At 37.1% G+C, this 72089-nt stretch overlaps 2 protein-coding genes across 2 annotated transcripts; both read right to left on the bottom strand.

The window, feature by feature from the left end:
- Positions 1 to 19169: 19169 nt before the first annotated feature.
- LOC138097932 (beta-defensin 110-like) lies at positions 19170 to 22221 on the bottom strand. Its single transcript, XM_068994158.1, has 3 exons — positions 22168 to 22221; positions 21807 to 21858; positions 19170 to 19303 (listed from the first exon to the last, which is right to left on the bottom strand). The coding sequence occupies exons 1-3, from the start codon at positions 22219 to 22221 to the stop codon at positions 19170 to 19172; spliced, it is 240 nt and encodes a 79-aa protein (XP_068850259.1).
- A 3949-nt stretch (positions 22222 to 26170) lies between these two features.
- LOC138097844 (beta-defensin 110-like) lies at positions 26171 to 31130 on the bottom strand. Its single transcript, XM_068994036.1, has 2 exons — positions 31076 to 31130; positions 26171 to 26319 (listed from the first exon to the last, which is right to left on the bottom strand). The coding sequence occupies exons 1-2, from the start codon at positions 31128 to 31130 to the stop codon at positions 26171 to 26173; spliced, it is 204 nt and encodes a 67-aa protein (XP_068850137.1).
- Positions 31131 to 72089: the final 40959 nt, after the last annotated feature.

A 72089-nucleotide genomic window follows, 5' to 3' on the forward strand; every position in this document is an offset into this window, starting at 1 on the left:
CTGTACATTAAATATATCCAGCCATTCCCTTCTGGCCTGCAGAGCTTCTGCTGAAAGATTAGCTGTTAAGCGTATGGAGTTTCTCTTGTATGTTACTTGCTGCTTTTGATATTCTTTCTTTGTGTTTAGTCTTTGTTAGTTTGGTTAGTATGTGTCTTGGTGTGTTTCTCCTTGGGTTTATCTTGTATGGGACTCTTTGTGCCTCTTGAACTTGATTGACTATTTCCTTTTCTATGTTGGGGAAATTTTCAGCTATAATCTCTTCAAAAATTTTCTCATACCCTTTCTCTTTCTCTTCTTCTGGGTCACCTATTATTTGAATGTTGGTGCATTTGAAATTGTCCCAGAAGTCTCAGAGACTATCCTCAGTTTCATTCTTTTTACTTTATTCTGCTCTTCAGAAGTTATTTCCACCATTTTATCTTCCAGCTCGCTAATTTGTTCTTCTGATTCAGATATTCTGCTGTTGATTCCTTCTAGAATATTTTTAATTTCAGTAATTGTGTTAACTCTGCATGTTTATTCTTTCATTTTTCTAAGTCTTTTTTAATTGATTCTTGCATTTCTCCCATTATGCTTTCAAAATTTTTTTTATCATCTTTACTATCATTATTCTGAATTCTTTTTCAGTAGTTTGCCTATTTCCTATTTCCTTCATTTATTTGGACTTCTGTCTTTCTCGTTTGTTCCTTCATGTTGTATTTCTCTGCCTTTTCATTTTTTTTTTTTAACTTACTGTGTTTGAGGTCTCTTTCCCCCAGGCTTCAAGGTTGAATTCTTTCTTCCTTTTGGTTTTCTGCCCTCTAAGCTTTGTCCAGTGGTTTATGTAAGCTTTTTATAAGGTGAGATTTGTGCTGAGTTTTTGTTTGTTGTTTATTTTTCCTCTGATGGGCAAGGCTGAGTGAGGTGGTAATCCTGTCTGCTGATGATTGGGTTTGTATTTTTGGTGTTTGTTGTTTAGAGCTGTGCACAGGGTGCTATTGGTAGTTGGGTGGTGCCTGGTCTGGTATTACAGTGGTTTCCTTTGTGTGAGTTCTCACTATTTGATACCTCCTAGGGTTGGTTGCTGAAGCTGAAACTCCAATACTTTGGCTACCTCATGCGAATAGTTGACTCATTGGAAAAGACCCTGATGCTGGGAGGGATTAGGGACAGGAGGAGAAGGGGACAACAGAGGATGAGATGGCTAGATGGCATCACCAACTCGATGGACGTGAGTTTGAGTGAACTCCGGGAGTTGGTGATGGACAGGGAAGCCTGGCGTGCTGTGATTCATGGGGTTGTGAAGAGTTGGACATGACTGAGAGACTGAACTGAACTGAACTGAACTGAACTGAACTGAGGGTTGGTTCTCTGGTAGTCTAGGGTCTTGGAGTCAGTGCTCCTACTCTAAAGGCTCAGGGCTTGATCTCTGGTCAGGAGTGAAGATTCCACAAATGGTTTGTTATGGCATTAAGTGAGAGTAAAACAAATATCCAAAAATGTGAAAACAAAGATGAACCCCAGACAATGGCTGTTACAAAATCAGGCAATAGTAACTAAAAAAATGGAATATACGCAAATGAGCAAAGTGAAAACATTGCAACAAAAATAAAGTACAATAGATTGACCCAGTGAACAAAGGAAATCAATAATTATATTTAACAGTTAAGAACAAAACTAACTAAAAGCACAAACTGGAAAACAAAACTAAAGCAAGGTGCCAACTGGGGAATAAACAATGAAAAAAAAAAGTAACAAATATGTGAGAGGAAAGGAAAGACAGAAAAGAAAGAAAGAATAGATATGCAAAGTTAAATAGGAGTAGATGAAGAAGATTTCTATATATTAAAGATTAACTGCTAGGGGGAAAGAACTGTAGGAAAAGCAAACAAAGGAATGAATGTACTAAAAATGATAGGTTTAAAAAATTAAAATTAAACAGAGAGAGAGAGAAAAACATACTCCTCAGAACCTCAAAAGCCCAATATAGAGGCAGAGGTTTATAACAACAATAAAAAACGTGATTGAGAAAAAAGAAAAAGAAAAAAGCTCAAAAGCTTAGTTAGAATTCATAGTGCCAATAAAATCGACAACTACAACAGAGGGGGGAAGAAAAAGAAAAAAAAAATGGAAAAAAAATCCAAAAGAATATATAGAGCAAATCAAAACATAATAATAAATGTTTTTCTTTTTTATGAGTAATTTTTTTAAAAAAAGCTTTTTAATAAATGTTTTTCTTGAGTCACTGCTGTCAGAGTCCTTTCCCTCACTGGGAGTCATAGTTCACTTCACCTCCATAGAATGCCCTCTAACACTATGCTGATCTCTGGACCTGCTGTGAGTGCAGCTCAAATTCTGAGCTGCTCCTACTTTTCTGTGTTCTTGCCTCCAATGTCAATAGCTATCAGACCTAGTGTGTTTTCTTTTGTGGTAGCTCTCAACAACCTTTTATATATAACTCAGACACAGAGTCTACCTAGTTGATCATGTGGATTTAATCTGAAGCTTGTACAGCTGGTGGGAGGGTTTTGGGTTTTCTTCCTTAGTCACACACCCCTGGGTTTCAATTGTGATTTTATTTCCACCTCTGGATATGGGTTGTCCACTGGGGTTTGCTCCTTAGGCTTCCCTGGAGGACTTAGGTTTGCCCCTGCGAGGGCCAGGTGTGGAGGTGGTGCAGCTGCTTAAGTCACAAGGATTCTGGCAGCACCAGGTATTCAGGGGAGTTGGCAGCTAGGGCAGCAGGAAATATAGTGCTCTAGAAGGGTATGTTGAAGAGCAGAGACATTACTTTGCCAACAAAAGTCCGTCTAGTCAAGGCTATGGTTTTTCCTGTGGTCATGTATGGATGTGAGAGTTGGACTGTGAAGAAGGCTGAGCGCCGAAGAATTGATGATTTTGAACTGTGATGTTGGAGAAGACTCTTGAGAGTCCCTTGGCCTGCAAGGAGATACAACCAGTCCGTTTTAAAGGAGATCAGTCCTGGGTCTTCTTTGGAAGGAATGATACTGAAGCTGAAACTCCAGTATTTTGGCCACCTCATGCGAAGAGTTGACTCATTGGAAAAGACCCTGATGCTGGGAGGGATTGGGGGCAGGAGGAGAAGGGGACGACAGAGGATGAGATGGCTGGATGGCATCACTGACTCGATGGACATGAGTCTGAGTGAACTCCGGGAGATGGTGACGGACAGGGAGGCCTGGCGTGCTGTGATTCATGGGGTCGCAGAGTTGGACACGACTGAGAGACAAAACTGAACTGAGAAGGGTATGGCAACTGTTATTGGCCAATACACTCCAGGACTCTTGCCTGGAGACCCCCCTCCCTGACAGAGAAGCCTGGAAGCCCGCAGTCCACAGGGTCGCAAAGAGTCAGACACTACGGAAGCGACCCTCTGTACATAGAAGCAAGACTTTTTTTGCCTGTTGCATCTCTGTCCCAGTGAGAGTTGACCGTGAAGGTAGTGCAGCTGCTTGGCTTGCAGGGACCCTGGAAGCGCCAAGTGTGCAGGGACACGGACTGCCTCTGCAGAAGGAGTTATGGCCCTATCAGAGTCTTTTTTCAAGCCTCTTGTAGCTGGTGACCAGAAGGCCTCTTTGACCATTCTTTCTCCATAACTCCACCCATTCAGGCACTTAGAGGGCTCCCTTGCCTGGGGTCTTACTCTGTTGATCAGCATGTCAGGCACTAAAGGAGCACCCTGGGTGGGGTCCTACTTTGTACTTCAGTGCATCAGGCGTTTGATGGGCCAGCCTCTCTATTGTTCAGCGGCCAATGCTGGCGTGTGGAGGGAGAGAGGCTATGGTGATGGCTTCACCACCTAGTGTGACTCAGCAGTATTGCCTTGCTTCCATGGCTGCCTGACTTTCCTCCACAAGCATTTCCCACCACAATCTCCTTCCTCACATCCACTTGATCCATCTCTCCACAGTCAACAGCAGCCCTCGCCCTTGGATTGCTCCACAATCCCTAAACTCCAGCTCCCAGCCATTGCACCATCTAGGGGTATGTATGGCTGCGGCAAGGACTGTCTGATTCTCATTCCATTTAGGCTGCCACAGACCAGCTGTTTCACGCTCAGCCTTAAATGTTTCTCTTTTGACTCAGACAATTGCCCCGATGTGAGGATCGGACCCTTGCTTCAGTTCCCCCACCCACTGAGGGCAGGTCCAGTCCTACTAACACTCCCGTTTCCCCCCTAATTCCTTCATCCTACTGAGTTTTGTGTGGGTCTATGTTTTCTTTTCTGCTGGTCAGGTACTCTGATCCCCTCTCAGCTGGTGTTCCCCATGCATTTCTGTGTCTGAAGGTGTATTCCTGATGTATCCGTGGAGAGAGATGTATACCACATCCACCTACTCTTCCACAATCTTGTTTTTCCTTGGAAAGGACTCTTGAGAGTCCCTTGGACTGCAAGGAGATCAATCCAGTCAATCCTAAAGGAAATCAATCCTGAATATTCATTGGAAGGGCTGATACTGTAGCTGAAGCTCCAATACTTTGGCCACCTGATGGGAAGAGCTGACTCACTGGAAAGGATCCTGATGCTGGGAAAGATTGAAGGCGAGGAGAAGGGGATGACAGAGGATGAGATGGTTGGATGGCATCACTGACTTGATGGACATGACTTTGAGCAAGCTCCAGGAGTGGGTGATGGGCAGGGAAGCCTCTTGTGCTGCAGTCCATGGGGTCGCAAAGAGTTAGACATGACTGAGTGACTGAACTGAACTCAGTTTCATCATTTCAGAATTCTTGGATGTGATTCATTATATATTATTATTTTTTCTTTTTTTTTTTTTTACACATTCTTTGTTTGGAAGTTATACACTGGTTAATGTTGGTGTACAACAAATTACTCTCTGAAACTTGATGGCTTAAAATAAAAACATTTTACTATGTTCATCAATTCCATGGATCAAAAATTAACACAGGGCATAATAGGAATCTCCAATAATCTTGCCTGGAGAATAATTCCATGGACAGAGAAGCCTGGTGGGCTCCTAACACACACACACACACACAGAGTAGAAATGGATTGCCTATTTTCTTCTTTGTCTCGGATATTATTATTTGGAAAGGCATGAAGCCTGGGAGTGAGTTCTCACTGGCTAGCTTCTTCTTACTCCCCCTTGTATTTTCTAACTTTTTCTTAACATACCTAAATGTTATTTCTTGAAATTTCAGAATTATTTTCTTCTTAATTTTCCCTTAAGTGATTCCCTTAAGTGATTTTCTCATTGCTTTCAATATATATTTGAAATATCTCAAATCTGTATTTGAAGTACATTTTTTCTTTTCTGAGTTTCATACATGTTTACAGTAGGAAAATCTAAACTCAGAATGTCAAAATTTCCTTTAAATATATAACTCTTACTGTATTTCCTAATGAGTGTGTTTTTCATCGATTTCTTCAAGTAAGAAAGCTGAGATCAGTAACCTCAGTTATGCGGATGAAACCACTCTAATGGCAGAAAGAGCAGAAGAACTAAAAAGCCTCTTGATGAAGGTGAAAAAGGAGAGTGAAAAAGTTGGCTTTAAACTCAACATCCTAAAAAATAAAATCATGGCATCTGGTCCCATCACTTCATGGCAAATAGATGGGGAAAAAATGGAAACAGTGGCAGATTTTATTTTCTTGGGCTCCAAAACCACTGTGGACCATGACTGCAGCCATGAAATTAAAAGACGCTTGCTCTATGAAGAAAAGCTATGACAAACCTAGACAGCGTATTAAAAAGCTAAGACACCACTTTTCTGACAAAGGTCCAAATAGCTAAAGCTATGGTTTTTCCAGTATCCATATAAGGATGTGTGAGTTGGACCACAAAGAAGACTGAGGACCAAAGAATTGATGCTTTCGAACTGTGGTGCTGGAGAAGACTCCTGAGAATCCCTTGGAGAGCAAGGAGATCAAACCAGTCAATCCTACAGGAAATCAACCTGAATATTCCTTGGAAAGACTGATGCTGAAGCTCCAATATTGTGGCCACCTGATGCGAAGAGCTGACTCATTGGAAAGACCCTGATACTGGGAAAGGTAGAAAGCAGGAGGAGAAGGAGACAACAGAGGATGAGACGGTTGGAAGATGCCACTAATTCAATGGACGTGAGTTTGAGCAAACTTAGGGAGATAGTGAAGGACAGGCAAGCCTGGAGTGCTGCAGTCCATGCAATTGCAAAGAGTTGGACACGAATGAGTGATTGAATAGCAAACAGAAAGTTGAGACTTACCGTTTCTTCTTAAATCTCAAATTGACTAAACGTGTTTCATTTGCTCTGACCTTTTTCTTCCAGATGTGTGCTCTAGCTACATGTAAAAAATACACTCAGTGGAGACTTGAGATTCTCAATATCAAGCATTTACTGATGGAAAGATTCATAATTCATAAAAGTTTATGTTAACAGTTTACATTGTGATAAAATTAATGTGGAATGTGGAAAACTGGAAACACAATAGATTTATTGAAAACAAAGATGAGTACAGACATATTAAATACAGAATTATAAGGTAAAGGAATTAAATAAACTCTTATGAACCAGGAGAGAAGACTCAGATATTGGCTCCCCATGTTACTGATTATAAGAAATAGTGGCACAGGATGGCAGAATTAGAAATGATTTTTATCTTTAAGCATTTCTGTAATTTTCCAAATGTTGTTACTATCAGAAGAAAAAGTACACCTTCTAATATTTTTAACTTGCTCTTATTCTGATCACATTTCACTCCTTGAGAGTTTTGTTCATTGCTCTTTCTCACAATTATATTATCATACAATCTTATTACATAACTAAAATATGTAAGACTTTGTGTCCAAGGCCCAAGTGCATTTTTGCTGAAACTGTGGAAACGTAGCATGAACCATGATTGATAGCAGATACTTAGAAGATCTTGTGAAAATAACTAGGCTATTGCACAGGCCAGAGGTAAAGAGAAGTATTAAGTGTGGAGGGTGTTTGCCATGTGGGTGGAGAAGAAATTCTGCAGGTTTAATGGAGAGTGTGCACTCTTTATTTCTCTTGTACTAACCTAACATTGAACTCAGTGGCTGTCATTATATAGTTGTATATTCCAGAAGGCTGGAAAACATGTGAAAATAGATTTATAGAAGGTAGAAAGTTCATTTTTATTAATAATATTGTTATAGTGTTATATAGTGGAATTATAATTTACACTGCAGTATTAGACAGTGTAGTAAAATTATGATTTACATCTGTACTATTATGTACTATGATGCAAGTAATTATAACTTGCATTGGTAGTATGTAGTGTAGTAGAAGTATAATTTACATCTGTAAGATTATGTAGTATAGTAGAAGTATAATTTACATCTGTAGGATTATGTAATGTACTAGAATTATAACTTGCATTGGCAGTGTTATGCAGTATAGTAGAAGTGTAAGTTACAGTTTTATAAGATTTAGTGACAGCGATGGGTTGGACTGGTGGTACGTATTCCCGTGCAACACAGCAGGGCTTCAAATCGCAGTCAGTATATTTGTATTCCCATTGGCCGCATGAAGTCTTGCAAGCACCACGAACAAGATAACACTGTCTTTTTCTTTCTTCAATTTCTTTTGTTTTTTCTCTTGTTTTCCTCTGTAAAACTAGGAAAAAGTGAATCAAGGTTTAACCACTTTGTGTAGGTAGATGGATAAATAGGTAGATAGATACTAATAAAGTTATTATATAGTTAAATCATTTTGTTTCTGAAATCATGTCCAGGAAACTATATTAAACAAATTTGGATTTTATTACCTATAAGATTGAAGACAGGAGGAGAAGAGGGCAACAGAGAATGAGATGGTTGGATGGCATCATCAAATGAATGGACATGAGTTTGAGCAAACTCCAGGAGATAGTGAAGGACAAGGAAGGCTGATGTGCTTCAGTCCATGGGGTCACAAAGAGTTGGATATAACTTAGTGACTGAACAATAAACAACATAAGTACTTATTTACCCAATGATATTTCCTTTGCCATTAGCTTTTTTGTTATTGTAAATAGAATATTCATAAATAATCTGTGCACATTTTCTCAAGAGTAAAGACAAAATGATGTGGATAAAATAGTCTACATATTTTGTGTTCTAAATAGTCATTCACTCTAACACCTCTTTACCTTACCACAGTTACTGGACCAGTAGTGGAAAGCTTGGGTTTCCCAGGTGGCTCAGTGGTAAAGAGTCCACCTGCAATGCAGAAGTAGTGGATTCTGTGACTGGGTTGGGAAGATTCCCTGGAGAGGGAAATGCAACCCACTCCAGTATTCTTGCCTGGGAAATCCCATGGACAGAGGAGCCTAATGAGCTACAGTCCATGGGGTTACAAAAGAGTAAACAACAACAATAGAAGTAGAAAGCTTAATTTTGACAAAAACTATAATATCAGTTCCTTAGACTGAATTAAAAAAGACAGGGTATTATGAAGCATATAAGGAGTCATAGTCTCATCAAAAACAGCCATGAACAGATTTAATTGTATCATGTTGGTAACTGGTTTCCTTTTACATTCTCAACTCTCAGCTCCACTCATTTCTTCTTCCACACAAAATAATTAGTGAATTACATTGTGAATTCATATAGGGTCTCCTAACTTTAATTTGGTTTATTTTCCAGAGTTAAGCACTTATTAAAAAAAAAAAAAGAGTTGTCCTTCCCTCTTTTCCCATGTTAAGGAAAATTACCTGCTGGACCACAGGATACTGTCAAGATAAAGGTCAGGAAAATACAAAGTATCTTCATTGCTGATATTGTTCCTTGAGTGAAGCTGAGGCAGAGCTCAAATGACAGAGGTGTGCTATTCTTTGATAAAAGAAAGATGAGCTCTTGTTTTTATAGCTTTCTCAAAGTGATTACTATGCTGATTAATTCTGCCATTCAAGATTGAGCAGATATTCATTAAGTATTGTGAAACAGCAAAAGGGAAATAGACTTCTCTTATGACCTCAAAGAACCAAATGTGAACTCAGTTTCAGTTATACAAGCCAATAAAGAGGTTAAAGCTTTCCTCACTCTTTAATTGAAAGCACATATTCAGCATCATCAATATTTTCAGCCACATGCTTTTTTGAGTACTTACATGCTAGGCAGTGTTCTAAGCACTTTATAAGGGATTAATGAGTTGAATCCTCATGACAATTTCCATGACATAGAAACTTCTCATTTTGCAGCTGAGGAAACTGTGGCACACAGGGATTGTGTAATTTCCTCAAATCATACATGTGGTGATTGGTAGAGCAGAAATGGACTCGAGTAGTGTGGTGCCAGGGTCCACACCACCAAATCCTCTCCTTCACTCTCATAACTGAGTAATGAGTGTTCACCATGTAAAGTCATATGGCTTGAGATAGATACTACTTCTGAAATTTTTCTACAAACAGAAAATATTTCTAGAACACAGTTCTAGTACTGTTACATTAAAAATTATCAGTTATATTACAAGAATAGTCAGTGTAATTCTTTATATATCATATAATGAATGATTCATTCACAGGAATAGCTCACCCATAGGGGAAAGTAGTGCATTAAAAATGGAAAGAGATACAGAGAACTAATCTTGAGGTCTGGCTCCTCTGTTTACTAACTGTATAATTGGGATAAATATTCACTAGATGAGCCTCAAGATTTTCTCTTTGAAGACTGGATTAGTAGGACAAATCATACTTAGATGTTTATGTTAAGGATTTAATAGGTAACCTATGTGAAAAATATTATCTACATATATTTAAACATAAATCATATGGCTAGATGTGAAAATCCAAAAAACCAAAAAATGTATTCTTATAACTGAATGAATTATGGTCTAACTTCCTGGGTCATTGAGGAAAAACAAGTTATTAGGGTATTGTATCATCTGAGTTTTAAAAATAGTAATCTATTATCATTACTTCTGTGCTCCATTCTTTATCTCAAAGTTGCTTATATACTTATAATCAAGCCATGGAATATCATTTTCTTAATATCTCTCTAAAACATCAAAAATAACCCTTTCAACAGCTGGAAAGTTAATAAGACCTATTGTATGTTAGTAGAACAAATTAACAAGTATGAAAAATACAAAAGATGATTGTAAAGCCATGTGATGTTATAATGGTATGGGTAAGAAGATGACCTAGGACCAAATAAAACATTTTTGTGTAGCTGTATCCATTTCATCCATACAAAATAAGCTGATCCTATTAAGTCAGACCCTATCAGGCTGATGCTGGGAAAGACTGAAGGCATGAGGAGAAGAGGACAATGGAGGATGAGATGGTTGGATGGCATCACTGACTCAATGGACATGAGTTTGAGTAAGCTCTGGGAGTTGGTGACAGACAGGGAAGCCTGGCGTGCTGCAGTCCATGGGGTCGCAAAGAGTTGGACACAACTGATTGACTGAACTGAACTGATCAAATTGGAACATCAGTTAAACTCATAAATTGCATGACTTTTTCTCTCTTTGCTTAAATATGACATTAGAAGCAGTGACATCTGAATTACCCAGAACAAACATAAGGATACAAGTGATTCTCATCTCAATTCTCCTAAGGAATTGACATAAGTAGAACAAAACTGGATGCATAGGAGACCAGTTAATTTATTGATTTATTGCTTAAAATGGATGTCATAGTGTTTCATATGGGAGCAATTCAGATTTTAGATTTCTATTAATAAAATATTTTTTTAGAGGCAAAGGCAAAGAAAATGAAAGGTGGAAAATGGAAAAAAATGAGACCACAAATAGTGATTAAGAGGGAGAGAGAGAGACAGTAGGGAGGAACTTTTTAAAATAGTGGAGAACTGACCTGAAGTATATGAACCAAATGATGCGTAAGGCTTCATACTTCCATTTACTTGAGTCAGGATTTTGGATTTTTAAAAAATGTTTTAACTTTCTTCCTATGAAGTTAGATGGTCACAGCCAATAATTATATCATTCAGAACTACAGGTAAGGACTCTTGGAGTTATAAGTTCTTGTTCAGAGAAGGTGGTAAGACTTTAGTGATGTTGGACTGAGATATGTCTACCTAGGGAGCTTTTCCAGAAAGACACAGATGTTGGGAATGCTGGAAAAGTATAATGCTAAGAAAGAGTAGCAAAAGAAAATACCAAGTGTAATGCTATTCTCTTACAAGTCTCCAGTTAAAATCTTGACACTTTCTACTACTTTCCTGCATAAAGTCTTCGTTGGTCTGGCACTGGGTTTTAGGTTTCACGTTTTAGAAATAAGAAACCTAAAATAACATCATGATCTATTTTTACCACAAAATCATGATGCCATCTTCATTTCTCTTCACTATTAGAAGCAATCACTATTTCAATAGTCCCCGTAAAATGTTGTGCAATTAAATTTACCAATGTAAAGCTTTAAAATTATTAAAGATGAAGACTTCATTATGGGATTAATTTTATATACCAGTACAGGTTCAGTTCAGTTCAGTTCAGTTGTTCAGTTGTGTCTGACTCTGTGACCCCATGAATTGCAGCACGCCAAGCCTCCCTGTCCATCACCAACTCCCAGAGTTCACTCAGACTCACGTCCATCGACTCAGTGGTGCCATCCAGCCATCTCATCCTCTGTCATCCCCTTCTCCTCCTTCCCCCAATCCCTCCCAGCATCAGGGGCTTTTCCAATGAGTCAACTCTTCGCATGAAGTGGCCAAAGTATTGGAGTTTCAGCTTTAGTATCAGTCCTCCCAAAGAACACCCAGGATTGATCTCCTTTAGAATGGACTGGTTGGATCTCCTTACAGTCCAAGGGACTCTCAAGAGTCTTCTCCAACACCACAGTTCAAAAGCATCAATTCTTCGGTGCTCAGCTTTCTTCACAGTTCAATTCTCACATCCATACATGACCACAGGAAAAACCATAGCCTTGACTAGACGGACCTTTGTTGGCAAAGTAATGTCTCTGCTTTTGAATATGCTATCTAGGTTGGTCATAACTTTTCTTCCAAGGAGTAAGCGTCTTTTAGTTTCACTGCAGTCACCATCTGCAGTGATTTTGGAGCCCCCCAAAATAAATTCTGACACTGTTTCCACTGTTTCCCCATCGATTTCCCATGAAGTGGTGGGACCAGATGCCGTGATCTTAGTTTTCTGAATGTTGAGATTTAAGCCAACTTTTTCAACTTTTTAACCAGTACCGGTTAATGGACACTTTTAGGAAGTTTCAAGTTGGAAAGGATAATAACTTTTTATAGATGAGTATTTACATTGAGTATTCAATTGTTAGGAAAACCAAAGAATGCATATGTATCAGTGGCTGGATCTTCTGCTATGATTTCTACTTCTTTCCACTACAAAAATATCTTATGCAATCTTTGATCATTACTGGTGGTACCTATCTTTAGAATCCACAAGTCGAAGAGGCCCAGCTGCTCTGAAATTTGTAATCTTACTGCACTTTAAAAACACCCATTAAATACAGACTACGTGCAAGGCATTCTTCTGTTTCCTAAAGGAAATCAACCCTGAATATTCATTGGAAGGGCTGATGCTGAAGCTGAAGCTCCAATGCTTTGGCCACCTGATGTGAAGAGTCAACTCACTGGAAAAGACCCTGATGCTGAGAAAGATTGAAGGCAGGAGGAGAAGGGGATGACAGAGGATGAGATGCTTGTATGGCATCACCAGCTCAATGGACATGAGCTTGGGCAAGCTCCGGGCTATGGTGAAGGACAAGGAAGCCTGGCATGCTGCAATCCATGGGGCACAAAGAATCGGACATGACTGAGCCAATGAACAACATTCTTCTGTGTAACTTGCACAAAGTAATATTAAGCCTTATGAAAGTCCTCTGAAGTAGGTATAATACTTAGCTCCATTTTTATGTACAAGGATACAAACACAGAGATTGAAGTAACTCCCCCAAAGTCAACCAGCTAGCTGGTTAGTAGTGAAACTGGAATTAAACATCCCTGGAAGAGGAAATTGCAAGCCATTTTTCTTGACTGAAAAATCCTATGGACAGAGGAGCCTGGTGGGACCAAAAGGTCGCAAAGAGTCGGACAAGGCTGAGCGACTGAGCATGCATGCACATTGTGAATCGATAATCTTAACCATTATTATTACTGAATACCCAAATCACCTAAGATGGTTGTTTTAGAAGTCAAAGGAAACTACACAATAATGAAAACCTGTTGTTACCAAGGTAAAAGAAATGTTACAATTCATTTGTTCTCACCCTTTATTTTTACAGCTGAAGACTCCTTCTGGAAGAAGAAACTTTTTAAAAAATAAAAACACTCCCTGGGAATTTTACTTTTAGGAGAATCTAGACACTGGAAAATAGTGTAAACTGTTCTTTCCTTTATCCCAACAAATATCTTTTCTAATCCAACCTGAATCTTCCTTGCTGCTCAAAAGAGTAGAGGAAACTATTATATATTGTCAATGAGATGAGTCAAAAATAGTATGTCACACAGAACTCTGGTGCAACTAGTTGCTTTAATTTTATAGTAAGCCATAATTGGGTGCTAAAGACAATGATATAAACTTTGAAAAGTAAACCAGCCATAAAGATAGCTGTTAGAAGTATAGTCTGGTGAGAAAATGTTATTCAATGTCTACTTGCTTCTGCATTTTGTCTTGATTTTGGTGACAAATTTTATAGTCTAATGAATGTATTCCCAGGTGGCACTAGTGGTGAGGAACTTGCCTGCCAATTCAGCAGACTCGAGTCATGGTTTCGATCCCTGGGTCAGGAAGATCCCCTGGAGCAGGGCATGGCAATCATTTCCAGTATTCTTGCCTGGAGAATCCCATGGACAGAGGAGCCTGGCGGGCTACAGTCCATAGGGTCACACAGAGTCGGACAACTGAAGCAACAAATGTATATTTCGTGCTAGCTTATTACTTGTGAATCATTTTTAAAAATTACACATGAAAGAACTGATATTGAGAATTTGCTCGCAGTTATACAACACTTTTTTGTAGTGTGAAAGTCTGCCTAATCAATACTCCTACTACTACTAGGAGTAGTAGTAAATCTTAGTACAGTGGATATATTTATCTTAATGATTCAGTTAACAATGACCTCTTTCAGTGTGTGGGCAGATGTCTACCCTCACACTTTCAGAAGTATCCTTGAGCTCAGGGCAATAGTTTTGTGTTATAAACAAAAGGTGAGTGGTAGGAAAGAGGATGGAAATGTAAGGGGAGAGGGCATTTACGTTTATTCATTAAGGAATAGTGTGTATTCACTCAGTAGTGTCTGACTCTTGTGACCCCATGACTGTAGCCCACCAGGCTCTTCTGTCCATGGGACATTTTTAGGCAAGAATACTGGAGTTCTGGGTTGCCATCTCCTCCTCCAGGGTCTTCCTGACCCAACAATTGAACTTGCATCTGCTGTGTCTCCTACATTGCCCGTGGATTCTTTATCCACTGAGCCATCAAGGGAAATATAAAAGAAAGCCACAGCTAAGTAGGCAAAGCCCATTACTATTTTACCTTTTTATACAGTGACATAGAAATATCAATCTGTAACTACCTCCAGTGACCATAGTTTAGTAGTTGCTTAGGCAGTACTTAATGAAAATATATGTCCTTACTGATGCTTCCTCCTAATATCTTTGTTCATAATACCATCACTTAAGTTAGTGGTTTGAGGAAAGAAAGAATTCTATAACTATCCAAATGCATTGATTACTTTTGGTATTAATGTATCTGTGAGTTATCTTAAGCTAAGGAAATTAATGTGATAATCAAAACATTACATCTTAATTTTGAAAACAGAGTATTGATTTTGTGTTACATGTTTTTACTTGCTTCCTCTACTTATGTCTAAGTGAATTTTAACTTACGGATTATAAAGTCACAATAGTTATTAATCATTCATACATATTTTGCATGTGATCCATTTCTGTGTGTCATTTCAAATTTTACTCAAATGAAGTTTATTTTCTCACTGAACACGTTTCTTTACCCTTCACCCAACAGCAATCTTCCCTTTTCTTCAGAAAGATTTTGACTGTGTGTGTGAGTATGGGTGTGATACGTAATATTTCAGCCTCATTATCAAGCATTCTTTCAAGTTGTAATCCTCTCACTCTTTTGCCCAGAATCATAATTTATTTTTTTTTTAAATTTGGTCTCTGCTACTCACATGTCATCTTATCAGAGGATATTTTAAAGGCTTTTTTTGTGATTACTCTAATAATTATAGTAAGCCTTGTGAATATAGTGAAGCAACACTGAAATGTGTTTTTGGTGTTCTTTATTTGTCTTTATCTGAAATTAGCTAGATTCATTGTCAGTTTTTGGTTTTTTTTAAGTTATTTATTCTTATGGTTTGGTATAATTATTACCACTGTCATTATTAACTGCCATATCTCATTCAAATATAAATTCCATGAGTGAGGGATTTTGACAGCTTTAAAGTGGTGCATAGGGGAGAATACATATTTAACACAGACCTATTGAATGAAGATTGAAATAAAGTTATAACAGCAAATACAGTATTTATTGTTTATCTACCCAGAAAATTTTAGAAAATGGCACTTCTGAGAAATTGAATGTCAGAATTCTAATCTTAAGGCATTAGAGACCAATTCATAAAGGGTTATTACTCACTTTTCTCCCTTTATTTGGTTATGAAAAATGATTGAGGGGAATGAATGCTTTGTCTTCTTAAGTTTAAATAAGTAATTATGACTTGTTAAGTGTTAGTTGCTCTGACAGACTCTTTGTGATTCGATGGACTATAGCCCATCAGGCCCTTCCGTCCATGGAATTCTCCAGGAAAGAATACTGGAGTGGATAGCCATCCCCTTTTCCAGGGGGTCTTCCCAACTCAGGGATCTAACCCTGGTCTCCTGCATTGTAGGCAGACTCTTTATTTTCGGGGTCACCAGGAAAGCCCACTTATGACTTACCACACTAAATATGGCTTGAATAAGGGGCAGTGAGAAACGCTGGGCTGGAAGAAGCACAGGCTGGAATCAAGATTGCCGGGAGAAATATCAATAACCTCAGATATGCAGATGACACCACGCTTATGGCAGAAAGTATAGAAGAACTAAAGAGCCTCTTGATGAAAGTGAAAAAGGAGAGTGAAAAAGTTGGCTTAAAGCTCAACATTCAGAAAACAAAGATCATGGCATCCGGTCCCATCACTTCATGGCAAATAGATGGGGCAACAGTGGAAACAGTGTCAGACTTTATTTTGGGGGGCTCCAAAATCACTGCAGATGGTGATTGCAGCCATGAAATTAAAAGACGCTTACTCCTTGGAAGAAAAGTTATGACCAACCTAGATAGCATATTCAAAAGCAGAGACATTACTTTGTCAAGAAAGGTCCATCTAGTCAAGGCTATGGTTTTTCCTGTGGTCATCTATGGATGTGAGAGTTGGACTGTGAAGAAGGCTGAGTGCCGAAGAATTGATGGTTTTGAACTGTGGTGTTGGAGAAGACTCTTGAGAGTCCCTTGGACTGCAAGGAAATCCAACCAGTCCATTCTAAAGGAGATCAGTCCTGGGTGTTCTTTAGAAGGAATGATGCTGAAGCTGAAACTCCAGTACTTTGGCCACCTCATGTGAAGAGTTGACTCATTGGAAAAGACTCTGATGCTGGGAAGGATTGGGGGCAGGAGGAGAAGGGGACGATAGAGGATGAGATGGCTGGATGGCATCACTGAGTCGATGGACATGAGTCTGAGTGAACTCCAGGAGTTGGTGATGGACAGGGAGGCCTGGTGTGCTGCGATTCATGGGGTCGCAAAGAGTCAGACACGACTGAGCGACTGAACTGAACTGAACTGAACTGAAGGGGCAATGGTGAAAGAAATCTCCTGAAAAGTATATAGATTGTATACATATTCTTTACAACTCCACTATTTTTATTTCATTAACTAATTAATTTTTTAGAAACTTTAATCTTAATATACTTATTTTCTGTTTTAGGTCAGGCTGTGCATGGCATGTGGAATCTAGTTTCCGGACCAAGGATTGAACCCATGCTCCTTGCATTCGGAATGAATGATCTTAACCACTAGACAGTCAGGGAAGTCCCTCTATTTTTATTTTTTATATTTAGCCAAAGGCTTGATTCTTACTAGATGCCCAGGACCAGTATTTATTGAATATTTGCTACATATTTGTTACCATCTGAGCACTTTATATTATTTCAATTAAACACAACAGCAAGCTTATGAGGTAGATACTGCTGTCATCACTGTGCCATGTTTTACTGTTATCATTCCACATGAAGGTAAGTGAAGATTAGAGGCATTCATTTAATACCTTGTTCAAAGTCACTGTACTAGTAACTGCCATTGTTGACATTAGGCACCAAAGCAGAATGATTCTTGAACCCATGTTCTTATTCACTACACTAGAATCAATGAATTTGTGAATGAACAAATTTCTGAAAGGCAATAATGAGCTCCTCTAATATCTCTCTGTATATAACAGCGCTAAAGCTATGTAAGCTTTAGTAAATGGTAGATGACTGAATCTAAAATTAAAAGGTGAATTCATGCTCAGAAGCAACAGATGGATTATGTGAATCAGTGGTTCTCTGAATTTCATAATGTTTAGAATTAAATGGGATGACTTAAAGAACACACTGTCTTTGGAACCACCAATGAACTGTGTCATTCTGTGATTCATGGGTATGGTTCAGAATATTGCACTTTTAAATACATACCCCTAAATTTTTCTGATGCTTATCCATGTCTGATGCCACTGATTTAGTCACACTCTCCATTTTTGTCAGGCATAAACTTGTCTACACCATTTCTTCCCTTTGGACAATGTCTCATCACTTCTCTTGCTCTGATTTAAGCGATGCTTGAAATGCAGAACAAAGCACATTTTTCTCCCCACCAAGCCCAGGAGAACTGGATGGGTATATCTAAGCTGTCTGGTAGGCCAGTGCATAGGATGTATGGATGGACTGAATGAGTTTGAATGTCCCTTTACTACTTTCTGGCTGAGCCTTGGGCAAAGAGTGTTTCCATTTCCGGTCTCATCTTTCCAGTAGATTTCAACAAAAATTCCAATAAATATGCTCCTTTTATTAAAGAAAGATGTGCTAAAAAGAAGGAAAACATTACAAATTTCAAAGTCTTGTGGCTGGTGAGATTTCTTAAAGCAAGAAACAATGATATTATATACCTGAAGCTCACTAGAATTTGGGATAAGGGACATACATATCTGTATTTATAGTTTACCTGTTTGGTTCATAGTTTAGTTCTAAATCTTAGAAAATCATTGAATCTTTGGTTTATTAACAGGATGATAGCTGAAGAACTTCACTAAGTCATCCAAGGCCTAACAGTCTTTAAGAGTGTTGTTTGTTAATGATTCCTGAGTCGTCTACTGTGTAATGGTTTTGAGTTTTTTTAATCTTTGAATCCCCAGTTTTAATTTAGAAAACTTTGTTTCTCTTGTTTTTGAACAAACTCCCCAGGGACTTTCATGGCAGTCCAGTGGTTAAGATTCCACACTTCTAGTGCAGGGGGACACAGGTCTGAACCCTGGTCCAGGAACTAAGATCCCACATGTTGTGGAGCCTGGCCAACCAACAAACAAACCAAAAAACCTAACTTTTCAGCTTTCATAGCTATCTGTGGAAGCATAATAAAAACTATGTGGGTGAAAGTCCTTGAACAATGTGTCTCTGAGCCACAGACATTCCACTTTCAAACTTGCAGCCTACAGGTCTCTCTTGTACCCTGTAGGCCCTGGTGTGGCTTCTGTTTTCTGCTTGATAGCTAATATGCTCAACTTTGAAGTGGCTAGTCCAGAAATTAGTACTTGTCTTGATTAAATGGAATCACAAGATAAATTGACATCTGTGTAAACAGTACAATTTAAGTATTTCAGACAAAGTAGCCTAAATAATTTTAAGCACACAAGAGTATGTGACATTAATAATCTCTTGTTAAACTAAATGATATCTTTTCTTTCCTAGCTCCTATAGTAGCAAAAGTGGTCAAAATGAGATGATAAGCACAATTAGAGATTTCCCTTGTTGAATAAATATGTTCTTCCATCTGAAATACGAAGAAAGTGTGCAAAGAAAAAACAGGTTAGAGACTGCAGATTATTTTTATTTGTGTAAATAATGGTATTGAAGATTCAAAAGTACATATTTCCATTCAATACGGCAAACATTTTCTTTTTACCCACTCTTGGGTCAATAGGATGCAACTCTGTTCCAGACTTTGATGTTCAATCGTACTCTGATTTCCAGCATTTATATGCAGCACTGATTTCTCCATTTAATGCAATATCCATAATCATATTCAATATCGTCACAAAATGGTTTACATATTCCTTTAACCTCTTGGCATCTCTCAAGTCTATACTTTGGTTCAAGTCCACTTCTGGCTGCAATCAAGAAAGACATCTTAGACATCAATCTAATATTTCATAGGGGGGACTTTTTACTCAAGGGTAAAAGAAAACCTGTTCTAGTCATGAGATCATGTGCATAGGAGATGGAGCATTTGAGATGTAAAATTGTTTTATAACACAATTTACCAGTTGTTTCTGACAATAAACAAGATAAAAACATTTTACTTATATACACTTTTTACCTTATCTTACAGCTCACATCAGTATTAAACTTTAGGTGGCTCCTAGGGGCTCTTGCTCTCCTATCTTTTTTTCTTACTTTATTATTAAGAGCAGATTGACTTTCCCAGACTTTCCTTAAGATGGTGTTTATAGTTCTTAAAAAGCCTATAGTTTTCATTTTCATGTTTTCTCACTTTTAAAAACCTATCCTTATTTCTTTACAGTATCATTTGTTCAATACTTTGTCGATTTCAGGTCTTACTCTTAATTGAAATTGTTTTCATTATACCAGAGCAAATGGATATGTTCCTATTAACAGTCTACATAACACAGTTTTGTATTTCACTATATGTATTTTTCTTGAACATTTGTTGCAACACTTTATTCTTGCAACCAAAATATAAACCCTTATATGAGAGTTATGGTTTCTTCTGATTCTTTGTTATCTCTTACTATATATATATATATTCTGGATGACTGTAACACAGTAGGCATGAAAATACTTACTCATACAGTAATTTATTAAAAACTAAAACATTTATAGATGCACATAGAAAAACAGTTTTGTTGCACATTAAGTATTTAGTAGAAAGTGGAGCCCCCCTATAGCCTCCTAGTTTGTTGTGAGTCATTTGGGACAATGCAAAGAAAGAAGTTTTGAGATTCCAGACTCACAGCTTTGTATTCATACATTAAATTATATTAAACAGAAGCAAATAGTTTTGGTACTTTAATAAAAAGGTTTTATGTTTCTTAAAAATTAAATTTAAAAAGCCAGTTGTAAAGCAATGAATGCTTTAGAAGATGCTTTGATGGTCAAGCTTATTTCTTTCCCTTCAATTTTATCATGGTACTTATTTATGTTGGATAAAGCATCCACTCATCTGCTCTACAGAATGTAATAAACATAGCTATCACACATACAATTTGAACATTAAATATTGCATATATGTGTGTCAGAAAAAGTACAATAGAGTAATTCATTAAAATTTCCCACCCCTCCAGGTCATCACAGAGCTCCAGACTGGGCTCCCTGTTCAGTTCAGTTCAGTTCAGTTCAGTTCAGTCACTCAGTCATGTCTGACTCTTTGCAACCACATGAATTGCAGCACGCCAGGCCTCCCTGTCCATCACTAACTCCTGGAGTTCACTCAGGCTCACGTCCATCGAGTCAGTGATGCCATCCAGCCATCTCATCCTCTGTCGTCCTCTTCTCCTCCTGCCCACAATCCCTCCCAGCATCAGAGTCTTTTCCAATGAGTCAACTCTTCGCACGAGGTGGCCAAACGGCAGCAACTTCTCACCAGCTATCCATCTTACACCTGACAGTGTATGTGTGTTGATGCTCCTACCTTTTTGAAAATCGTTTGCCAGGGTAGTACTTTTTAAACTAATCGAAATTCCTGAGACCTTAATATCTTGTCAATCCATCAAATCCATGTTGATTAAAATATATTAAATTCATTTTCTAGTCCTCATAACAACCTCACAAAGAATATATTGTTGTCATGCTTATTTTGTAGATGAGGAAAATGAAAACAGAGTAGTTAAATAGATGACTCAAGGTCAACCTAGAAATAGTGAATTATTTTGCCAGGGTTTGGATTTAAGGTAATTGAGTTTCTTGTGATATCCTGCTCAGTTTTAGAGGAGATCTTTAAACACAGACCAGACCTTAAAGAACCTGGAAAGTTTGAGCAGTGTTCCTTCTTATGAGCTGGAAATTCACTTGACCAGTCTTGGTCTGTCAGTTATATATTCTAACCATTAAGTATAGTATTTTAAAGGAATTTTTAGAAGAAAGTTAATATCTTTAAGATGGTTTTTTGCTTGGATATATCAAGATTTAAAACTTTGGAAACCAGCAAAATATATAAGTCCCAAACTAGTAATAAATACAGCTCTGTGGTTTGAGAAAGATATTGAGAAAAACACTTAGGGATAGAAGAAGTCATTGTAGTAAACAAGATAATCTTGGGAAAACAAGAAGAAAGGATATTCAGGGATGAAATGCTAGAGGCCACGGCATCTAAGAGACTATTAAAATGGGGAAGTCAGTTAATGATTGTCAATAGAGTGACCAGTTCCAGCCACATGTAAAATTCCAGCAAGATGAAGAATTAAAACAGGCCTTTGAATTTGCTTTTAAGAAGACATTTATAATATTAGCAAGAAGATTTTCAGTTAATTGATACAGGTAAATGTATTGGAGAGAAGGGTATACAAGATGTGACAGAGTAGGAGCTATGAGTCTGGGCTGCTTTTTAAGAATTTTGGTCAAGAATAGAAAGAGACAGATTAGAAAGTAGCTTACAATATTGTAAAGTAATTAACCTCCAATTAAAATAAATAAGTTTAAAAAATAGCTTAAAGGGAAAAAAAATCTCTTAAAATTTGACTAATTCTACTTTTAACATATCCATAATCCTACCTTTCCTGTCCTTTTTTTTTGGTTACCACCCTGGACCAAGCTATCATTATATATTACCATATTATTTCAGTATCTCCTAATCATGAAAGCACTTCAGAGATGTCTTTTTAAAACAAAATTCAAAGAATGTTTTTCCTCTGGCTAAAATCCACTGGCTTTCTCTCAGAATAGAAGGCAAGATCCTTTCTAGTTCCTGCAAGGCTCTGACTAATTTGTATGTACACTTCCTTTCTGACCAGCTCACCCAGGACTCTCCTCCTAAGCCACTCTTGCCCAGCCACCCTTGCGTCACTGGCATTTCTCACAAATCTCAGGTATGTTCCTATGGTCACATCTTTGCCTTTTTCATTTTTTTGCTCTAATTGCAACTTTTTACTAAGGGACCCCTGAAAGATCCTTTTAAATTACTACAGCCCAACAGTATTTTGGGGTCCCTACCTCTGTTTAATTTATTACCTTCTAATATAATTCGCTTATATATTATGAGTACTGTTTGTATTTTTCTCTACCTCTAAAATATGGCTCCACAAATCTAGGGGTTTTTGTGTTGTTTATTGATGTGTCCCAATCTTATCACATTAAGGCTGACACACAGTAGGTTCTCAACTAGTATTTATTGAATTGGTAAACAAATTAGGGGATGAGGAAGGCAGAATCTAGCTCACTTATTGTCAGTATTATGAGTTGATGTTGATCTTGGGGGCAGATCCCCTGTGCTATTTATTTTTTAACTCTATCAAATTGAATAGTACTTAAAACTCAAGTTTGTAAACAATAAGTGAATGCCTTAAGACAGAAGCTGTAATTTTTTTAATCTTCAAATCTAAAACCCATGACATCATACCTGGGAAGAAACAAGTCATTAATCAGATGCTGTCTAAATAAATCACTAATTGGAATTAGATTTTGTTCTTGCCCAAGGACACTGAGGTAAAATAAATTCTAAGATAGATAGGGTTTGAATGCATGATATCAGGACTGGATGGTAATTCTTCTTTTCCTAGTCCTGCCCTTGAATTTGATGTTTTCAACATGATGCTTTTAATTGATTAAGTGTTATTCAGCTACTGAATAACAGCAAAAATATCCAATACCCTGTGGTGTCTGTTTCATCAAGACCAATTGAGACAGGAAACTAAAAATAAAGGGAAATACATGATGTCATGGAAATTTAGATTCTGGGCCAAAGGAGGGGAAAATGTGAACTTTCAGCTCTTGAGAGCTAACTAATTTAAGATTATTTAGCTGTTTGGTCAATAAATGTAATGAAAATTACAGTGCATGAGCAAGAAAGTTACCCGAAATCTTCCCATTTATAAGCATTTTTCCTTTTTTGCTAAGAAATTCTGAAGACAATATGAATAATCTGTGACATCTCTTTCTTCTCTGGCTGCAGAAATTCATTAAATTCTAGAGAATTTTCAGTTTATATCACACGCAATTAAAAGATTTCTGCAGGGAAGAATAATTTCATACTTGATACTCATGAGTTTACCTTTTTCAAGATTATCACATTTGTTCCTTGTTCTGAAGGCAGAGGCTGGCAGCTTGAATATACACTGGATTAAACAAGGAGAGACCAAATAAAGACTTTAGATGGTTTTGGTTTTCTCTATCAAGAACTGAAAGATGGACGTTCTACTAGCACAGACTAGTGCATGTTCAGAAATGCCTCAAATGTCTTCTAAGAAACCTCTCACCATCTACCATTTCTTGCTGGTAACTAAAAAACTCAATTCTTATTTGTTCCATATTAATAGTATATTAGGCTTCTCAATTCTGTTTTACAGGCCTTGAAGTAATGATGGCCCAGTATCTGGTGGTAAATAATACTCAAACTTTCACCTCAAGCATTTAAATTACTAATATCTTTCTTCATGTGGCTGATATATTTACTGTCCAAAAGTTAGGCTAATTTTTTTTCTGGAGTCATCAATGTATCATCATCTCTAGGTCATTTGTAATAGCATTCTTTTTAAAAGAAATCATTAATAGATACTTGTTCTCATAAATACCTAATTCGTTCTCATAAAAGCAAATAGAGATATGTTTTTATATAAAAAATAGATATTTGGTCTCATAAAACATGGGAAGTTTATTGGTTGTCTGAAAACACTGCTGATTTTTTTTGGTTTCCATTTATATCTTTTCATATCTGTGAGAAAGAGTGCTTAATTATAAACGAACGACTCTAAACCATGAGTGATTTTGCCCCCTAAAGGAGATAATTAACAATGTAGGCAGACGTTTTTGGTTGTCACAATTAAGAGGAAAGGGTGCTATTGGCATCTGATATATAGAGACTTGGGTTGGGGAGAAAAGTCTTGATGCTAAAGACAGAGTGCAGGGCAGCTGCCACAACAAAGGATTGTCTGGACTAAAATATCAATAAGTGCTAAGGTTGAGAAAGTCTTTTGAAATGAATGTTGTAAAAATACTTTTGAAGATATTTACACTACAAGGTAACACATTAAACACAGTTTATTTTAAGTTATTAAAATGTGAAAGAGTGCAGGTAAGCCTCTGATGTATGTCTAGCAAATAATTGTTTCCTAATGGGAGCTCATGGGCCTCCCTGATAGCTCAGCTGGTAAAGAATCACCTGCAATGCAGGAGACTGTGGTTCAATTCCTGGACCAGGAAGATCTGCTGGAGAAGGGATAGGCTACCCACTCCAGTATTCCCTTATGGCTGGGCTTCCCTTGAGACTCAGCTGGTAAAGAATCCACTTGCAATGTGGGGGACCTGGGTTTGATCCCTGGGTTGGGAAGATCCCCTGGAGAAGGGAATGGCTAACCACTCCAGTATTCTGGCCTGGAGAGTTCCATGGACTGTATAGTCCATGGGGTCACAAAGAGTCAGACATGACTAAGCAGCTTTCACTTTCAATGGGAGCTTGTGCTTATTAAAATAATTATTTTTAAAAAATAAATTCAACTTTAAAATAAAATTAAAACTAAAAATTAAACAGTCTCTTGTGAAAGAAATATATCTAGAAATTTTATCTAAATAGGGAAAAATGATTTTTCCATGCATTTTACAGTAATAGATAATGTTCAGTATGCACGTAGACCCTTAGATCTTATATTTGCATTTAGAATATGTGAGGAGACACAATGGTAAAAATATCAAGAGAGTAGCTGGGGCCTGGAAATACTTGCATCCTCTGAGTCCAAGTCCGGTACATAAGTCTCCACTCAATAGATTTCTTTTTTCTTTAGTGGAATGACCAAAGGATTATTTATTTTAGGAGGAAGGGAAATTTCTGTTTTATTATTCTGTTGTGGTAGTGATGATTTCTTTTAAAAAGAATTCTGAGTTGATACAATTTACTAAATTGTATTCCTTAAATCATAAGAGAAGAATTTGCATGTTTTGAGTAGAAAATGCATGATATGTATGCATTGTTGAGAGGACTGTTGGGGAAAACTACTGTTGGACCTTCAGAGGAGGTAGTGAGAGGAAGTCTGGCAGAGCGGAGCTCAAGCTGGAAGATTCCTCCTCCTTCCATCTGCTGCCTGTGTCTCCTCAGACAGGCTCACCTCTGAGGATGGAGGAGCTGAGTTCAGCTGTTAGTCATAGTTTCTGACTTCCTAGGTCAGAATTCTCTTTTATGAAATTATTTTCTTCCCTTCACACTCCCTTTTCATTCTCCTGATAGATATTTTTTCTTCACTATATAAACAAATGGGTGGAAACTGGAGTGATTGTGACTTTCCTCTGCTCTTCTGTTCTTACACGCTCGCATTCTCTCACTCCACCTCTCTCTCAGGAGACACTCGAGAGATCTGTATCTCAGTGTCTTACCTCACACATTCAGTGGATTTATACTTCTTTCCATGGGATAGTCTATAAACAGCGATTAATAATAAAATAACAGCACATCTCCATGGAAGCATGCATCTCAGAAATAAGATGGGTCACTACCTCTGACCTAGGGTTTCTTCCAACATTGTTTATGCCACCTAGCACAGGGCGTATAGAAATGTGAATAGTTCTTGAAGAACTTGCATAAAATAAATCATGCTTGTTTCTGGTACCGAGAGATCAAGAGAAAATAAAAGGCACCAGATGTGTGTGTGACATAGAATCGCTTCTGAATGGTTCATTATTAGATTTTATTTAATTCTTTGTGCACGATAGTGATACACAGGCCTGGAAGGATGTACAGAAAGGCTGTGAAGGAAGAAAGTAACACTGGTCCCTTCTTCTTGGAGCATGTGTCTCTTTCTTTTCTTCTGTCATCTTTACTTCTGCAAGCAGCAATGAGATCCGGGTCTTATGCAGTAAGCAATCCTAACTTCAGATACATGGCACTCAGTTTTACATCGACCGTTACCTTTTACGCACTGTCTCCTCATATCCACGCTACCATAGTGTGGAAATCTTTTTCTTGCTGTAAGAAGGAAACAGTGACTGAAATTAGCAATCTAACTATGACACACTCATATTTTAAAAGGAGACTATCTGAGAAGCAAAAGAGCATGTGATGTGGAATTCACTCAGTTGTGTCCGACATGGGATTGTGTCATGACCCCGTAGACTGTTTCTCGCCAGGTTCCTCTGTCCATGGAATTCCCCAGGCAAGAATGCTGGAGTGGGTTGCCATTCCCTTCTCTAGGGTATATTCCCTACCCAGGGATGGAACCTGGCTCTCCTGCATTGCAGGCAGACTCTTTACCATCTGAGCCACCAGGAAAGCCTGCAAAAGAGTACAGAATAGGACAAAAGAAGAAGCCTCCTTCTAATTTATGACTGTGAAAATCTTACTGAGGACGTTTAAGTGAATGCACTGTCCTCTGATGCAAGGTAAATCCTGGATATCAGAAAGTGTCTTGGACTGCAGAGGTGTGCCAACTTGCTTTATTACAAGTGACTGAAGACAAACAGTAGGATAGTACCAAGTAACAATAAAAGTCCACATAATTTATCTCTCAGTCTCACACACATTTAGACTGAACACAATGGAGCAAGGCACAGTAATTGTGCTTTGTGAGTTCTCCTTCTAGAGATTTCTATTATAGCTTGATTTCACTTTTTTTTTTTTAATGGAAGGAGATGCAATGTTAGACAGTTTGTCTGAATTTCTACAACTCTCTTGTATATCTTGAGACTTACTTCCCCCCAAAGAAATGAGCTTATACATATGTTTAATGTCAAGCATTTATTTTTTTTTAAAAGAAGAGTGACTAAAAGATGGGTCCATTTTTGGCCATAATATGATTTTAAAAATTACTAGTGCTCCAAGATCCATGTTTTATCATGTAGTTTGGAGACTGACTCTCACTAGAAGTTGATTATTTAGGATAGTTGGGAGTACTCAGGGAATTGAGAGATGTTGGACTGATAGCCTCTAATATCCATTCTAAGTCAATCTATTTTAATTTCATATTTTACCTTATCTGCTAACCCACATACTTTCAGGAGCCCTTTATTTTGGAAACTTTTAAAACATTAACATCACTTTTGATAGGTATGCACCTTAAAATACAATGAGATTAAGAAGAAATAGCATGGGAGAATCCTAAATTTTAAGGTCAGACTTAAATATTTACTGTATATTCACGGTATGAAAGCAAATAAATCTTGCCACTAGTTTCTGTCATTCATTAAGGTTTGGTGTCCAATAATTCCTTTAAAGCCCAGGTTTTTCTGTCTAGATATTCTGTCTATATTTCCAACAGTTGGTGGTGAGTGGTGATACTTCTTAGTAGGTCTATAGACTTAAAAATTCTTTATTTTTGGTATAAATATCTGGTATAAAACCTACCTCTTCTATTAAAAATTAGCTGTCTTCTCACTATTACTGAGGCAATGCAGACTATGACACAGTTTATAGTCAAAAACGTTACTCTGCACAGTTTAAAGACTAACTTTTAAATATCATTATTTATTCTATAATTTTAGGGGAGTTATTATTACCAAGCCCATAAATGATTTGCCAGTGATAGAAACTTGAATTACGCTCATTTTGACAAGATTTCCGTCACATTTAACCCCATTGTCCAATATGCCATCCTAAACTGACCACATCCTTTTTTCCCCTTGTTTTAACTTTTCTAAAAATACCATTGTTTTCTTTTTCCTGATTCTCACCTCCAAATATGAGTATTCCCCAAGCTTGTGTCCCTGGATCACTAATACTCATCTTTGCAAGCATCTATTCATTCAACTGTTAAGTTCACTTCCAGTCTAACTCTGTGACAGCTCCCAGGGCAGGATTTCTCATCCTAAGAACTATGGACCCTTTGGACACTTCTTTGCTGTGGGATGTGATCCTCTTCAGTGAAGGATATTTAGCAGTATCCTTGGCCTCTATCCATTAGATGCCAGTAGTACCAGTAGTACAAACTAAAAGATCTCCAGACACTGCCTAATGTCTCCTTGGCGGCAAAGCTGCCCCTCGTTCAAAACCACTGTTCTACATAGAGAACAAACCTGTAAACACCAAGCAGGGAAAGGGGAGAGGATGAATTAGGAGACTGGGATTGACACGTATACACTACTTTGTATAAAATAGATAACTAGTGAGAACCTGCTGTGTGTCATAGGGATCAGTGCTCTGCATTGACAAGGCCGGGTGTATGTATATGCATTAGGATTCACTTTGCTGTAGAGCAGAAACTCTACATTGTAAAGCAACTAAATTCCAATAATAAATAAAGACATAAATCTGTAAGTCCTTGGGGGAAAAAAGGAAAGAAAATCACTGTTCTAGCAATGTGGTGATAAGCCAAACGTATAGTGTCTCTGTCCTCAGATACACTGTTCAAATACTATCTTCTCTCTGAAATTTCTGTAGATCACTTTCAAGAAAGTCATCTCTCTATTGCTCTCAAAAATTACTTCATAGCATCACTCATCTGGCATCTAGAGCATTTTAACATGTTAGGGAATTTCCTTAAACAATATATAAAACTCTACTTAATATTTTAAGCTAAAAACATGCATGACATCTCCTAAAGTATCTTCTCAACCCATAATTTGTTTTTGTTTTCACTGACTTGCTATCTCATTTCTTAGACTATAATTAACCTTTTTGAAAACAGGGGGAAAATCATGATTACCACTTTTTGTACAAAGCTATACCATCTTATGTCCAAAGTACATGGCAGACTTAAAGAAAAGTGATTGTTAGCAATAACAGAGTTTTGAACTAGAGCCTTTATAACCTCTAGAAAATGAAGAGGAAAGCTAAGTGCCTTCAGTGGAAATTTCTCTGCATGGAAAATGTAAGGATTTTTTTTCTAAATGTTTTTTCATCTGTAACTGTTGGAGTGGAAATTAATGAGTTTTTGTATCTGAATTTTGAGTGAGAACTTTCACCATCTGAAGGTGATATACAAAAAAAACGACTGAGGAACTCTAGAGTCATATATAAGACATTTAACTTTATCCAGTTTAGTTCAGCCACCATATGTTGGTTAACTACAAGGTGAAAGATAACATTCTTATTGTTTTATTATTGTCTAAAAGTATCTAATTTTCACATATACACTTTCTAATTTTATGAAGAAAATATGTATCTTGATGTATTTCTTTTACTGTTATATTTTTATCACTAATGATAGAATTTCTCTAAAAGTTTGGTACATGTGTGATTAACAATAATAATGGCCTCACTTTGAAACTACAAGAAAAAAATATACAAAAAGTTAATAGCACTGATGTTGTAAACTATGCCACTGTATCTCAAGTGATATATCATTTCTAAGTCTACAGAACACATAATTTAAAATTTGTTAATAAATTAATGAATAATATTAGCCATTATTAGGAGCACCTGATATAGTTGTTATAAGGAAAAATTAATCCAGTAAAACATAAAAACACTTGCCATAGTGATCTACTAATTTTAGCTAATGTTGAAATTAAAAGAAGAAACTTAAAAAGATTTATCCCATGTTAAAAGCTATATGCATCTGTATAGAATTTCCTTTTGGTTCTTTCTAGATATGGAAAAAATTCAGAGATCCTTTTTCCAACAAGTTTTGAATGGAGGTGGAGGAAGTTATTTCCTAGTTAAATTAACAATTGATTGTATTATTTTGTCACTTTTCTGATGTTTTGCCCCTATATAGAATTTTCTCACTTACAACCTTTAAGACAATTTATCAGTTTATTATGTGAAAATTTTTAATGAAATGACAAAAATGAAAATTGTCACGATGGACTTTATAATATTCATTAAGAAATAAGTTAATTCATTCTCGTACATGTCTATTACAATTTCCACTTGTCCAAAAAATGTCAGCTTCTTACTACAAAAGAATATTTTCCTGAGAGAGTGAATTGAGCCTAATTTCAGTGCCAGTAGTATAAACTGGACAGATTTGAGCTTGCTCTTTCACGTTAAACTCTTTAAGGAGAAGGGAAAACTCAATGATCTCTCCATCTCCAAAACTTACTATTTTATTTCTGTACAATTCATACTTACACATTAATTCAGGAGAAGAGAATCTTGTTAGATACCTGATGTGATGAGATAATCCTTGAGGGGAAAAACCTCATGAAAAATATAGCTCATGTACAAGTTATTACACTCAGCATTCATGTGATCTTAAGGAAGGCCAACAAGGGACATGATTTGCCTGTAGTACCAAGGACAGAATATTAAGAAAGTCTTCCTAGGCTGGAAGTAGATTGAAATAGCTTAAAAGGAAGAAAGACATAAATAGTTCTCTCCCTTATACTGCAGCAACTACCACTTACCACTTTGATTATGTCAAACAATATGTTTTTCAGCAAGAATTGACTCTTGTTTCAGGATGAAGGTGATGAGACTAATGAATTGATCTTGTAGGTATTTTACACTTTTTATTTTGAAGTCATTTTAGATTTATGGAAGAGTTGCAAAGATAAGAGAGACCAACTTCCCTTAGGGTAATATCTCACTTATCCATGGTACGTTTATCAAAACTAAAAAATTAATATTGCTGTAATACTATTAATTAAACTACATATTTTATTCATATTTCACCAGTTTTCCCACTATTGCCTTTTTTTATGTTCCAGTGTTCAATCCGGAGTACCACATTTCATTATCATAAAATCTTTCAATCCTTATATTATTACTATACGTTTAACAAGGAAAAACTGATGCTTCCTCAAATTCATTAGCACAAGTATGCCCATAACCATTCCTATGTTACCTGGTAGAATTGTGACCCCAAAGAGTAGAATAAAGAAAAAGAGATGAATCTTCATGGTGGAGAGTTTCTTAGGGAAAAGAGGGCCAACAGGTCTTCTTTTTCAAGTCAGAAGTTTTCAAATAAGGAAACAGAGAAATCTTTTATTTATAGATTCTCCTGGGAAGTGGTTTAAACTACTGAGGCTTACCAATAGCAAGAACATTTGTATGCTTGATTGAATAGTGCTATGTTCAAAGAACAGGGTCACAAAAATCATTATTAAATTTTTTCATAAAAGTAAAACCTACTTGTGTTATCCTAAATAGACTCTTATGAAAATATAATCTTTAAGGAACTTCAAAGGATATGTGTTTGGATTGCTAAAACAATCCAAAGTAAAAACATGATAGTAATACAAATCCTCTATTACATCTTACACATAACGCTAAATATTCCAGTGCTCTTAGTATTAAATTATGTCTCAATGTCTGAATTACAGGATTTTAGCTAAAAGTCTAAAGGAATTACAGTTAAAAGTTTCTATTGATATCTCTTCTGTTAACAGATGAAATCAATGAGAACTAGGGATAGAGGTTGAATGACATTTCGATTCACATAACGTGTAATTATTTAAATTAACATGATCATTCTGGAGTCGCTAATGAGTATGGAAAATTACACAATAGGTTTTTAAGTATGAAATGAATTTCATATAGTAAATCATCCAATTTCACAATTTTAGGTTCAATGGTTTTAATTCTGTTTATGGAACCAGAGGTGATTTCTGATCCAATTTGCACACTGCCCAGGTCTGTTACTTCATATATGTGAGAAAGATCTGGAGATATTACACAGCATCCAGAGCAATTAACTGATTCTATCCTATCACAGTCAAGAGAGTTTCTAGGATACTTGTTCTTAAACTTTAGCTACATCTCAATCCCCTAGAGGGCTTATTAAAAACAGATTGCAAGACCCCACCTCAGCATCTCTGATTTAGTAGGGCTAAAATGGAGACTGACAAATGCATTTCTAACAAGATCCTGGTATGTTAATACTGCTAAAAGCCTCCACGTATTACTCTAGGAAATTGGATCCATACAGTCTATAAAACATTAGAAAAACAAACCAGAGAGTCAGAATCTGTGTCATAGTTTGGTAAAGAATGTGAAGCTGCTTAGAGAGTCTAATCAAATCCTCTCATGTTGCAGTTAAAAAAAAATCACAAATTTAAAGAATGTGTCCCCTCCCACTAACCTCACCACCACATTAACAGGCCCTTGAATCATAATAGATGATTATAGATAAAAGAATGGCAAGGTTTAGAATATTTAAAAATGAATCTCTAGGAAATTAAAAAACAACAAGAGAGACCAAATGTGAAAGTTTCAATCAGAAACACTTTCAAAAGCCTGACCTATTTTCTACAATAACTCTTAAGTTATTTAAACTTTTCTAACCACTGTCCTGTCAATCTGCTGATAGTAGGGATGAGATGAATAAATTATTATGAGATGTGAAAGACATACAAGATTCCATAGATGAATGATAGGCAATGGGGAAGGATACTGTATATCAAGTGTCCTCCTTATCCTATTCACTCCTCAGACAGGTCAAAGAAATCCTAAACACTCTTGCTCTGAAAACAACTATCCATTAAATTAAGTGATAAAATGTACCACTTCACATTTGCCTTTCTGTAGCACTCAGTTATATGGCTCCTGATTGTCAGTTTATAGAAGGTGAAGAGCAGAGTATGCATAACTGGGACAGCTACGGGTAGCACATGGGACAATCTTCTTCTTAAAGAATAGTAATCAGATTTTTTCCATGCAATTTCACTGAGCAAGGACACAACTTACAAAGCAGACTTTTAACCTATATTTTCTTCTGGCAATTTTAGTGTTTTAGCTTTTTATATTTAGATTTTTGGCATATTATGAGGTAATTTTTATTTGTGGAGTGAGATATGGAATAACATGGATAAACTGAGCCCAGCAAAAAGACCAACTCAGGGTAAGTGCAGAATACAACTTTAATGAAAATCAATTTTCTATCACCTAGTAGAATGGCCAACATTCACATCACTGACAACTTCTGGGAGGATGTGGAGTCATGAGAACTCTTGTTCATTTCTGGTGGGAGTGCAAAATGGAAATAGCCACTTTGCAAGACAAATTGATGATTTCTTACAAAAATAAACATATTCTTACTGTACCATCCAGTGGACATGCTCCTTGATATTTAGTAAAAGAAGCAGAACATTTATGTCCACGTGAAAAACTTCACATAAATGTCTGCAGTAGCTTATTCATCATTGCCAACATTTAGAAACAACCAAGATGGCCTTCATTAGGTAAATGGATAAACTCTGATATATTCAGATAATGGAATTATGTTCAGTGCTTAAAACTAAATTAACAATCAAGCCATGAAAAGATATAGGGGAATTAAACATGTATTACTAAGTGAAAGAGAGCTTTGCCTTATTATATAGGTATGGATATATATATATTCTATTATTTTTTCCCAGAATTATGTACATATAAGGAAAATATTAAGATTAGAGATGCTGATAACAAGCTGATAGAATTATGTGATATGAGAAAATATCTTAAAAACACAACACAAAACAAAAAGTTGCAATTATAACACTTCAAAGTTATTATTATTATTACCATAAGCTGCAGAGATTTATCTTCTCTTTCTTCATTCAAATAGTTCCCTTCTATACTACCATTTGGAGTTATTTTTTCTCAAAAGACAGGCTATGTTAATTGAATTATTTTTATTTTTAGAATTCTATCAATAAACAGAGGAAAAGCATAATTAAGAAAGTTACAATGACTCCACATTTCAAAGCTCTTGCCACCATTTTCACTAGTTCCAGGGATAATACATACCTTCCATCTCTCATAAACTCTCTCTCCACTTTTGTCTCTTCTAAAAGAATACTTGATATTCATCACCAATCACTGACAGCATGCTTTTCACATTAAACATAGAATTGTCCCCAGAATTTCATTTAACACCATAGTCCAATGATGGGATTTTCTCATTCTGTTGCCGTTCCCAAGTTCAAAGCTCTATTCTGTACTCTTGACTCTTTCCTCCAAGTAGGCACAATGTTCATGAATGGTTCAGGTTGAAATGTATTTTATTTAGTCCTTTATTTATTAGAGATTTATGAACAGAAACACTAAGCTGTGAATGAAGTAATAGATGTAATGAAGTAGTGAGAAGACAGTTCATGTTGATCTTCTTTCTGTGAATCGGTCTCTTCAGTTATTTATACTTCTTAGGCTTACATTGTCTAATGCAGCAAAGTGATGTAGAAACATCACAATATACCATCCTAAATTCATTTTCACCACATTTATTTTTACAATGACCCCCAAACATTATACATGCACGTGTCAGATTAAAGAGAGTGTAGTGCTTTTTACTTCCAGCTGAAAAAAAAAAAAAAAAAGGGTGAATGGAATTAATAATCCAGGTAAGAAATACATGTATTTAAAAGAAGAAGCACAGCTCAGAGAGGAGAGAAAAAGAAATTATCTCATTTTTTCATTGGAATTTTTTTTCTCTGTATCAGAGCAAGTCAAGTAAATCAGAAAATATCTGATTCCTAATATAGATGTCACATCTCTACAAATTTTGATTGATTAGGTATTGACTCAATAAGGGATACATGGAAAGCCTGCAATTTATTAATACCTTTGTCCTCTAGAGCCACTAAATATGAGTGGTCCAACCAATCTCTAGATTGCTTTAGATATTGTCACCATTTTTGCAATATTATTTCTTCCAATTCAATAACACGGGTTATCTTTCCATTATTTTGAATTATTTCCATTTCCTTCATCAATGTTTTATAATTTTCAGATTATAGGTCTATGACTGCTTTGATTAGTTTTATTCCTAGGTGTTTTTATTATTTTTGATGTGATATTAGTGATCAGCCTGTTCAAATTGTTTCTTCTTGATTTACACATTGGCACGTTGTCTAGAAATCTGTCCATTTCTTCTAGGTAGTCTGATTTGTTGAAATGTAACTGCTCATTATATGGTCTTATGACTTTTTTGTTTCTCTGTGGTATTAATTAATATCACTGACTCAATGGACAAGAGTTTGAGCAAGCTCTGGGAGATAGGGAAGGACAGGGAAGCCTGGCGTGCTACAGTCCATGGGGTGCCAAAGAGTGGGACACGACTGAGTGACTGAACAACCATAGCAACAATTGATTGATACTGTTGCTTCTTTCAGTTCTTATTTTGTCTGTTTTGGTCCTTTCTCTTTTCTTCTTGGTGAGCCTGACTAAAGGTTTATCTTTTCCAAAAAACAGCTCTGTTTCATTAATCTTTTCTTTTTTGTGTGTGTGTGTCTGTGTTATTCATCTCTTCTTTGATCTTTATTATGTCCTTTGTGCTGACTTAGAGCTTAGTTTGTTTTTCTTTTTAAATTCTCTCAACTGGTATGTTAGGTTGTTTATTTGAGATTTTTCTTGTTTTCTGAGAAAGGCCTACATTGCTATGGCTTTCTTTCTTAGAAATGCTTTTGCCGCATCCCACAGATTCTTAAAAATTGTGTTGGCATTTTCATTTATCTCAAAGTACTTTCTGATTTTTAAAACTTTTTCATTGACCCATTGGTTTTTTAGTACTATATTTTTTAGTATCCACATGTTTCAGTTTTTCCTATTTTTCTTCCTGTAATTGATTTCTAGTTTCATATTATGTGATAGAAAAAAATGCTTGATATAATTTCTATCCTTTTAAATTTGTTGAGACTTGTTTTGTGGCTTGGTGTACAATTTACCCTGGAGAATGTTCCATGTGCACTTACAAAGAATGCATAGTCTGCTGATGGGGATAGAATGTCTTATAGGTATCTATTAAGTCCAACTATTCTATTGTGTCATTTAAGATCACTATTGCCTTATTAATTTTCTGTCTGGATGATCTGTCTATTGGTGTAAGTGGGATATAGAGGCCCCTACTATTATTGTGTTATTGCCAATTTCTCTCTTTACATCAGTTAATATTTGCTTTGTACATTTGGGTAGTCCTATGCTGGGTACATACATGATTATGAGTTATCATGCTCCTCTCCCATATTTTATATTTTCAATGTCATTTTACATCTTCATGTTTGTCCTATAGCTATTCATTTCAATTATGGTGGCTTTTTCAATGTTTATGTCTTTTAATCTTCACACTAGCATATGGAAGTGGTTGATCCTTAGCCCTTACTATACATTTGCCTTTCCTAGTGGTATTTTCCTTTTCCTATAGATTCTTACTTCTTTCTACTTAGAGAAGAAATTTAGGGTAGTTTTAGTATTGTTGAACTTAATATTGTCTTTTCTGAGAAGTTCTTTACCTCTTATTCAATTCTAAATAACAATCTTGCTGGATAGAGTATCATAGATAGCAAGTTTTTCCCTTTCAGCTCTTTAAATGTATCATGCTACTCCCTTCCATCTGCAAAGTTTCTGCAGAAAAATAAGCTGAAAGCCTTTATGAATACTCTGTCTTTTTCTTGCTGCCTTTAGAATTTTTTTGTTTGTTTATAAACAATAGACATTTATTTCTCCCTGTTTTGGAGGCTATCAGTTTAAGGTGAAGGCACAAGTAGATTTGGTGTCTGGTGAGGAATTCACTTCTTGGTTCATAAATGACCATTTTCTTGCTGTGTCCTCACAAGGAGGAGGAACTTGATTTCTCTCTTTAATTTTTGCCATTTTAATTATGATATGTCTTAGAATGAGTCTATTTGTGATCATCTTGTTTGGGACTCTGTCCTTTCTCTACTTGGTTATCTGTTTTCTTTTTTAGGTTTGGGAGGTTTTTAACTATAATTTCATCAAATACATTTTCAATCTCCTTTTCTCTCTCTTTTCCTTTCAGGATCCTTATAATGTGAATGTTGGTATGCTTGATGTTATACCAAAGATATCTTGAACAGTTTTCATATTTTTAAAATGTGCTTTTCTTTTAGCAAAAGTCTCTGATTGAGTGATTTCCATATTCTACCATTCAGATCACTTATGCATTCTTCTATATCATTTAATCAGCTATTTATTCCTTCTAGTGTGTTTTTAAATTTCAGTTATTAAATTATTCATTCACAATCAGGTCTTTTGTATATTTTCTAGTTCCTTGTTAAATTTTCACTATGTTCTTTCACCATCTATTCTTTTTCTTAATTCAGTTAGCATTCTTACTACTAATGTTTTCAATCCTTACCTGGTAAATTATTTATTTCTATTTTATGATTTATTTTTCACACGTTTTCTCTTCAACTGATACCAGTTCCTCTGCTTTCTCATTTTGCTTAACTTTCTCTGTGAATTTAGATGAAGCAGTTACCTGCAGTGGTCCTGAAGGCGTGTCCTTATATGGAAGGATCCCTATTCAATTTACATGAGCCCAGTGCTTTGCTTGAAGAGGTAGATTTGATATAGATACAAATCAAATGTTTTCTCAGTGTGTGATGGTAGCTATCACCTTGGTAGGTAGTGGGGCTGGAGATGGAAGGAGTAGAGCTGAAGGCAGGTGTGAGGCAGGGCTTTTCCTCTACTGAGTGATATTTTTTGCCCAATCAGGGGTAAGCTTGGATCTCTAGTTGCTGAGGGTCAGGTCTGAGCTGGCTCCATTTCCTTTAAATATGTGCTCTCTGCTGTCCCAGCACTGAGATTCTTGCCCTAGAGGAGGGAGTGCTGAAGCAAGAGGGACTCATGCTTGCTCTTGGCTCATGACGGGACCCAGGCTTCAGCAGAAGCTACAGACGGGTATCCAAGCCGCCTCCAAGGCACCACCCATGCACATGCCAGAAACTGTTGCCCTTGCCTTGCTCACATGCAGCCGTGGGTCCAAGTCCTCTTTGTCCCTCACAGACAATCGCTCCCCCAAACTCCCCTGGCCCCACCCTGCTGTGAACCCACAGGGCAGGTGAGGTTTGTATCGGCTCTCCACATGTATCAGTGCACAGGCGTCGGTGAACTGGCTGCTGTCCAAGTTCCAAGCTGCCTCTAATGCACTGCCAGAGTACTCACCAAGAACGGCTGCCCTCACCCCACCCAGCTGCTAAGGGTGCAAGTCACCTCTTATCCCACGGCCCAGCTCTCTCCCCAGTTGTGGCGGCTCTAGGACTAGTGCACTGCTGAGACGTGGAATAAGTGGCGCTGGGGTGTTCACTCATCTCAGGCTGGGACGTATGCCAGAGTGGTCAAGGGAAGCCAGGCAGCCACTGGAACAGTTCTCAATCCACCCTCTCCATTCTGGCTTCTGGGCAAGTCAGTATGTGCAAGGGATCTCATGAGTGAAGTCCAGCCTTCCCATGGTGTTTCTGTTAGTCCCAGCAGCCCCCAAACAGCCAAGGAGGCTTGTTTCCCTTCTGTAGAAACTTCAGGCTGGAGTACTCAATAAGGGGTTTGAAATGCTTCCTCCCTGGGGTAAATCTCCTCCTGTGTAATCTCTCTTTTCTTTGGAAACCCCTCCCGGGGGCACTTATCACTTCTCGTCCTTTCTTATCCGATTCCATGTATATCTTTCTCACAGCCTTGCTTTTACAGGAGTCTTTCTGCCAGTCTCCAGTTATTTTTCAGTGAGGGTTGTCCCACATGTAGATGGCATTTTTGTGTGTTCATGGGGGACAGAAGTTCCCCTTCTCCTACTCTGCCATCTTGATCCCTGAATTTCTGAAGACTATTTCTTTGGTTCTTCTGTCTCCCTCTACCCACTTATCTATCTATTCATTTATTGACTGATTCAATAAATCTTTATTGAGCTCCTACTATATATTGAGCACTATGGTAGGCTTTAGCAATGACACTCTGGCAAAAAAAAAAAAAAAGACCCACCTATGAGTAAAGTCGACCAAAGACCTTATCACTAAGTCTTTTTCTGAATAATGTCACAAAGTAACTCTCTGTTTACCCTCCCACAGAAATTTATCTGTATTACTCGCATGGTGTTCATATCATTCTCGCTTTAGAAGGTATTTTGCTGAATAATAACCTAAATCATGATTGAGATAAAGATTAAAACAGAAAAAACATATTTTAAACAATTCTTCAGCACCCAGTCTGGACTTTTGTTGCTCAGCGGCCTCTTCAAATTATCTTAATTATACCTTTCATGGCATTCATTAGAACACCTTAATTACTCTTTCTATATGACTATATCTTTTATATATGATAGCCAAGGTTATCAGAGTTACAAACGGTGGGCAGCAGTGATTAACAAAAACAAAATCTGCCAGTTCTCAGATAAAAGAAAAACTGAGACAAGTCTTACTCTTAAGCTTAATGGTACTAACAACATGTAAAAAAGTAGAAATTTGGAAGTAATGGTTGGAGAATTTTCCCTCCTGGAAATACTGAGGACATTTGTCTAGAAAGAGTTTCATCAAAAATAAGACCCTATGACTTAAAATAGGAGGTTCTTTTCCACTTTAAACATGAAATTCAGGGACTTCCCTGGTGGTCTAGTGGTTAAGACTCTGCACTTCCAATGTAGGGGGCACAGATTCAGTCCCTGGTCAGGCAACTTAGATCCCACGTGCTGCGTGGCATGACCAAAAAAAAAAAAAAAAACAACCAAGAAATTCAGCCCTCATAAGCCAAGAAGATAAAAGACAAGAGTTAAGTAAATGGGCTAAAAGCATCCTTAGGATATTTCCTTCATCCTGTTTGACAGATAGTAATTAAAATATGCAAGATATAATTCTATTTGGTTTTATTTTTACCTTTTTGTTTTTCCTCTGTACCATATTGTGTATTTTCAAATATTGTGGAGGAATTACGTGTCTCTGAGTATAGTTTCTCAAGCTTCAATAGACATGGGACTTTTGATGGTGGCAAAGAATTTCCAACAGACCTAGAGCCCACTGTAAAAGAAAAAATAACTTTAAAAGTTAAAAAATAGTTTTCCAAAGTGAAAACATTCATGTACTTATCTTTATTTCATGGTCCTATATACTATAAGAGGCTTTAGAAAATGATAAATAAGTAGCATACATTTCTTTAAAATTGGGTTGAATCAGTAAACAAAAGATTTGGTTATTCCTAAGATACCTTACATGGCTATCATAAGGAGAAATAAATAAATGTAGACAAAAGGCAGAACAGATAAATTAACGTAGGCAAAAGGCAGAACAGGTGGTAGCTATTACAATAATTATTATTAACAAGAAAAAACATCAGTGCATTTTGAAATTTATATAATATACATAATATCATAGACAATTTCTAGAAATAGAGGGAATTTTAGTGAGCATATTCTAATAAGTTTTTATGAAGATGATGAAGGAAAAATTTAGTCATTTAAATAATTGCAATCTTTGAGTTATATGGGTTATATTTTCAAGCTTATTTACTTTTCCACTTTTGTGAAGAATTGTAAGCTAACACTTATTTTTGAGCCTTAGAGCAGAGTAGCAATGAGAGAATAGGATACTTCAGATTTATTTTTTGGTGATCATTTCTATCAATAGCTACAGATGTCTTGGTGTTTCAGGGAAAGCAGGAAGATAAGGAAGAAGAATTCAACTGGAAGAGAGTAGACATGCAGCTAGTCTCATTTATGGATATAATAAATGCTATTTGTTGTTCAGTCACTAAGTCGCGTCTGACTCTGCGATCCCATGGACTGCTGCACATTAACTTGCTCTGTAGTTTGCTAAAATTCACGTCCATTGAGTCAGTGATTCTATCTAACCATATCATCCTCTGCTGCCCCTTTGTCCTTTTGCCTTCAGTCTTTTCCAGCATCAGGGGCTTATCCAATGAATTGGCTCTTCGTATCAGGTGGCCAACGTATTGGAACTTCGGCTTCAGCATCAGTCTTTCCAATGAATACTCAGGGTTGATTTCTGGATTGATTGGTTTGATCTCCTAGTAGTCCAAGAGACTCTCAAGAGTCTTCTCCAGCACCACAATTTGAAAGAATCAGTTCTTTGGCACGCAGCCTTCTCTAAGGTCCAACTTTCATATCAGTTTCTGACTACTGGAAAAACCATAGCTTTGTCTATACACACATTTGCCATTAAACTTCACATAACCTCTGTTATCAATACTATAAAAATGTGGGATGAATAATTTCCAAACCTAAAATCATTCCATTTCAATTTTTAAAAGTATATTAATGTATATTAAATTTAGTAGAATTTAAATAGTGAATAGATACACTCTTCAGGGACTGATGAGATCACAGTAAGTATTTTCTTCCAACAATTTAAAAACTTAGTGAATTACAGTCTTTATTAGTTCATGTCCTTAAAATTATCCAAATATTTTCTCATTAGGGACTGCAAATAAATATAATGTTGTCATGCTATGGTATTAATATGATTCTATAACATTAATGATATTTACTTAAAAAATCCTGATATCCCCCTTATTTAAAGCTGACTCCTCCTGGCAATAATATTCATTTTACCTGGTGGAATGAAGACATCAAACAAGAATGAAATAGAGAAAAAGAGAAGGATCTTCATTGCAAATGATTTCTTAGGAGAAAACCGTCCACAAATCTTCTGTCTTAACTTAGGTGTTGTTGAAAGAAGAAAGAAAAGAATCTTTGATTACTAGGGCTTATTACGGGTAAGAACATTTCTATGCTTGGTTGAATAGTACTATGTTCAAAGATATTGTTGGTAGAAAAAAACTGATGCTTTGCCACACAAAAATGCAATCTATTTTGCTGATTCCTTTTAAAATCACTTTCTTTAAGAAATTTTAACAGTTACAAGATTATGGCCATAAATTGCTATGTGACCAAGTTTGGAAATAAAACTTCAGTAATCATGTGAATTTCCAAAGTATGTTTTGTGAATCACATATACTATTTTAATGTCAGAAAGGTAAAAAATGAATTTCAATATAATGGGAAATTGAGAACAGAATTTTAGACTGAATTTACCACTGAGATAATTTAATTTTTTATACATACATAAATGTACTGAATACCAGAGTGGTCAGGTGACTGAATGATACATATCATTTTATTTAAAATATATATGAACATAAATAATGACAGTATAATAATGTGTTTGGAAATTATTTGTACCCTTGAAGGAAAGCCAGTCTCCTCAAGCAGGATTTATAAATTTCAATGCATAAACAGCCTAGGTTAAAAAGTGAGATTGCATTTCTTTCTCTCTTTTTTTTCTGTGTAGCTTGGAGTTATTTCTGAACTCATCCACAAGTTTTCCATGGTTTATTATAGTAGATATTGAAGAAGAGCAGCTGAAATTGTTCCCTAGCTCCCACAAGTAATGGTCTATTGATTCTGTCTTATCACACCCGAGAAGGGCACTAAGAATCAGTGTAGAAAAGAGCTCTGGTCAGCATTAGTCACCCTTGTTTTATAGCAAGAGAGGCTTTTGCTATTAAAATACGTGTAGATATTTAGCATCTCAGCAAAGCTTCCTGAAAAAGTAATAATGAGTTATGTCTAAGAATTGTTTCCTTCTGCAACCAATTTCTTTACTCTGTGAAACATGAATTAAAAATGAACTATTTTTGAAAGCTAAGAACTTGCTTGGAAGCACATGATTGAGAATTAACATCTGACATAAATTAAGATCATTTAGGCATAAATCTATGTAAGAATGACTGATTCAACCAAAGTTAATCAAACTCCTACCATGTGCCTATTACTGCTCTAGTTGCTGTAGTGTATATGCAAGAAGATAAGAGTATTTGATTGCTGTGAATAAGGATAAATACTAGCTGAGTCACTAAAATTCAAATTCAAACTCTATTAAAATAACTTTTTGGTACTTTCTCTGTTATCAGAACTCCTATAAATAAACATAAGAGCAGAGAAGAAAGGTCTCATTGATTTTCTATTTTATTCCTTTCCAAAGATGTTACAAATGTGTAATATCATTACCTTCCTTCAAGGATTGCAACCAATTAGAAATTTATCTTGGATATTTCTTTTATTAAATCTGGATAAAAAACAGAAAAATTATAACAGAACTGCTGATTCATTTAGGATACTTTGTAACCCAAAGTCTAGTCCCATGGAGAATATGGAAACTACTTATCTTTTGGACCAGGAAAACATCATTTCATTCTTTCAATCTGAAAGTCCAATATGTTAAACACATTCTACAGAATCTATATCACAAGGTAGAATTAGATGACTGCTTTCAACACTTATTATTTGGATATGAGAATACATAATATTTAAATTGCTTTTGTTTTACAAATGTGTGAAGAATTTTAAATCATAGACAAATGGATAATTTAGGTATGTTTGGTTCATTGACTGGGAATATATGACCATCTTGTAGAAATTTTAGATATTTAGGAAAATAAATAAGAAGATCTTATTACTGCTTTGAGAACTTCAAATTATTTTTCAAAATACATGAAAAAATAAATGGCAAATCAATAGGAAAAATGCCATTACAGTTATATGAAAATAGTTCTTGTTTGTCTTCTGAGTATATTTTCCCTGTAGCACAAAGTTCAACATTAAAGATTGTATATCACAACATTTCTAGGCTATAGATTTTGCGGATCTAGTAAGAAAAGCCTAGATGGCAGGAATTAAGGCAAAAACTAGTACATTGAGTGCATTAATAGGCTTATTTTATTATGCTTCATTTTTCTCTTAACTTCCTAATTCTCCTTTTTAAATTATAGAGAAGTAAATTATTACTGGGGTTAGTGATTTGGGGTCCACAACATTTAGGTTTATCAAAAACCATTCCTTGGATATTAAAATGCACAAGATGTATTTGCTTTCTACTGATTGAGAAATAGGGGGAATTACTTCCTTTGGATCCTGAGACTAACCTTTTTGGGAGTAAAATCTCCCCAATTCCCTTATTTTTAAATGATTTTTGTTATTTTTTAAATCATCATAGAAATGAATTTTCAATTTTTCCAACTACTTTATGGGAAAGAAGCAAGAGGAAAATAGCAAATTCAAACTGAGAAATCAACTGTAAAAAGACAGTTATAAAAAGACACATGGAAAATTTCAAATTTTAACAAGCTGCTTCTTTTTGAACTCTGGGGCCCAAACTATTCCACTACCTCTGTCCCAAACCCAAAAATCTATGAAAAAATTTCCTGCTGAGGACCCTCACTTGGCAGCCTGTCTCAAAGGCTCACTTGAGACCTGGGACGTGACCATTCTCTCATGTCCAATTTTTTCCGTTGTAGGAAAATGAGGATCCCAGGCTTCTCATAGGAAATAATTCAAGAGTCTGCCATTCTGAAAACTACTAGACTACAGGACCCTTAGAGGACCATCTAAATCCCTTCCACAATTCACATTAACAAACTGAACAATAAAAACCATATCATCATCTCAACAGATGCAGAAAAAGATTTTGACAAATGCAATACCCATTTATGATTTAAAAAAAAAACAAAAAACAACTCTCCAGAAAGTGGACATGGAAGGAGCCTACCTCAACACTATAAAGGCCACATATGACCAACCCACAGCAGACACATTCTCAACAGTGAAAAACTTAGAGCATTTCCTCGAAGATTAAGAACAAGACAAGGATGTCTACTCTTGCCACACTGATTCAACATAGTTTTGGAAATCCTAGTCATAGCAATCAGAGAGAAAAGAAAAAGAAAACGAATCCAAGATGGAAAAGAAGTGAAACTTATTTTATGCAGATGACACAATACTATACATGGGAAATCCTAAAGATGTTACCAGAAAACTGCTAGAGCTCATCAATAAATTTGGTAAAGCTGCAAGATAAAAAATTAATACACAGAAATCTCTTGCATCCTATTTTTACCAAAGGCATTTATGAATTTAGTAAAGGATTTCCTAGGGAATAATTTCATATATGAGCACTATTAGGCCGCTGAGAGAAAAATAATGGGGTAAGTGTCCTTTTCCTTCCAGTAATGATGAAACTGTTCAGAGACTGCACACACTCCTCATCTGAGGATGTTATTTAGAGCCCCCCAAGAGACAGGTGCTATGGTGGCTCAGACGGTTAAAGCGTCTGCTTGCAATGGCGGAGACCCGAGTTTAATCCCTGGTTTGGGAAGATCCCCTGGAGAAGGAAATGGCAACCCACTCCAGTACTCTCGCCTGGAAAATTCCATGGGTGGAGGAGCCTCGTAGGCTAAGTCCATGGGGTCACAAAGATTCGAACAGACTGAGCGAATTCACTTTCACTTTCAGGAGACAGAAAGCATATGATATGAGATTTCCTTTTGGCATAGCAAACAGAGAGGACATGTTATTCCTGTACAAAGGCTCTTGATTAAGATAATCTCAGTGTTCTCCTTACCTTGGCTAAACCATAAATAAGTTTCTTCCTGGCAATAGGCCCCCAGTCTCCCTTTTCTTAAAGCATTTACTTGAGAAAACGTGCAATATAAATTCTTCTTCTTTGAGATGTAGATAGTCTCCCAGCCTCATCCTAGTTTTACAACCCCAGAATGTCTTTCTCAAGGACCTTTTCAAGAAATAGATGATAGCCAAGGTTTGCTAACCTATTAGGCTGGTGGTAGAAAAAAGTAGAAAAATGAATATGCACTCAGATTTTGAGATTTGGATGGATTTTAGAGTGTTCTCAAGGAAACAGACAATAAAGAATGCAATGTGTGTATTAAGTCACAGTAAGAACATATTCTAAATGATGAGAAGATACTCATGACTGCTCTATAACTTCATGGGATGTGCAAATGGCAGGGGAGAGGGGAGAACACTTTTTGGATAGATGCTTGAACAGATACAGTGTCATTTGGAGAGAAGAAAGGGCAATTTTGCAAATGGTAAGATAAATCAGAGGAAAGTAACCCCATGAGAAATAAATTCAAGGTAAAGGAAATTGCTTAGATTTGATACAGCAGAACAAATATAATTTAGGTGACCTTGAAGTGATAATGCTTTTCTGTGATCTTCAAACTGGACATTGTGCTCATGCCAAGTATAAAGAGAAATCTTCAAGGCTGAACCCCCAAGAACACTCTGTAATATCAAGCACAGATAACACAACTAATTAAAGAGGGAAAGTTCTTACTGAACAACATGTAACATTTCAACCAACCACAAGGCTATTTCAAGATAAACTGTTCACTAAAATGCCACATGCCCTTTGATCGAAATCTATGCTCCACTGATACTTTAGGTACTGATAGTCATTAGTGATAAAATTTTATTACAGAGTACAAATAATAAAAGTTATGTCTTTGTGTGAGACAAAAGAGGAGGAAAAGACAATCAAAGCAGTTGGGCCACAAAAACACAGAGGAAGATAGAACTATGGTTTAGCTTGAAACCCTTGGTCATTAAACATTTCCTGACTTACAAAATTCATTAATATTTATACCAGGAGTGAAAAAATGTTGCCTGTAGATTAGGGCAACATTGGAACATTTTTTGTATGAAGCTAATATTTATCTGAGAATCCTCCTTGTTCCTTTGATCACTAATGTAACTCCTCTTGGTTCAAGGTCACAGAAGCAAGCAGAGTGGAGCTGCTCACCAGTGTAAGGCTCCAGAATGTTCAGGGTAGAAGAAGAAGAACCAGAACATGATTATCTTTTTTTTTTCTTTTCCCTTAACTATGTCACTGGGGGTTAAGGAAATGACTTCACTATACTTGTTGCATAAGGAAGATACGCATCAAAACCTTTGCTTTTTTCATTTACTATTGAGTGCTTTCAGAGAGAGAATGGAAAGCTTTGGTGAAAATTACATTTTCTTTTTAGTTTTAGGACAGTTTTATGTTCAGAGTCCCAGAATATAAAAATGTAAAAAAAAAAAAAAAGTTTCTGTGTGTGCTCAGTTTCGACTCTTTGCAAGTTCATGGACTGTTGCCCACCAGGCTCCTCTGCCCATGGAATTTTCAAGGCAAGAATGGAAAAAATGGCAAGAATTCCTACTCCAGGGGATCTTCCCAACCAAGGGATTGAACCCGCGTCCCTTGTGTCTGCTGCATTGGCAGGCAGGTTCTTTACCACAAGTGCCACCTGGGAAGCCCCTCCCCTACAAAATATATAATCGTTTTTTATACATTTCAGTATTCTCCTTGAATGTGAAGAATTCGCTAGAAAGAAGTCTAATGCCTCTTCCTTGCTCAAAAACTCTTAAAATTAAAAAGAAAAAATACTGTGCATCACTATGTTGAGTATTGGGTTTTCTCAGTGGCTCAGACAGTAAAGGCTCTGTCTATAATGCAGGCCACAGTCAGGAGGGCAACAGTCCATGGGGTCACAAAGTCAGATGCAACTGAGTGACTTTCATTTCACTTCTTCATGCTGAGCATTATACTAGACACTTTCCATGTGTTCTGACATAACTTTACTGGGTGGTTATTGCTATCTTCATTTAAAGAGAAGAGAAACAGATTCATAAATAGTATACAGTTTAGGTTATGCTTGATGCTATAACAGAGAAACCCAGATGTGTACAATGCCTTAAACCTGAAAGTAGTTTCTTTCTTTCCCATGTAACATCAAAATGGGTAACATTGATCTGTAGGGGGTGTATCTTCCAAGCTGTAGATTTTAAGACCCAAGTCCTGTTCTCTGGGTTGGGAAGATTCTCTGGAGTAGGAAATGGCAACCCACTCCAATATGCTTGCCTGGAGAATTCTGTGGACAGAGGAGCCTGGTGGGTTACAGTTTGTGGGGTCACAAAGAGTCAGACACGACTGAATGACTAACACTTTCACTTTCACTTTCCTCTTCCATCTTCGGATTCTATTCCTTTCCAACATGTGGGTTTCAAGGTGACTGAGGAAAGTGGAGGAGAAACAGACTCTTTTATGGGTTATTTTATGGAACAGTCCTAAAAATATTACATACTACTTCCTTTAACCAGAACTCAGTCAGGTGGGCACTTTTAATTCTAAAATAGGCTGAAATATCCCTATTGTGATATCAGAAGGAAGAGAAAATGAATTTGGGAACAGCAAACCAGGGACAGGGGAGCCTGGTGGGCTGCCATCTATGGGGTCGCACAGAGTCAGACACAACTGAAGCGACTTAGCAGCAGCAGCCAGTCTTAAGCCCAGTTAACTTTTCTGATCAGCAAGCATCCATTAACATTTTTGTTCCATATGTAGGACAGCCTCCCTGCCTTCCCAAAGGAGACAGCTCAAACTCTCATTTCAACCAAATAGCTATTGAAGAATGCAGCATCTTCTAGTACTGTGCAATCCTTTCCCTCAGATCTAGATATAATGTTAAAATATGTTATCTTCCAAGAGATAGGTACAAGAATAATCATGACAATATCATTTGTAGTAGAGTATCATTGGAAACAAATTTCATGGAGGAGAGTGAATAACCTGTGGTCTGTTCAAAATGGCCAGTTAGTGAAAAGAACTCCAGCGACATCCAAAAATATAGATGAATTGTAGAAATCTAATATACATGACTTGTATACAATTCTAACATTTGTGTTACAATATGCTGTGTAAAATATGCTAATATTGCACTGGCAGGTGGTATACGTCCTTTCTAGAAAAACACCCCTGCTATATTGAGCACCTTCTTTGAAAAGTTTACTTTGGGTAGGAATGTATTCCCTAAGTGCAAGTAAATGAAAGCACCTGCACAAGAAAGCAAAAATAATGTGTTGCTCCAGGAAACTGAGATGCTGAAAGCCAGGCAGAGACAGCAGACTGCCCCTGCCACAGTATGAATCCTCCCAGTGACTCCTAAAACTTCATTAAACTACTATACCTACACACTACTTACATTGAAGTGAAGATTTTGGAGTAACCAAAGAAGAAAGTCAGTTTTAAACTGATAAATTATCTAGGGCTGAGTGGCCCAAAGGGATTGACAGGGAATGGAGTTCCCCATTATCCACGGAAATGGCAATCATGAGACTTATTATGTGAATTAAAAAGAAAATATATTCTTTTTGTACGTCTCAGTGTTACATGGTAAATGTGTCACTTTGTAAAACAGTAACAAACAAGTCAATGAACTCCCAAAGCTCAGCAGTTTGGAAACTTCCTGAAGAATGTTTTTCAACCATATGTGGCCCCAAAGTTTATGAATTTCCACTTGTTAGACTTTACTATGATTATTGTATTCAAAGTACTGGTAACAAATTTTTAAAAAATATCCCAAGTCTACCACATTTAAATAAAAAAGAAAAAAGTAAGACAGTTATATTTCAAAAAGTAAAACAAAATAAAATATGCTTCCTTAAATAAAATTGGGTTTCCCAGGTGGCATTAGTGGTAAACAACCTTCCAATGCAGGAGACATAGAGACGTGGGTTCGATCCTGGATTGGAAAGATCCCCTGGAGGAAGGCATGGCAACCCACTCCAGTATTGTTGCCAGGAGAATCCCATGAACAGAGGAGCTGGGCTACAGTCCATGGGTCACAAAGAGTCGGACATGACTGGAGTGACTCAGCATGCACACACAAGAATAAAGTTACATATTTTATTTGATATTTTTATTCTCAAATTGATTAACATACATAATACTTTTTTTCTTTTTAAGTAAAAAACCCTAGCCAAAGGAATCATCTTTTCTCAACAGAGGTTTCTGTAAGACCACCTCATACTATACTTATTGTTTCATGGGAATCCATGATGCTTAAAATCATTTAATTTCAAATTCAATATTATGTTCATTTAGTGTTTTAAGCTATATTCTTTACTATTTTCAATAATTTTCATCAGAGTTTGGCTTTAACAATCATCTCTCTCTTTCTTTTATCTTGAATACCACTTTCTCCTTTAAATTAACCCCATTTTCTTCAAAGTAAGAAAAAAGAGAAAATAATTTATTCAGTGATTATTCTGTGTAAGGTTTGGTTCTAGATTGTGTGTGTGTGTGTGTGTGTGTGTGTGTGGGTGTGGGTGTGGGTGTGTGGGTGTATGTGTTAGTAGCTAGTCATGTCCGACTGTGACTTCGTGGACTGTAGCTTGCCAGGTTCCTCTGTCCAAGGAATTCTCACCAGGCAAGAATACTGGAATGTGTTGCCATTCCCTTTTCCAGGGAATCTTCTCAACCCATGGATGGAACCCAGTCTGCCACACTGCAGGCAGACTGTTTACCATCTGAGCCACCAGGAATCTTCCCAATCCAGGCAGGGAACCTGGGTCTCCCACATTGCAGACAGACTTTACCATCTGACCCACCAGCTAGATAAGGAAGTATTAAAAAAAAAAAAAAAAAAAAGAAAAGGTGGGGTTCATACAAACCTAGGCCAAACTTTAAATCATCTAAACCACTGATATTAATAAAGATTTGTTAATCTATTTTATAATAGCTCAGAAAAACACTTCATCAATATTCATGAAAAATGTCAGAATTCTAAAACCAGGAGGACTGGATCTCATCAGTGGTTGCCTGAAACTATTTTTTCCTGTGAAGAAGGCTTTTCCATATTTGTACCTCATCGTTTAAAAATGAGCGTTTTAAATTGTGAAACCTGAACATACATTTCAAACAAAATATGTGATGGTCTTATGAAAAGATTAGGAATAAGGAGCAAGATTTCTTGGCTTGGTTGTCCCGAGTCAAACATTGATGGAATAACTAAAGCCCTTTATCAATTTTTTTTGACTCAATGACAATAAGTTATTTTCCTTTTTTTAACAGGGATATTGTGTTAATAATGACTTATGAACAAGAAACAATCTGCTGAAGATAGTTTGAAATATCTAGAGACATATTTGTGACATGAAATGAGAGTAAAGCTGTGTTTGCCCTTCATTTGTCAGAAAGGTCAAATGTCTCAGAGCATTTAATTTAAAAAGAAAAAAAAGTGCACAAAGCACAGCACTATTTCACCAGTTGAAATGGCTCTGGAGTCTTCCATCAACTTCAGGAATTAGTTTCCAAGTGTTGCCTGCTTTCATTCAGTCTGCAACCAGCATGGAGCAGACCACCTGCTGTGAAATAAGGGTGTAGGGACCAACAGTTATTATAGCAGTAGCCATAAGTTTATTGCTTATTGGTACTAAACTTAAATCTTTGTAATTTTGAATTACTGAGTTAGCTTAGATTTATGGAGATGCACAATCATTTAGAATGGCATTCATTCCAGAAGGGTATATTATCTAAACCAATTTTCTTATAGCGCTGCAATTGCTATGCTATAGTTACGGTTGTATCAGCATTTCCATTATAAAGTCCTATTTTCAGGGTTTTATAATTTGACCATAAAAATTCTCTCCTTGTTGAAACTTGGCAAACAAGGTCTGAGGCATAGAACTCAGTTTTGTTTTGTTTTTTTTAAATTAAAAACAAAAAAACATACACACTTGTTTGGTCTATTCAGCCATTTTAGGCGTAAAGTCTGCAAACAACAAAAATACACCAACTATTTTTAGACAGATGGAAAGAACTGGGGAAAAGAACAATTACTCAAAACACCAAGATGTAGATATGGTCAATTTCTATCAGTTAGTTACATGTTAAATTCCTGCAAGGGTAAGAACAATGGTCTGAATGGTTTGAAGATGCAAATGAAAATCTCACCAATGCTAGTAGCAAACCAGGAATTGTGGCAAACCATCTCTAAAGAGGAGGAGGAGGAGGAGGAGGAGGAGGAGGAGGAGGAGGATTATACTTCTATAAAGGTGTGAGAATCCAAAAGAAACAAAATCTTTGAAATTGTAAAAGCAGTTTATAAGCATGTAATATTATTTCTTTGGCTGACAATAGCTTGTTCTTCTAAGCTTCCAAGTCTTAGTGTCCACTCTACTTTTTAAAATTTATAACATGTGCATAGCTCCCCCCCAGATATATTGCAAACTCGTGGAGTAGAGAATGTCTCTCTTTGACTCCAAAGTGACACATAAAATTATTTGTTGAATTCATGGCGAATTAAACTGGTTTTATACTATCCTTTCACAACTGAAGAGTGGTTGCCTGACTATATCTTGCATACAATCATGGTTTCTAGTTAGAATTAACCCACCCTAAAAACATGACTGCTGCCCTCTAGGGATCATCAGGGAATGTGCACATGGTGTACCATGGAAAGGCCAGAATCATGACAGATTTATTGTTTATAATTTATAGAGTACATAAAACAAATCATAAGTCCTTAAGAGTCTAAAATATTAAGTGCAAAAAAGGGGAAGGCATTTCTCAGTGTTGTATTAATGCAAATGTTGAAGAATGAAGGCTATGATGACGGACTGCTTAAGGTCAATCCTGACTCTACTGCTTGTCTGCTTTATATATTAGCAAGATACCTAGTAACTTCTGAGACCTAATTTCCCATCTGTGAAATTGAGGGTAATAGTAACAATCACATCTGAAGGTTATCCTAATGATCACAGGGTATTCCCTGTAATCATGGACATTTCAGTGATGTCCATGAAAACCTTCACTCCTATTAAGTATTAGACAAATGTTAGCTATCCTTATGTTGAACTTTCTGCTGTTTCATTGTGAGTATAATATTCTTTCCAAAACTGTCATTCATAAAGAGTGTTTTCTTTAAAGTGTGTTCTTTGAATACTTTGTTTAAACAAGCTTAAAGAAATTGAAATTTGGGGGAAAAAACCCCAAGTGAATGTTTCTTTTACTATTTAAGGTATAAAATATAAGTCAGCTCTTAACCTTCAGCACACTTATGATTCTTTCACTTATGATATAAAAATGTAATTAAGAATCATTAAGACCCTGGGCTTAGCACTGAACAGAGTAAAGATGTGGTCTTCACTATGCAGAAATGTATACTCACCTGGTACACAGACGCAATATGCAGCCACTTTAGAGTTGGAGGCAGAGAAGGTGAGCACTGCAAGAAGTAGGTTTCAACTCAATCGCTGTGTAAACTTTGAAAGCTCCTGTGCCTCAATTTCCTAATCTACAGCATGCAGAGGGGTGTTCATAAAGTATGTAGTGTAGTAACTGGAACATTCTAGAGCTGAAACATCTAAGAAGTCCACCTCATTAGGACGTGTCCATGGCAGTTACATAATCCCATCCATGATAGTCAGTGAGTGAGAAATTATGATTTTTATTTGCTGGGGGAGGGAAAAACTAGAACCAAATAACATAACCTCCAAAATGGATAGGAAGCCAACATTTTTTCTACTTTTCAAAGATATCTCAACTTTCTGGGCCCTTTCACACTCAGAAGAGAATTATTTTCTATAGAATCTGTAGAAAGGTAGACTTTTTCCTAGTGATCTACTTATGCGAGGGGTAAGTTCAGAGTGAACTGTCTGTGTGAGACAGTTGTTAGAAAGAAAACGAGATACTATAATCTAGGAAAGCTGCCATTCTACAGGATATATACCAGAAAATTAGAATGCATTGTCTTCCCTGAGTTAAGAATATTGATCCTAAATTCAGGGAAGGGGTACAACAGATAAAGATATTATCTGGAAAGTGGCTTATTCCTTCTGGGATTTTGCTTTCTCTCACTTGGAAGGATAATCTGCCTAGGACTTAAGTCCTCAGAGACAAATTTTCATATTCCACCTGTTATGGGATAGGGATACTTGGAAAAATATTATATAAACAAGAGTTATTGAGAAAGATGGGGGTGTGAAGAAAGATGAGAGAGAGTCTGAAGGGGATGATTTGAGGATGACCCACCTAATAGTCCAGTGTTCACCTCCGCGGTTCACTTCAGTGAACATCTAGGTGGCATACTCTTAGTTCTGCTTTACAAAATTCAACAGGCACACGTTCAATGTATGCTAAATTAGGTGATTGGAATTCAAATACAAATTAAAAATAGACCCATGTTCTCAAAGAGATTATGGTTTAGTGGGAGAAACTAACTCTGAAGATTTTAATAAAATACGATAAGGGCTTTCACAGAATATGGACCAATAATACTTTGAGAATACCTTAGAGGGACAGAGAGTTTTGAGAGGAAGTCTAAAATATTTTCTGAAGGAGACATTATACCTGAAGGTTTTAGTGAGAGCGATTTTTCATCAGTTAAAGAGAGGCGCAACGTGTTACTGAGTGGAGAACGTGAGCAAATGCTTTTTGTTAGCCTGCTCCCCCCACCCTCCCCACCCCTGTTCCCTCCACCACACCCACCGCCAGCCCCATCACATCCCTGAGTATCTCTCTCTGGAGCATGCTGGGCTGGGTCTCAGGTGCCCACACATGAATGTGACTGGTATTTACTCACAATGAATCATCCTCATGTTGGATGGACCAGTCACAAAAGGTGGGCATAATAAGACCTCACTAGACTTTGCAAATACAGTTTAAAAGGCAGATCCTGATACTGTGTTGGAATGAAACCAGCAAGCCAGTCCATACGTGTTAGGATCTGGGCTACTTTCTTTGACGGAGCAGTAACCAGGAAATCTGTAGTGACTGACCACTCTTGAAGTTGCGTAGTCACTGTTTCTCTAGTGTGTATACGGTATGAAAAAGATGCCCTAGCAAATTGACCATCAAAAGGGGGCAAGGTCATCTGTAATGTAAACACAGCACATACCTGGAAGCTTCGAGTTTATAACATCAGGCCTCTAATTCAGCATAATTCAAGGAGTCTAGTCTAGTGAGAAATTCTAGAAGAAGTGGCAGTGATAGGAGAATTGATAGGAGTTAGCTATAGGAGTAGGAGAAGGCAACGGCACCCCACTCCAGTACTCTTGCCTGGAAAATCCCATGGACGGAGGAGCCTGGTGGGCTGCTGTCTATGGGGTCGCTAAGAGTCGGACACGACTGAGCGACTTCACTTTCACCTTTCACTTTTATGTATTGGAAAAGGAAATGGCCACCCGCTCCAGTGTTCTTGCCTGGAGAATCCCAGGGACAAGGGAGCCTGGTGGGCTGCCGTCTATGGGGTCGCACAGAGTCGGACATGACTGAAGCGACTTAGCAGCAGCAGTAGCAGCAGCTATAAGAGTGACTGGACTTGGGGAAGGGAGCCCCAAATGTGCTAAGCTACCATATGGATTATTTTGAATTAAAGTTTACTTGAGAAACAGTCTGTATAAGAAGAACACTCTGACCCACTTTATTCCCCTGAAATCAGGGGAAAAAAGCTCCTATGGGAATGCATCCTTCCTATGCTGGGAGGATAGAGATCATCCTTATCACAAGAGATATGGAATATGAGCCAGAGAAAGTTTTATAAGCAAACTTTGTTACTTCATTAATTTGCCATCCTAAGCAAAATCCCTTTTGATTTCAAACATAGTCATTATCTCCAGCACCAGTGGGGTACAAAATATTCATGTGTATAGACAGAGGAATACACTGGGTTACAGAAACAGAAGTGTCTTGGAGGCACCTGGATGTATCACCCACAGCTGAAGACAGACTAGAAGGAGATGTAGATTTGAGAACTGGGGAAGAGAGATTCTGGCATATTGAAGCTCTTGGTGTCTCATCACTTTCATTGAAAGACCCAGATCCCTAGTGCTGCACCTCTTAGCTCTACCAAGACAAACTTTGTCACCATCCTTCACTAACTAACTCTATGTCCTTAGCCAGGCAATGTCATCTCATTGGACCTCAATTATCTGTAACCTGGCAGTAATCATACACTAGAGAGAGGGCTTATTTTGAGAGTTCTTAAAATATTTGTGTATATTTTCCCCTAGCTGCTTCATAAGCTGTTCTAGTATTTTTCCAATTAGGAAGTCTTTCTTAGGATTTAGATTACTGGCATCTCCAAGAACTCCTATTTAAAATAAAATTTCCTTGACATATAAGAATAACAGTTATAAAACAGTGCTTACTATGTCAGACACTGCCCTAAATAACTTGCATATTTTAATTCATTCAATCTCTTAAAAGCCCAGTAAGTAGGTACTATTTTTATTATCCATTTTAGAAATGAAAAAACTTGGAAAAGAAAAGTAAAAAAACTTGATCCAGGTCTCACAGCTAGTGGTAGGATTTGAACCCTCACAGCCTAGCTCCAGAGTCTGTGCTTTGATGACTTATACTACTATTAGTGTCTTTAGTCAGAGAAGGCAATGGCACCCCACTCCGGTACTCTTGCCTGGAAAATCCCATGGACGGAGGAGCCTGGTGGGCTGCAGTCCATGGGGTCATGAAGAGTCAGACACGACTGAGCAACTTCACTTTCACTTTTCACTTTCATGCGTTGGAGAAGGAAATGGCAACCCACTCCAGCGTTCTTGCCTGGAGAATCCCAGGGACGGGGGAGCCTGGTGGGCTGCCGTCTATGGGGTTGCACAGAGTCGGACACGACTGAAGTGACTTAGTAGCAGCAGTGTCTTTAGTAGGATAATTTGTTAATGAAGAATTACATTAGTCAGATCTGAATGCCTGATAAGTGCAATCAACTTATAGAATAAGGTTTTTCCAGAATGAGATTCAGGGCTGAGGAACGATGCTGTACTGTTTAATGCTCGGTTAGGCACCATGTTTAAACTACTGGACATTTGGGTGTAAAAGAGGATGTGCCTGGTGGAATGGGTATAAATAGGGACAAAAGAGTTACAAAGAAGGAGGAATCCATCAAAGACATGTTCAGATACTTTATTCTGACAGCATCTATCTGCCCCGAGTATTTCCATACAGTTATCTATACGTTTACCTGTTTGTATTTCCGCAGATAAGTTACTTGCGTAATGTGGTACCAAGTTCTTGATCAATTTGTTGAAAAGTGAGAGAGTCTTTGGAGACAAAGAATCTGTAGAGCATTTCAAATATTTGATAGCACTTTCCCCTCCCTGCCTCCATTTGTTTTCATCTCGCTCATTTTATCTTGATTCTGTTGTAACAGATGCCGATGGAGTTTTTGACACTGAGAATGCCAGATCTATCATTAATGTGTTGCCAAACTGGGGAAGATTTACTAACAATATGTTTTGCCTGCATCAGTTCACTTCTTTTAATAGAGAGACTCATTTGAATAACATCTGAATAAGGGAGTTAATAATAGTAGCCTAGAAGGGAAAGCCAGATTGGATTAATGAGCAACTGACCCGAATCTTCACCCTGAATTAAAATTGAATGGCATTAGAATAATTTTGGAGGCACAAAATGTTCTGTCAATTCTAAACCCTCCTTCCACCCTTTTCCTGCTTCCCCTCCTGCTACAATATTTTTAACACAGTACTTGCCTCTGCCCCTTCTGGCTTTACTTGGGAGTCTAAGAAAGAACATATTGGAATGACATTAAAGTTATTTCATAGTATGAGCAAAAATATTGTTCTGAAGTTGGTTACAAATTTTAATTCTTCAGAGATGATGTATTAAGTAGGTCATGCTGACATGTATGTAAATATACATATATATATATACATATATATAATGGTTAAAATGGTAAGGGGAATTAAGAAAACAATTTTCTTTTTTAAAACTGCAAATATATAAGTATTTTACAATGTTATATTCAGTCTGTGGGTGGAGGGAGATAGAAAGAGAGAGAGGAGAGACAGCAGAGTGAGAAATAATCATTAGTGGTTAGCCATTCAGACTTATGTATTTGTAATAATGGCAAAAATTTGCTGTGAGACAGGACTGTCTTCTTTGAGAAACACAACGTGGGCTTGTGCCTATCTAAATAGAAAAAAATATATAAGAGGTAGAGGGGTCTAAGGAAGGTATGTGTGTATGTGGGACGTATTTGAAAGATTTACTTTATTTTATAACTAATTTATCAGAATTGAATTTCCAGGTTTTGTTGTTGCTATTAATCTTTTTGAAGTGTTAAATATAGAACAAGTTAAAAAAAAACTTGAATGTACACCATGATAAATGTGTATAACTATCACTGAAATCAAAATGAGAAAATTGTCAGCATCTCAGCCACTCCCCTTACTCACCTACAAAAAGGTAATCGCTAGCTGACTTCAATTTCCATGGATTCTCTTTGCGTTTGTATTTAATATTGAGAAAATCAGACAATCTATAATTTTTGGAGACAAGTATCTTTCATCCTGTTTGTGAGATTCAGCCATGTTGGTGTGAATAATAAAATAGGTCATTCATTCCATTTCTCATATGTATGACTAGACCACCATTGATTTATCCATTTTCTAGTTTAAAAATTGACTTGCTTCTAGTGTATGGCTATTATAAATAGTGCTGCCACAAAGATCATGTATGTCATTTTTGCTCAACGTATGTGAATTTTTTTTTTTGGTACTTAAAATATGAAAAATAATTTCCACAAACTTAAGAAAACACTGTTCCTAGACTTATGTTTGGCTGGGAAATTCAAGACACTGTTTATAAACACACTTTGTGTCTAACTGCCTCTGATTTTTGTTATAAATTTGTCTGTGTTAAAATCTCAAACTTCTCCTAGGAAGCACTTTGACTTTCTGAATTAAGCTACACTTTTTTCCAATTCCTGGATTTTACTTGAATAGGGACCAAAAATAGCTTTTACTTAGTATAAAAATGGTCATTAAGTAGGATTTCTCACATGTCAAAATCAATAAGTTAATATGCTTTAGTTTGAGGAAAATTAAGAGATAAAGCAACAAATATTCACTTTCTTTGAACCTTGTACTTAGCAATCAAAACAGCAAGTCACTCTAAGAATTTTGTGAACTACTTATTATATTGGACTATAGAGCTGCACCAAGTGGCTCAATTAATCATTAGCCCATTGATGGAGAGGATATTCAAAATCAGCAGAGTAGAAAAGAGAAAATTTATGTAGCACAGATATAAAAATTTTTTAATACAATATTGAAAGTACACTATATAAGGCAACTTCAAAAGCCTCTCTTGAAGAGAAGATTGAACACAGTTTCAATTTGTAAATTAAATTAAGATAAAACATAGACTGCAGGGAACATTCCAATAGGATTCTGGGGTAGACTCAATCACTGACATAAGGAGAAACTTATCCTTTATTTTTAAAAGTAAATTCAAGCCCATTTAACCAGAAAAAAAATGTGAAATAGTCAATGTAGAAAATATTCAATGATGTGTGGTTAGATATTTCCAAATAGCCTAAAAAAGTAAATAGGCTAGAAATTAATATAGTTTATGTCTCTTTAAATAAAACAATCAAAAGAATCAATGATCTGTATAATTTAAGAGTCTAGAGATAAGGAATATATTGTGTTGCAAGTAAAAAGCCTTTAAAAGAACCAATATTCCACACTGCAAAATTAAGAAGGATAACTATTAAAAATCTATCCAGTGATTCTGCTTCAAAGGAGTATAAGCACTCCAAAATTTTCTGTCCTTCCTCTAATCTAATAGGATTGTTTATAATTACAGATGAGTAGCATAGCTTTCTTATTTTTATGAATATCCCTATATACACATCTAATCCCACTACTACAGAATATCAGATACTTGAGAGAAAAATTTTAATTATCTGAAAAGTGAAAAAAAAAAAAGATCGGCTTTTAAGATTGAAAGAGGAGAAAGAATTTTACGTTAAAGTAGAAATGACTAGTTTAGCCAGATTGTGAAAGAAAGATAATAAAAGACAAATTTGAGGGTATATAGTAAGTCGTAAAAGCCTTGAGGGGAAATAAACTTTACCTTAGCTTAATCAAACCACTTAAGAACTAAAAATACCTACATACCAACCTCTAACCCATATTTTGAGGTCATTATCAGAAGAAAGTTTTGTATTCTCAGTGGTACAACGCCTACAAATATAATAGCTAGAGTATGCTCCTGGATAAATTGCACTGCATCTTTGACACATAATCAGGCTATAACTGATCTAGACACCAGAATGCCGATACCAGGTATGGCTCAAGAATTTATCAAAGAAATACAATGATGGCAGCATTCCCATGGGTCAGACAGCATGGATTAACTTTATATTGATCTCCTATAATATTTCTGTTTTTTACCAACAGGAATATGTTAGCCCTTGCTCTACATATGTTAACTCAACAACATGGCATGCGTAGAAAAACAACTGTCAAATAAAGCTTATCTGCTAGTTTAGCAGCCAAAACTTAGCTTCTTTACCTCCAAGCAAATACAAGCATTAAATCAGTCAAAATATCTTTAGATCTTGGATTCCTAGGTCTTTACATGTAATGTTACCATAGTAGTAAACCCCTGCTCCTAAAGAAAAACAAATGAATGTTTTTATACTAGTTTATTAACAAATTATGAAACATCACTGTATTGTCCCCTACTACCACTGAGTGTTGTTTAGTCACTAAGTTGTGTCCAATTCTTTGTGATATGTGAACTGTTGCCCACAAGGCTCCTCTGTCCATGGAATTTTCCAGGTAAGAATACAGGAGAGGGTTGCCATTTCCTCTTTTCCAGAGGATCTTTCTGACCCAGGGATCGAATCCACAGCTCTTGCAACATTTCCTGCATTACAGACGGATTCTTTACCCCTGAGCCCCAGGGGAACGCCCTTACTGCCATTGGTACAACACTCTTAACCAGGGGCTGTAGTTCCTGAGCTCTCAACCAACCCTCTTCTGAGGGGATGGAGGTGATGGATTAGTATTGTGTTTGCGTCTGAGAGTATGGTACCATGTATCGTCTGAGGTCTCCTTGTCCAGTTTGAAGTGCATGAGTTTTTCCTGACCTGGAAGAGCTAGCATGGCGTAACCACAAGGAGGTGTTTGGACAACATTGCTCCAGCTTTTTCCATATAAGGTGGGGCTGGGAGTAGATGGACCTCTCTTGTCATTTGCATGTTCTTCTGGTTAGGATCCAGGAGGCTCAATGCTTTTGCCCCCTCTGGTATGAAAAGTTTTGCTGATCTCCCTCATCTCATGTGCAGGAAGACCAAAGTCTTTCTATTCACTTGAACCTTCCCTTGGTAGTTGTCAATTTAGATTCTGTGTGTCAGTTTTCATTTGCATTTTAAAAAATCTTTAACACTTATATTTTTATAGCACTGTTGCTGCTACTCTGGGAAGGCAGAAAGGACCACTATCCAAAATCTGGTTTGGGTGTCTAGACTGATGTCACAATTCCCCTTCCCCTTAAAATAATATTCAGAAGTTTATTAGAGGACTGGAGTCTCTGGTGGGGGCAAGGACTATCTCTCAAACAGGTCCAAAATAGCTGATGAGACCAAGGAAAGGAGAGGTTCAGGATTTTATGTGCAATTAGGAGGTGGTGCTGGGGTGAGGTTTCACTTACAAAGGGGCTTGCATGATTTCAGTCTTTAACAAGTGACCAAGAGGGAACACCTGGGGTTTTTTCAGCTTTCCCAAAAATGAGGCACAAGGGGAAGGGAGGAGGGTGAGGTTTATAAGCTGACGGGAGTGCAACATTCATAAACAGAGTAAGACCACTTGTCACAAGAATGTTCTGTGTGGCAGACATCGTTAAAAGCACTTAGCATATACCAGCGGACAAAACAGAGAACAACGCCTAGTATCATTGGACTTTCATTCTATTTAGGGAAGACAGAACATGCACAGCTGATATAACATGTGAATAAAACAAAAACGATGTTAAATTCCAGTGAACCATATGGGGAAAAAGGAGTAGGAAGAGGAAGAAGCATTAGGGAGCAGGGGGTGGGAGCAGAGGTGTAATTTAAAATAGAGTCGTTAGGATGGATCTCACTGAGAAGGGCAAACTGAAACAAGTAAGGCAGATGAAATTGTTAACCCAGCAGAACCTAAGGAAGACCCGTGCAGGTAGAAGGAGCAGCCAGCACATGAACCCTAAGGAAGCAGGGTACCTGATAGAGTGCCTGAGAAACAGCAAGGAAGCACGTGTGAAAGAGGGACGTGAGTCAAGGGAGGAGGAGCAGAAGGAGATTAAATCATAGGGGAAAAGGGAGACAGATTATGACAAACCTCACAGATTATGGTGAGAAATTACTGTGTGAAATAGGGAACAAGGAGGGAGTTTGAACAAAGAGATGAGATGATATGATTTGTCTTTTAAAAAGAGTTCTTTAGCTGCTGCCTTGAGAATAGACTGTAGGAGGGTAAGGATGGAAGCTGAGACCAGTCGGTGGTGGTTTAGTCACTGCCTCGTGTCCAGCTCTTGCAATGCCATGGACTATAGCCTGCCAGGCTTCTCTGTCCATGGGATTTCCCAGGAGAGAATACTGGAGTGGGCTGTCATTTCCTTCTCCAGGGGATCTTCCAACCCAGGGATTGAACCCGTGTCTCCTGCACTGCAGGTGGATTCTTTACTGCTGAGCCACCAGGAAAGTCTTTGGGGACCAGTTAGGAGGCTATTAATACAATCTGGGTAAGAAATTATTTTGATTCAGGCCAGAGTGAGAGTAGAAGTAGCTGAATTTTAATATGTATTTTAAAGTCAACAGGATTTATTGCCAGGACCTGGAAGGAATGTGAGAGGAAGATGGGTCAAGGAAGACCCCGATGTTTTTTGCTTTGACAGCTGTGGACACCTGTGACAGGCGAAGCAAGTTTTTATAGAAACATGTGCATGAAGTCAAGGTCTGCATCTCAGTACTCCATTCACAGCACAATTCTATGTAAAATTAAAATAGGTAATATGTATAAGGTGGAAACAGATTTTAAAATAGAAACAAGTGATGAGTTGAGGCACAACTGAGGCAGAAGCAACAATGGTTCTATGTGTGGACAACAGAGTGAAATTTACTGGTCCTTAATCCAGACTCTGCCTTTTTTTTTGGCAAAACAATTTTCAGTTGCAAAACTTATTTTCTCTAAGTTTCCTGTTATGCAAAATGGAATGAATATATAATTATCATGGATGAAGATGTTGGAACATAAAGACCTTGGAATTGGAGTTGAATTTGAATTCTTGCAAAATTCTTTACTAAATTAGGGTACTGTATTTACCTCTTTGATCTCAGTTTCTTTATTTGAAGAAAGATGTGTACTTTTTTGCAGCACATATACTTAAAAAAAAAAAACTGGAGCAAGAAAAATAATACCTAACTTGTGCATATGTTGGGCTTCCCAGGTGGCACTAGTGGTAAAGAATCTGCCTGCCAATTCAGGAGATATAAGAGACTTGGGTTCAGTCCCTGTGTTGAGAAGATCCGCTGGAGGAAGGCATGATGACCCACTTCAATATTCTTGCCTAGAGAATACCATGGACAGAGGAATCTGGTGGGCTACAGTCCATGCAGTTGTAAAGAGTTGGGCAAAACTGGAGTGACTTTGCATGTATGCATGCATGTGTATATGTAAAGACTAGGAAAAAAATGTATTTGGCATAAAGTAGGTGTCCAGTCATTAGAAATTAATTATAACTTCAATTTTTGTTCTTTTATGTATTTATATTTCCATCTTTAAAAATGATTTAAGAAAAAAATAACTTAACAGAAAAGCAATATTCATAAGAAGTTCCTATTGTTCAGAATGCTTAATTTCTTTTTTGTAGTTCATTTGTATACATTATGCATGTATTTATTTATCAAAACTTGGTTGCACATATACCATACTTTTGGTACAAGAGAGGTGAAGGTGAATATGGGTCCTGTCATGAAAGAACCCCTTACTCTCACCACCAAATTTCCTGAAGTAATTAGGATTCAAAATGGTTGATCTCTGTCCCATCGGGGGTCACTGTTTCACAGCTTTAAGCCTAATTCAATCCCCAGTTTCTTTGGTGTATATTGTGTTAAAAGAAAACAGATATTGGGACTTCCCTGGTGGTCTAGTGATTCAGAATCTGCCTTGCAATGCAGGGGACTCAGTTCAATCTGCATTCCAGGCATTAAGATCCCATGTGGCACAGAGCAACGACGCCCAGGAGCCACAGCTCGCTGCGCTGCAACAAGAGATCCCACGCGACACGACCAAGACCTGATGCAGTTGAGTAAATAAATAAATATTTTTAAAATAATAGAAAACACGATTCTTGCCTCCATGTTTCTTAAAATATCTTTAATTTTGGATGAAAGTCTCCAAGGAAAACATCAGTGAAAAGTAAATTAAGGCATTAAAATGACTGTGTTAAGGGCAGCAGGAAAAATGCCCCACCTTAGAGACTTTTTTTCATTTTGACTTTATCATTCATTAATTTATTCATCCAGCAAATATGGTTAGCTCAAAATGTGGTCTAAAGGATGTGCTTTATTTGGGGTCACAGAAATATAGGAAGACAAGGTCTTTTTTTTTTTCTTTTTGTATAATTATTCTGTAATGTGATAAACATGGTTATAAAAGTATGGCCAAACATTTGCAGTTTTAGGAGAAAAAGAACTGATCCTACCTGAGGTATTAGGTAAGATTTAATATAGGAGATTTTAAAGGATAAATCACAGGGCCAGGACTAGGATGAAATGATGCAGGCATTCTCCTTGAGCATAAAATTTAAGGAAAGTCAAATAATTTAGTAGTCAAGAGAAATATTGCAAATTATGGTCCATAGGCTGACCATCTGTTTTTGTAAGTAAAGTTTTATTGGGCTTTCAACAAATAAGAATGAAAGGTAAGGTTATTCTAAGAAGAGAAAATCACATGAGAAAACACTAGGAGACTTGGGAACGGTACCTGAGATATTTAAGAATGATAGATAGTCTTGTGAGGTTAAGAAGAATATCTGAATAAAATGGTTACTTTTCTGTTTGTTTTAATGTCAAATTCTGGATTATAGAGTCATTTCACCCTCTTTTAAAGTTTTCATCTTGCTGGAAGCAATGAATTAGATTAATTGGCCTTGAAGTATTTGTGATCTATTTGAAAATATGGGCTTTAAATAATATTTGCTAAATTGAATAGTTTTCTTACTACTTTAAGAAGCCTAGAAAGAATAAAAGGACATAGGGAAAGAAGGAAGGTGTTGGAAAAGAGCAAAGAAAAAGGGTGGCAAGTGCTTAGAAGGCACAATTTTCTTACTGTACAAACTTGCTACTTACTCTACTGTGCATGAAAAAAAGTATAATATGGGTAAAACAAGGAAAACCTTGTAGAAACCATACATGTAGCACTCAGGTACTATGTAAGAAGACTAAAGGTAGGTGGAACATATTTAAGTTTTCTTTTAAGAAATGAAATTCTGGACCTATTTGGGGAGTTTTTTATTTTTAAAAAATTTCCCAATTTCACTGAGGGATGATTGACACAAATTATATATATTTATGTTGTACAGCCTGAATTCTTAAGGAGTACATGATTTAATACATATATGCTGCTGCTGCTAAGTCACTTCAGTCGTGTCCGACTCTGTGCGACCCCATAGACGGCAGCCCACCAGGCTCCCCCATCCCTGGGATTCTCCAGGCAAGAACACTGGAGTGGGTTGCCATTTCCTTCTCCAATGCATGAAAGTGAAAAGTGAAAGTGAAGTCGCTCAGTCATGTCCGACTCTTAGCGACCCCATAGACGGCAGCCCACCAGGCTCCTCCGCCCATGGGATTTTCCAGGCAAGAGTACTGAAGTGGGGTGCCATTGCCTTCTCCCTAATACATGTATACCTTGTGAAATGATTACTGCGATCAAGCTAATTAACACATTCGTCACCTCAGTAGTTACTGTTTTCCCCCCTCAATAGTGTAAGAACACTTCAGATGCACTTCCTTAGCAAATTTCAAGTACACAGTATAGAATTTGTAATTATAATCACCACGCTGTTCTGCAGAACTTACAAGAATCATAACTGGAAGTTTGTATGCTTTAACCAACATCTCACCTTTCCCTAGTTCTAAGCCCCTGGCAAACATTGTTCTACTCTCTAGTGGTATGAAGTCATACACAGAAAAATAGTGTATTATTTCACTTACCTGTGGAACCCAAAAAAAGTGTATGTATTTGAAGGAAAAAAAATACAATACCTATGATAATATATGTTGATTGGAAGTATGTGCTATGGGAATGGCAGTTAAGTAATTTGAAGCATATGTACAACACGAAGACGAACAGATAGTAGTGTTCAAAAGTAGTATACCCATTTCTGTACCATATGAAGATGAAGAACACAATTACAATTTTTAAAATTTTATATGAAAGCAAGTGAAACTGTTAGTCGCTCAGTTGTGTCTGATTCTTTTTGCCCCTCACGGACTGTAACCCTACAGGCTCCACTGTCCATGGGATTCTCCAGACAAGAATACTGGAGTGGGTTGCCATTCCGTTCTTGAGGGGATCTTCCCAACCCAGGGATCAAACCTTGGTCTCCTGCATTGTAGGCAGATTCTTTACTCTCTAAGCCATCAGGGAAGCCTAAATTTTATATAAATGATATCAAATACATATTTATTTGAATTGCATTTGGGTCTAGATGTGATTGGCTTCCCAGGTGGCTCACTGGGTAAAGAACCTGCCTGCAATGCAGGAGATGCAAAAGATATGGGTTCAATTCCAGAGTTGGGAAGACCCCTGATGCCAGGCACAGCAACCCACTCCAATATTCTTGCCTGGAGAATCCCATGGACAGAAGAGCCTGGCAGGCTACAGTCCATAAGTTGCAAAGAGTCAGACACGACTGAAGTGACTGAGCACAACACAGCTATGTGATTACCTCTGCATTCGATTTTTAGATCATTACACATTCTTCCATAATGCTCATCAATAAACTTCAAGGTCAACAATGAGTTAACTTAAAATGTGAAAAGTTCCTGGATTCAGGGAGAAATCCTTAAGAAAGTAAGGATACCACACCCTAAAATCTGGCCATGTCACCATGTAATGACTTCATACCAAAGACTTCTTAGGATGTAAGGTCCCATCTAACAACTTAGGACCCAGACATAATATTGAAATTATAGTGTAGGTCATGCATCTATCTCAATTTGCCTATTGAGTGGCTTTCACTAAGCTTGTCTTTGTCTAATATGTATTTGTTTAAAATCAGAATAATACAACAAACTTGAAAGCAATGTCAGACAGTAAGAAAGGCTATACTTATCACCAAGCCCCATAACATGCTTCTCCACTCCCAAGAGTTTACAATAAAAAATAAGTTGTCATCAGATATAGCATCAAAAATATTAACTATAGCCATAGGCAGACAGCTTTTCCTTTTTCCAGGTTCATCTTTATGAGAGAAGCACAACAACAAAGTAAAAGATGCCTAGAGCATCTAAACTCTGTTTGTGATAAATGTCTACAGAGAAGACCTCATGAAACCCAGCAACATAAAAACATCATAGTCGGGACCCAAGCACACTACCCATGGCAGGGCTTTCCTCACTGAGAGCTGAGAGTCCCACTCAGAAACCTGGTCACAGGTCACTTGGACAGTGGTCACTGTGCTGGATTATTTTTTTTGTTGGTTTCTTTCCCCTTTCATTCACGGAATCCAACTGCTCTGGCTCTTGATTTTTAGAGTCGAAGTATTCATATATACACTTACTTTTGCTATGATTATTATAATATTCCCTTAGCAGTTCATATTTTCCATATTCAATTATATTTATTACCTTATGCCATGACAGCCTTATGATGTAAGGGAGTTATCCATTACACTGACTGCAAAGGAACACATCCAGATTGAGAGGAAAATAAATAAATATTGTGTATCATTAGCAGGAAGTGAAAAATGTTCAGGTTCTAAACACATTTCCAGCCAAATCATATTCAGCCAACAATTGTTTATTTTTCTCTTGTCTGCTACTCACCCCCTCCTATCATGGTCTCTGGCTTCATCTATCTTCTCCTTTCTCCTGCCTTAATGACATTCCTCTCTTAAGACTTAGATAGAAACACTATTTACCTTTTTAAGTTTATTCCTTCTTCAGCCAAATTCTCAAAAATGCCTGTGCTAGTCTTTCTTATTCAACCTTTTTGCTGCTTCTTTCAAAGTCTTCCCTCTGATTTGACCAAATCAAACTGATTGAGTCTATTCTTGGGCAAAGTTTCTTACTTTAGGAATCTCTTCTTGACCTACTGTGTTCCCTTATGAATTCTGTATCCAGGTATTAATAGAATTCCTGTCACTTTCTTGGGGTTTATCATGCAGTCTAGTGTCAACGTGAGTATCTGTCAGAGAATGTGAAAAGCTGTGAGCCTGCTGAGACCTGCATTTAAAATATTATGCAATGCAGGTGACATTATGGGTGCACCTGAGTGCCCAACTCAGGCTATAATGTGGACAAAATAACCACTTCCGGAGAAGTACCATGAACTAGAGGAGAAAGGCTTCAGAGTCTTACTTATTCTTGCAGAACCATTCATTTATTCATTCAATTTTTTTGTTATATATTCTATGGGTTTGTAAAAAATTAATGTTTTTAATTGGAACATAATTGCTTTACAATGTTGTGATAGTTCCTGCTCTACAACAAAGTGGATCAGCTGTATGTATACATACATCCTTTCCCTCTTGAGTCTCCTTCTCCCATCCCTGCCCCATCCCACCCCTCTAGGTCATCAAAGCACTGAGCTGACCTTCCTATGATATACAGCAGGTTCCCATTAGCTATCTATTTGTCACATGGTAGTCTGTATATCGGAGAAGGCAACGGCACCCCACTCCAGTACTCTTGCCTGGAAAATCCCATGGACGGAGGAGCCTGGTAGGCTGCAGTTCATGGGGTCGCTAAGAGTAGGACACGACTGAGCGACTTCACTTTCACTTTTCACTTTCATGCATTGGAGAAGGGAATGGCAGCCCACTCCAGTGTTCTTGCCTGGAGAATCCCAGGGATGGGGGAGCCTGGTGGGCTGCCGTCTATGGGGTCGCACAGAGTCGGACACGACTGAGGCAACTTAGCAGCAGCAGCAGTCTATATACATCAGTGCCACTCTCTCAATTCGTCCCCTAATTTATTTATTTTGGTTATTGTTTTTCAAGTTCTTCTCATTTTTTTTTTTTTTTTTTTTAGTTCTTCTCATCTTTTTCTTTTATCTACTAGGGTCTTAGACTTAGTACTTTGTAAAGTATTCACTTAGGAAGGGTCTCTGTCCAAAGGGTAAACAAAAGTTTATGGTGCACTTTTATTCATGGGAGGTTGAAGTGAATGATGTAAGAGGAAATAGCTTGCTGGTATCTGGGTTTAGAGAATCTGACACCAATCAAGGTCAGTCTTTTACTTAGTTGTCATTTCATGTAACTTCAAGCATACTGCTGCCGCTGCTGCTGCAAAGTCTTTTCAGTCGTGTCCAACTCTGTGCGACCCCATAGACGGCAGCCCACCAGGCTCCTCCGTCCCTGGGATTCTCCAGGTAAGAACACTGGAGTGGGTTTCAAGCATACTAAATCTAAACAAATTTAGCAAATACAAATGAAAAACTAAAACAGCTATAATTATACAAAATGGATGCCACAAAAATTATCTATGTAAATTGAAACTTGAGGGATTTTTTCAAACTTTTAAAAGATTTTTTTAAATAAAATATATAATTACCACAAGTTGGGTTCTGTTACACATTTAAAATGTATTTTAGAAGTGTGGGAAAGATCTGACTTCGAGAGAAAGTCCTCTGACCTCACATCAAATCTGATAAAGATAAAGGAAAGAAAATCTACAGAACATAGTTCCTAGAATTAAAAATAGTGTAGAGTTCTTGCCCCATTTCAATGGAGATAAATGATGCCCAAAATATCAGTGCGAGCTTTCAGAATATTGTTGGATTTGAGTTTATTTATTACCCTCCAAACATCCCAAAATAGTCATTTAAAATACCACCCCATTGCTTATTTAGCTCAAAATTCTAGTGGGTGATTCTTCTGGTTTAGTCAAAAGTTCCCGATCTTGACTAGGTTAGTTCATATACCTGTCTGTGGATGGTGAGTCCTGGGCCACACTCACATGCCTATTAGATGTCTGGCCATCATTTGGATCAGTTAACATGAACTTATTCACATCGTGGCATTTTTTCCAAGAGCAACAAGAAAGGAAACTGCAAAACTTAGGTCTGAGTGTAGAAATGGCACAATCTCACTATTGCCTGTTTCTGTTAGTTAAAACAATCAGAAGTGAAGTGAAGTGAAGTGAAGTCGCTCAGTTGTGTCTGACTCTTTGCGACCCCATGGACTGTAGCCCACCAGGCTCCTCCGTCCATGGGATTCACCAGGCAAGAATACAATCAGAAGGCCTCTCTATATACAAGGAGTGAGGAAGCAGATTCCGCCTCTTTGGGGAAGAGTTGTAAAGAACTGTGAAAGCCATTTCTTTGCAATCTACCACATAGGCAAGAGTAAAGTAATAGATTTTTGAAACAGTATCTTAGAGTCAAAAAGACAAAGCAAAAAAACGAACTTACTTACAATTTCTTTTAAGATTTATAATAGCAGATAATTTGAAGGCTAAAGAATAGCTTAGCTATTACTATGGCTCTTATGAAGCTATTGCCTATAAAAATTCTTAATAAGTAAAGTAGTATTCCCTAATAATAAACTGAATTTTATCATCTAAAAAACTACAGTAGAGTGGCACAATTCCTTCCATGGCCATACCGAAAAATGAGGGAAATAATTTGTTCATGTCCAGCATATACAATATTTTGTGACAGATAAGTCTAAAATGGTAAATATAAATATTCCAAGTCTCTGTCCTCAAAGATATACAATCCAGTGGGTGAAACAGATAATAAACCAAAGAAATAAACACATATTACTATCAGTGAAAACTGGTATGATGAAAACAATGAGGTTTTGGTGTAGAGAAGGAAAGGAAGGGAATGGTACCTGCTTTATATAAAGTATTCTGGATACCATCTCTGAGGAAATCACATGGTAGCCAAGGCTTAGATAAAGATTAATAATATTATAATTAATTCCACTTTAAAATGCTATGTTCATTTGAATACAAGAGTTATAGATGGTCATAGAAATGATCTAATCAGGTCCTTTTAGATGAAAAACATTTAACAGAAGAAATAATTTGCTCAATTAAACTTATACTTTTGAGCTGAAAAAATTTCCTCAGTAGTTGAGAATGACTTGGGACCAGCCTCGTTCAGGATGTGTCTTTATAGCACTGTGTCCTCTTTCCCCTTATTCTTAAACACAATCCTGCAAAAAGCTTTGTTACCCACTATAAGTTCTATAAATCCAACCACAACAGTAAAGAACATTGATTTCAGGGACTTTGTAGCTGGTGTTCCTCTTGGGGCAAGTGCAAACTGATAGGGGAGTTGAAGGGAAGCATAGTAGTTAAAATCCTTCAGTATAGAAGACATTTTGACTTGGTTAAATCTAGCTCTGCAACTTAAAAGCTTCTTTCTGCCTCCAGTTTCAGAATCTGTGAAATGGGGATTAAAAACATCAATACTTCTTTCATAGGACTGGTGTGAGGATTGTGCTGTGATATGCTTAGTCGCTCAGTTGTGTCAGACTCTTTGTGACCCCATGGATTGCAGCCTGCAAGGGTCCTCTGTCCATGAGGATTCTCTAGGCAAGCATACTGGAGTGGGTTGCTATGCCCTCCTCCAGGGGATCTTCCCCACCCAGGGATCAAACCCAGGTCTCCTGCATTGCAGGTGCTACAGTCGGATTCTTTACCAACTGAGCCACCAGGGAATCTCAGTGTGAGAATTAAATGAGTTAAGAACTGCAAAGCATTCAGAACAGCGCATGACACAGTACACCTGGATGTGTCAGCGACTTTTAGTCCTATGTGTATTCATGAAGCTCAAGGTTAGACCCTAAGCAACAAATAGCTGAGAAAAGAAGAGAAGCAAAGGCAAAGAAAAAAAGGAAAGATACCCATTTGAATGCAGAGATCCAATGAATAGCAAGGAAAGATAAGAAAGTCTTCCTCAGTGATCAGTGCAAAGCAATACAAGGAAACAATAGAATGGGGAAGACTAGAGATATCTTCAAGAAAATTAGAGATAACAAGGGAACATTGCATGCAAAGATAGGCACAATAAAGGACAGAAATGGTATGGACCTAACAGAAGCAGAAGATATTAAGTAGAGGTGGCAAGAATACACAGGAGAACCTTACAAAAAAGATCTTCATGACCCAGATAACCACGAGGTGTGATCACCCACCTAGTGCCAGACATCCTATAATGTGAAGTCAAGTGGGCCTTAGGAAGCATCACTATGAACAAAGATAGTGGAGGTAATGGAATTCCAGTTGAGCTATTTCAAATCCTAAAAGATGATGCTATGAAAGTGCTGCACTCAATATGACAGGAAATCTGGAAAACTCAACAGTGACCACAGGACTGGAAAAGGTCAGCTTTCATTCCAATCCCAAAGAAGGGCAATGTCAAAGAATGTTCAAACTACCACACAACTGCACTCATCTCACACACTAGCAAAGTAATGCTCAAAATTCTCCAAGCCAGGCTTCAACAGTACGTGAACCGTGAACTTCCAGATGTTCAAGCT

This window comes from Capricornis sumatraensis, chromosome 22, assembly GCF_032405125.1.
Source record: "Capricornis sumatraensis isolate serow.1 chromosome 22, serow.2, whole genome shotgun sequence".
NCBI lineage: Eukaryota > Metazoa > Chordata > Mammalia > Artiodactyla > Bovidae > Capricornis > Capricornis sumatraensis.

Coding starts and splice junctions, on each gene's coding strand:
- LOC138097932 (XM_068994158.1), bottom strand. CDS start 22,221: ATGCCAGTGACGCAAGGGTGGCTGGGCAAGAGTGGCTTAGGAGGAGAG. Junction 21,859..22,167: donor GCTTAGGAGGAGAGTCCTGG/GTGAGCTGGTCA, acceptor TTTCCCTTTAAG/CTATTTTTTAAACTTATTTA. Junction 19,304..21,806: donor GTTAATTACTTTACAATATT/GTAAGCTACTTT, acceptor TCTTGATTGCAG/CCAGAAGTGGACTTGAACCA.
- LOC138097844 (XM_068994036.1), bottom strand. CDS start 31,130: ATGAAGATTCATCTCTTTTTCTTTATTCTACTCTTTGGGGTCACAATT. Junction 26,320..31,075: donor TGGGGTCACAATTCTACCAG/GTAACATAGGAA, acceptor TCCTTCTTACAG/CAAGAAAAAGATTTCCACAC.